This window comes from Onychomys torridus, chromosome X (assembly GCF_903995425.1).
Source record: "Onychomys torridus chromosome X, mOncTor1.1, whole genome shotgun sequence".
In the NCBI taxonomy this organism is placed as follows: Eukaryota; Metazoa; Chordata; class Mammalia; order Rodentia; family Cricetidae; genus Onychomys; species Onychomys torridus.
The window spans coordinates 117,445,667-117,517,755 of NC_050466.1; the positions used below are offsets into that span (position 1 = coordinate 117,445,667).

At 41.2% G+C, this 72,089-nt stretch overlaps 2 protein-coding genes across 2 annotated transcripts; both read left to right on the top strand.

Moving 5' to 3' along the window:
* Positions 1-19,796: 19,796 nt before the first annotated feature.
* Positions 19,797-37,290, top strand: LOC118574782 (nuclear RNA export factor 5-like). The gene is made up of 21 exons (XM_036175662.1): positions 19,797-19,836; positions 25,316-25,496; positions 25,713-25,845; positions 26,394-26,477; positions 26,587-26,691; positions 26,808-26,888; positions 27,013-27,082; positions 27,221-27,309; positions 27,428-27,535; positions 27,704-27,813; positions 29,329-29,365; positions 29,713-29,775; positions 29,858-29,913; positions 30,050-30,157; positions 30,277-30,335; positions 30,431-30,546; positions 30,905-30,947; positions 31,503-31,575; positions 31,996-32,139; positions 36,318-36,375; positions 37,108-37,290. Exons 1-21 carry the CDS (start codon positions 19,797-19,799, stop codon positions 37,288-37,290), a joined length of 1,941 nt encoding a protein of 646 aa, XP_036031555.1.
* Positions 37,291-47,061: 9,771 nt separating this feature from the next.
* Positions 47,062-49,727, top strand: Armcx5 (armadillo repeat containing X-linked 5). Its single transcript, XM_036174048.1, has 2 exons — positions 47,062-47,128; positions 47,438-49,727. Exon 2 carries the CDS (start codon positions 47,697-47,699, stop codon positions 49,398-49,400), a length of 1,704 nt encoding a protein of 567 aa, XP_036029941.1. The 5' UTR covers positions 47,062-47,128; positions 47,438-47,696; the 3' UTR covers positions 49,401-49,727.
* The last annotated feature ends 22,362 nt before the right edge of the window (positions 49,728-72,089 follow it).

Here is a 72,089-nt window from a genome sequence, read left to right on the forward strand (position 1 = left end):
TTGGACTGAAATGTCTTTGGTCCAATATAAAGCATCTGTAAATCTATATTCAGAACCTGTTTTTTTTTGTTGTTGTTTGTTTGTTTGTTTGTTTGTTTTTCTCGAGACAGGGTTTCTCTGTAGCTTTGGTGCCTTTCCTGGACTAACTCGGTAAACCAGGCTGGACTCAAACTCACAGAGATCCACGTGCCTCTGCCTCCCAAGTGCTGGGATTACAGGTGTGCGCCACCACTGCCGGCTCTACCTGTTTATTTTTTAAGAGACTTATTAGCTGTAATTAATTAATTCATTGATCAATCAATTAATAAGGTGGCTGTAACCTTGTGAAAGACTTTGGTACTAAGCTGACAAAGCTATAGCTAGTCCAGTCACCAATGTCATCAAAGATCTGAGAAGGATAAATTCTACCTGAGTGCAGACTTCCAAATCTATTTAAAAAACAACAGAGACTATCCATTACCCAGACCACCATCATCCCAGGCTCCTATAGTCTTCATATCATTGGCAGGACAGGTGTCAGAACAGCATCAGACTTGGCTGCTGGGCCCATAATGTGAAGTTCTCCCTGTGGAGGAGCAACTTGGTAAAGACTAACTTTATCTTGTCAGTGTCTCATTTGTCCATTCTGGGCCGGATCCCTGGCAGCAAGTGTTGAGTCAGAGCATCTTGCCCAGTGGCCGGTGTTGTCCGCAATTCAGGTGGCATCTTCTTGTCATTGTTCCACATCTTCTTTGGAGAACTTAGGCGTTATTACTAGGAGCTGGGAGTCTCTGTTTGCTATAGTGAGCTTTTTATCAAATAATTTAAATGCCATTTTCATTAGATCTTTGACAGGTTTGAGGACCATTATCTACTAAATATATCTGAGCTAAACAAATCTAGGCCTAATCTTGAAAACATTTCTAAGTTTTGTAACAATAACTAGGCAAATTTGTTCTCCTGTAGACATATTAGTCAAATGTACCTCTCAGATTCTTTTTCCTTACTATTTAAATAGAACAGTTTATGCTTTAAACTAGTATCTGGATAACCAGGTGACTAGTATTAACTTGTGTTCCTTAACACAAAGGACATGCAAACCCAGACATTCAAAACCAAACATACATGTGGCCACATTTTCATCCATACCTGCAGAGTAGACAGACATTTTTAAAACTATAAACCTTTGGAGTCTCAATGTAACCGCAGAATAGCAAGAGAAGGAAACATGAAACATGCTTCATTCTTTATACATCTCAAGTCATTTTTAAAAATCATTATTTAAGCCTTTTTATCCTCAGACCTTTTTAACTTGCTTTTATACATTCTAATAACTTGCATTTTACATACTTTGCTTCTTCCTGAAACATTCTTTTTATATTCTCATACCTAAAACCATTACATCTTAGACCCTACATAAACTTTACTTGTACTCAAACCTCACAACTTACTTAAACTTTAAAGTTAGACTTTAAATTTCCATATTTTTAGACTTCAAACTACTTAGACCCAAAATATCACATACTCAAACCCTCATGAAATGCTTAAGCCTTTAAATTTTTACATCTTAAACTGCTTCCTCAAACCAAAAAATCATTTATTTAAACTTTTATCTTTATATCTCAGACCTTTATATTTTTATAAAAACATTACATCCTAAAACATCTTTTTTTAAAATTCATTAAGCTATCCTTTACTTGGAATTTGATACAGTTTTTTTTATCTTAACCAACATTAATTTGAAACCAATTCTCTTAAATGATGGCAAGTTTTTGTAGTTCATTGAACTCAAATGACCAAAATCCATCTATCTTTGACTGTTAATTCAACATTTCTTTTTCAAGCAATATCAGGACAGAGAAGGGTTAACAAGAGAAGTTACTGGCTGGCAGAAGAGACCTTGAAGTTATCACAGTGAAGAACTTGGCTTAGGAAAGAAGGGAGGAGGAGCAGTGGGCATAGAGTGTCCTTGGCTGCCAGTGTTCCTGATAAAAAAGTTTTTACTAACTCCTCTGACTAAAATCAGATTCTCTGTTCAGTGTTCACACAGTTTTTGTCAATTGCAGGCAGTCCCCATCGCCCTGCCCAGAGCTCCTGTGTTTGCCCACCTATACGGAAAACACACACACACACACACACACACACACACACACACACACACCCATGTGCAAGCAGCTGGCTGGCTGCAGTCCTGATAGCAAGAGAGCTAGGAAGGGAGGGAGGTGTCCCTTGCTATGCCTCTCTCTCCTTCCCTTTCAGGAAAATAAGGGAGGTTAGTAGACAGAAACAAATAACAGTTACACAGACAATCCAAGTGCAGGTTCATCAGCACTGAAATGACAGCTAGCAAGCCCCTCTTGCAGTATGCAAGCCCCACCTGGCAGGAGCTATCTGCTCATCTCAGTTCAGTCGGGGCTGGGGGAGGGGACCCAGTTCCCTCTATTGTGGCTCACACATCCTTCCAGTGGGCTTGGCAAAAGTCTAGGGAAGAAGAAAGGGACTATCCCATAGTATCCATCACAGTCAAATCAACAATGAGAACAATTCAGACATGCACCAGGGGCTTCCACATCCTCCTCAGGGGCTTCCACATCCCTGTTGGGGGCTTCCACATCCCCATTAAACAGACATACACCAGGGGCTTCCACATCCCCATTAGTCAAACATAAACCGGGGACTTCCACATCCCTGTCAGGGGCTTCCACATCCCTGCTCCAGGGCCTGAAATGTCTCCCAAGACCCCATGACCCTGGATCACCAATGTGTCCATTGGCTGCCTGCCACAGGCACTGTCCATTAATGGAACACATCACAGATCTTAGCGTGCCTCAGAAAATGAACATACAGAGTCACACAAAGACAGGGAGAGGCAAAGACACATAGAAACTTACCAGCTGGTTAGGAACCCCTCAATCAGGGTCTGGGGGTCGTGGAGGATCCAGGACGAGCCCCCAAATGTTGTGGCTGCATCATGAGACCCCCAAGCAAGATCACCACAGAGCCAATATCAGATACAAAACACACAGGGGTTTATTGATAACAAGCAAACCCAGGCTTGGTCCACATCCAACATCTGACACAGCAGGTGGAGGAGGAACAACCCTCAGCTTTCAGGGTGAGGGGTTTTTAAAGGGAAAAACTACAAGCAGGGTGGTACAAGTCTTGGAATCATATGATTGGGTGAGGGTATGTAACCTTTGAATTTACTGGTTGGGGGTTACAATTATTATTTTGGGGGCAGTCCTGGACAAGTCCCAGGCTTTGTCCTTGAGCTGCCATGGAGGCTAGCTGGCCTTGCATGTTCACATTGACCCATGCACATAGCTCTGAGTTGGTGAGGGGTCACAGAAGTAAACAACTGGCTGAACCTTGAGCATCAGAGTACGTGCAGAAAGGGAGCTAGTACAAGGACTATGTCTTTTGTTCATGGCCCTCCCAGAGACTGCTTGCTCAAGTCTCAGGAAACTGAAATTGAGGCCTGATCTCTGAGAGAAGACTGAGCAGCCTGTTATGGCATCTGCTTGGTCCTTCCATTATGACTGGACCAACAGGAAATGTGAAAGCGAACAGATGATTGGTCTGCAAATTGGAAAATGGGCCACATCTATCTTCATTCTGCTCCTTGTTGGAGCTGGTATTGTTGGAGCAACAGCCACAAGAACATCTGCCCTCATAGTCGGTGATAGGAACTTTAGAGAATTAAGTAAACAAGTGGACAAGAACTTAGGAATATTAGAGAACTCTACACACTAGAGAAGCAAGTACACAAGTAGCTGAAATGGTTCTGCAAAATCAAGAAGGCTTACATATTCTCTTGATGAACCAAGGATTACGTATGGCTTTAGGAGAAACCTGCTATTTCTATGCTTACTAATCAGGTGTAGTTAGGGAAAACTTTTCCATGATCAGGGAAAACCTCAAAGAAAGGGGGGAAAGGAGGCATAGATCAGATAATTGGTATTAGTCTCTATTTACCTGGTCCCCAGGACTGACAACCTTACTATCAGCATTAGCCGGACCATTAATTCTTGTCCTGATGGGGCTAATGGTAGGACCCTACATCCTCAACTGCATAACCAACTACATCAGGGAATAAACTCAGTTAAGCTATTTATCCAGGAGCAACTGTACTCCCCTAGAACAGAATGAGTCAACAATTAGACTCATGTACATAGAATCAGTCAAGAATGTGATGCAGCAAGACAGTGCAGAGATTCCTCCATTTTGTATTCTTGCTGATGCCATTCCATGTTTAACTAAAATCTGGTCTCCTTGATGGAGAATCTCATGAAAAAAACTATCCAACTCTATTCTAGGAACCAAAGATCAGGATGTCCTAGCTAACTTAGCTTCTGTTAAAATGCCTGTTTGTGCAGAACCTCCTCAAGCTAACCACTTGCTAACTTAGCTTCTATTAAACTGCCTCTGTGCAGGAGCCCCTCCAACTAACTGCTAATCTTAGCTTCTGTTAAACTTCCCTGCTTCAAATTGCTTCTGCAAAGCCCTGCAGCATCTGCTGAATGAGATGTCAGGACAGGATTTCTGCCTTTAAAAACCCTGTGTTCTGGAAACTTGGAGCTACATCCAGGTCCCCAAACACTTGGGCGAGGTCCCAGCTGGCTGGAATAAAGACTTTCAATTGGCTATGTACTGTGTCTGAGTAGTCATCTCTGGTGAGCAACCTATAACAATTGCACAGATGCCTGTAACCTGTATTATGGGGGATGGAAACAAATGGATTTCTGGTGCTTGCTGGCTGTCAGTTTCACCAAAAGAACACAAGCTCAGGTTCAGGGCTGCTTCAAATGAATAAGGAGGAGAGGAATGGAAGACAGCCAACATGGTCCTCTGTCCTCCATGGTATACAAGTATACAACACTGTCACTCTTACACAGGTGTATATGCTGCATTATTACACACACTAAAGTCAACAAAGCCCAGGATGGAGATACACGCCTTTAATCCCAGCATCAAGAGGCTAAGGTGGGAAGACTGCTACAAGTTTGAGGCCAATCTGAGACACAGAGTTCATTTTAAGCTAGCCTGAGTTGCACAGTGAGACCTTGTCTCAAAAAGCCAAAACCTATATATAAAAAATCTTAAAAATTCAAAAAATGGGGCCAACAAAACGGCTCAACAGATAAATATGTTTGCTGTTAATGTTAAAGATTTCAATTTGAGCCCCTGAGTTTGGCCCCTGGATCCTAATCCCTGTGGTAGAGGGAGAAACAACTCCTTCAGTTTGTCCTTTGATCTCAATGTGTGCACTGTAGCTCCCACACCCAAACAAAATAAATAAATGTAAAAAAAATAAGGAAGAATATACCATAGAAGTACCAAGATAATAACCATATTTATTTTTATTGCTACCTTGGAAATGAAAATCAAGTGTGAGAAGCTGCAAAAGTGTACAACTTCAGAATGATGGAAAACCAATGGAGTCATCCATCCTAGGTTAAAACTGGCCTTCACTATACAGGGCACAAGGACTACAAGCACCGTGGGGATTAGTGGTGAGATTACTGTCAGCATCTGTCATCTGCAATGTATTCATCAATGAGGAAATTTAAAAACAAAGGGAATGCCTAGTCCCAATCACTGTCTAACTGGGTACTGACCAACACTTAACTGTCAGGTATAAGTGAGAAGCCATCAGCAATTGTCATAAATCTCCAGAAACACATAGGTTTCCAAAAAGCAAGCCCCAAACCAAGACTGTTAGGCAATGTTGGAATTTATTCTTCCAAAGAGATCCCCATTTCATGATCTTTTCACAAACTCCTTCTCTTGCTGGATTGCTAGGGGAAAAATAGGAAAAAAATTATTAGAAGGTATTTTCTTCTCTTTTGTTCTTTCTTTGTTGGTTTTCTTGAAATTAAGTTCAATTTCTTCTAAAAGATGGCTTTACTAAGTCGCTGAAAGCTGATAAACATGCCTTACATTTAGAATGTAATTGCATTAACTACTTATCCTCATAATGGAGGTGTGTGTGTGTGTGTGTGTGTGTGTGTGTGTGTGTGTGTGTAAGCCTGAAGACCTTACTAGAATCTATATATTCTCTATATCTACTCTCTAGATTTCAGTGATATTTATTTTCTAAATATGTTAAAATATTATTTTCCACTGAGTGTTCTAGAGGAGAAAGTAAGATTTTTTTCCTTCAGTTTTATCCTTATACAACTAGAAGTTAGACCTTTTCAGATGATTTTGTTCAATTTTTGAGTTTTCTGACAAGAAAAAAAGTGCCACTCAGCTTTTAAAAGTATGCTTTCAGTTTCTCCAGGAGGTTGTTATTCTGAAGAGCAAATTGATCCTTTGAATCCGGGAAACATGAACACACACAAGCTCTAAACTTATTCTTCCACCTCACTTTATAGCTCTTTACAGAAGACCAAAACAGTTTGTATTATTTTTATGGATGAAATCATAGATTTAAAATGTTGCACCTTGAAAAAATGTCTAATTAACATTTATAATAAAATAAAAAACTAGGCAAAATCAAGATTTATGTAGTGCCACAATCAATGTTCCAAGATTAGCTTTAATGTACTTTTAGTAATTTTGTAAGAAAAGATGAATCTATGATAGCATTATTAATGCAACTTAGCATGCAAACCATGTATATTATCTAAATAAAAAGGCAACTATTTGATATTTCAATTGCTGAATTAATTATAATGATTCTCTAACTACTGCATACATTTTGGCAATTTTAATAGAACATAGGTTTGTTAACTGAATACACCAACTATCACCACTGTTCACCTTAACTAGAAACCTCCATGACTTACTTTCCTTTGATGGAAGAGTATTTTTTTCTTCAGTATTAGTTTTCTTCAGTCTTGTACTGTCAAATTTTTCCACTTCTGACAAGTCTAGTTTATCACATATCTTGACTGAAAGACCACCAACAAAAAAGTTATCTACTAGATCTATGATCAGATTAGGAATAACATTTAAAAATTCATAATATTCAAAATATCAATGAATATTTTGCATGGTGATTTTCAACCAGAGAGCAACAGATCTTATAAAGTCATGTTTTTCTTAGGGTACTCTGATTGCAAAGCATTGGCCCATTTCTGGTGGCATTAAATGACAGCAGATGAAGATGCTCTAAAAACCAAGATTCTCCTAGAAACCAAGGGCAATAAGTAAGTTAGTAAGTAAATAAATAAAAGCCCAACTTTTAAAATCCCAGCAAAGGTAAAACAGAAGTGATGGGCATTGTCAGATAGGGAGAGAAGAGCAAATAAAGAGTTAGATTCAACTAGCAATGGTTTTGTAACAGAAGTCAGGACTATCTGAGCATCTTGACCTTCTAGTCAACTCCTTGTAGGGTATTTGGGAATGGTGGTGAACATCACACACTAAAAGAGTGGCACACAACACTGTACGGATTTCCATTGCATGTCCAAAGTCAGTATATTAGAGCACTACAGTAGGAGTGAGGAGGATTTAACCTAGTCACTGTCAATTACAAGTCTCATAATACCTTCTTATAGCCTTAGTGAATGTGTAAAAGAAAAAAACCAGTTATTTCTGATCAAGACTCAAAAATGTTAGTAGAATGTGGAACGCCAAATACAGCTGAATCCCATTTCCAAAGATAAGAAGGCAGAGCTCTTCAGTGAGTGCCTCGACCTATCTTAGCGGGAATAGGACACAATGTAGTGACCAGGGCAGTCTAGAGAGCTCTCTACCCCACCCCAGCCCTAGCTCTGAAGCTTCCACATGTCTCGAACCACCCGGTTCAATCGATGGTATCTTAAGGCCCTTCTTTACTGGGTGAACAGTGACAAGGTAAAAGCTGGAGAATTGGGATTCACATGTTTGTAATTGCAGGCCAGGGCAGAGCTATTTGTCTGGATTGTGCCATTTACAAATAACTTGCCACTGCCCGACGCCAGCCTAAGGGGCAGAAAGGCAAGAGCCACCTTAGAAGGCCATACCCGCCTCCCCCGCCTAGCACTCGGGAGGCAGAGCCAAGAGGATCTCTGTGAGTTTGAGGCCAGCCTGGTCTACAGAGCGAGATCCAGGAAAGGCGCAAAGCTACAAAGAGAAACCCTGTCTCAAAACACAAACAAACAAACAAACAAACAAAAAAGAAGGCCATACCCCACCTTCATGCACACATGCCTCATCTCTCCTCCTGGCCTTTACCCTTTCCTTGGAGTTGCCTGTTCCCTTGGGCCTTCTAAGGTGGGACCCCAGGATCCCGCTCTGCGTGCTGAAAAGACCTCAATGCGAGAAACAAAGCCGCTGTGAAGTGGACATTGAGATGAGATTCCATCAACCCCAATGTACTACCCGGCTGTGCTGTACCAGCTAGCCTCATCTTTCCTGCTCCCCCGCCCCAAGATCTCACCTGTTCACTTCAAGGTGCCTGTTAGTCGAATAGCCGACTTTCCCTCTAGCTTGCAGGCCAGAGTGGTCCTGCCCAGCACAGCTGCTCATTAAGTTCCATAGCAAGGCCCGCCCCCTGGCCCTGCCCATTCTGTGATTGGATAGATGACCATGGCATAATACCCCTGAGTCACACACTAGCCTCTCTGATTGGTTGGTAGCCCTGGCTTGCTGCACCCCCTTCCCAGCTTTTAGCTATGTGGGTGCTGGAGTTTGTTCAATTTTAGGACCTCTGTGCTTATAAATGTAAGTATTTAGACTGTGTAGCTGGAAGTTTTCCTGTGTCCTGCCCGTCATGCAGCCGCTGGGACAAATAAACACACAGAGGCTTATATTATTTATAAACTGTATGGCTGATTGGCTTAGGATCCTCACTAGCTAGCTCCTATAACTTAACCAATTTCTACTCATCTATAAGTTGCTACATGGCCATGGCTTACCAGCACTTTCACTTCTTGCTTCTCCTGGTGGTCACTCCTGCCTCTCCTTTTTCCTTTCCTTGTATCTCTTGGATCTTTCCACCTGGCTCCATCCTTCCCTGCCATAGGCTGATGCCTATGTTTATCAACCAGTCAGAGCAACACATGTTCACAGCATACAGAAAGACAGACAACCCATAGTACTTCTTTTCTATCTAATCAAAAAGGAAGGTTTTAACTTTAACCTAGTAAAATTACATCTAATAGAATAAACAACAATTAAAGTTACTACATCTAGTCTATTTGTATGTGGCAAAGTTAAAGACAATACTCTATCATCTATTCTATATTTGTGAATCTAAAGTTTCATAACTAATTTATCTTTTATCATAACCAAGGAAAATTATAACTATTTAGTCTTCAACTACATCAGAGACCCCAGAAGGATATAATATTACCTAAGTAAACAGGAAGAGCATTGTAAGCAACTTCCAAAATTCTGGAAATGACAGAGAAAGCTGCCTTCCTAGACAGTCATCCAAAGTTCTTCTGCAACATTGGGGCATCCATCTTCAGCCCATAGGTCTAGTCTCTCAGTCACTTTTTCCTGTGTCCTGTAGAATGTCTGGCAGTCTCCTCTGTGAAGCAGGAACCTGAAGGACCATTTCACCTTGTTTTGACAAATTCAGCGGTCACTTTCCTATGGGTCCTGTATGTTCAGTTCATACAACATATTATCAGCAGTCCAGGCAAGAGCAGTTTCTTGCCCAAATTGCTATTTTTACCAAAAAGCATATAAACTCCATATAGAGTGTCTTTGATGCCCATCTTTCTCTTTGAAGTAAATCTGTGCTGTCAGGAGCAGACATGTCTCACTGTCCAGAAAGGCCTAAATTTTTAAAACATTTTAAATGCTATATTCTGTAGGTCTTTAAAGTGTTTGAAGATTACTTACCTAATTGAAATATATCTATGTATATCTAGAAAACTTAACCTAACATGACTATAAGTTTGACTATCATAGGAGACTAATTATTAATCTGTATTTCCTAATTATCCATTACAATTTAAATGAGTTACATAAACATAATACCTTAAACGAGAGTAGAAATATATACACAGTATAACAAAATTAACTTTAAATTTTTAATGAACTAAAATCTATAGCAATGTAAAACATTTTAAACAAGTTGTTGCTCTTTAAAAGTAGATTCAATAATCTACCCTTTTATGCTATCATATCATATCCATATTATCCCTTTTTCTTTTTTAGAAAGAGATTGTATTTATAATCAACCCCCCTTTAAATAAAAATAAACATTTATAAGCAATATTTTAGGAATTTGGGCATAGCTTCTCACACTACTTCCTGCTGGATGGGGGTGCAGATAGTCTTATGAGGAGCCTGAGAAAATTAAGAATTATGGTCAAGTCCTGACTAGAATAGTCCATGAGGCTGCATTGTCTGAGCCAGTTGCCTTGAAGCTGTTCTAGAGTTGAATCATATGGGCTATGGTGTCATTAGAGACCTTTCAGGGGGTCTTGGCTGATCAAACCATATGAACCTGAAAGCAATCCATAGGTTCTCATCTTCTGTGGAAACAAAAGCAAAACCTCTTTTTCAAAGCAATGTATCCTTAGACATAACGTTTGAAGTCAAGGTACCTTTAAAATATATGTATTGGTTTAACTCAGCAGCCTTTATAATCAAATGTCTCTCTCCAGTTTAAAATCCCAAAGACAACACAATCTAGACTCTCTGAGTAATTTCCATCTTTATGTGGCATATTTTTTATATTACTTTTACTGTCTCTTTAAAGACTTTATTTTTTAAACTATTTCTTTATATAGCTGCATATACTCCTTTTCCTCTCTCTTCCAAGCCTATGTACATTTTTACATATAATATAATCCACTTAAAGTTTTATTTCATCTGAATCTGATTTATTGTGAATCTTTAATTCTTCTCTGATCAGGAGAGATTTTAAACTGCTAAACTATGTGTTTAGGACTGAAGTGGCAGCCTTGGCTGCTGACTCTGCCCATTTCAGCTTTTCAACATGGCAGAGGTAATTCACCTTCAGCTCTGGGAGCCATGCTCTCCATTGACTCTGGGAGGGAGTGTGTCTATGCCTCCATCCAACACTGTATAGTCCAGAAACCATTTTTTTTGTACTAGCAAAAGCTAAATCCACAACACAGCACATTGTGCGTCTTAGAGATGACTCTGTATACCATGGCGGGAATCTGCCATGCTGTGCAGGTCAAGACCTCACCCTGTGAACCTGCCATAGTGTAGCTCAAGCTGGCAGGCTGTGGCTGGCTTGAGAAGCACATTAGGAAACTGTTTTTAGCTCCATTTTAGAATCATTTTAAGTTCTCTCAAGCTTTAGGTCGAGTCAACACATTGAGCAGCCAAATGTAGCCATAAGTTTTCTCTGGCCAAATGTAGTCAGAACTTTTCCTGTGTCCTGCCTGGCCCCATATGATCCAGACAAATCTCTCTCACCTGCAGACCTGCAGCTGCTTATAAAATAATCATTCAGAGGCTTAATATGAATTGTAAATTATATGGCCTATTGCTCATGCTTCTCTTGTTAGCTATCTATTATATCTTAAATTAACCTATTTCTATTAATCTATAAGTTGCCATGTGTTCTGTGGCTTACCAATCTGCTGGCATGTTGTTCCTCTGGCAACAACTGGCATCTCTCCCTGCCTTCTTCCTTTGTCTCTGCTTGGATTTCCCACCTGCCTCTAAGATGCCTTGACATAGGCCAAATGGCTTTATTTATCAACCAATCAGAGCAACACCTGTTCACAGCATACAGAAAGATATCCCACAGAAACTGCATTTGATAGTAAGAACAAAGTCTTCATGATAGTCTCTGCCTCCTTGTATAACAGTTGGAAATAATCTCTGAGAGAGTCCAGCCTGGTCTACATAGTGAGTTCCAGGACAGCCAGAGCTACATAGTGAGACACTGTCTCAAAAAAAAAACCAGAAAAAGGGCAAATAAATAAATATAATATTTTCTACTGTATGGGAATTGAGATGAGAGAGGAATTCAATCAAAATTGGCTGTTAACAAAATTTGTAGTAGCTTAGTTTAGTAGCTTAATGCCCCAGGGGTGATCAAAACTTTGTAATAACAATTTATTAAACATGCATCATATTTGATTCTACTAAATCTTGTTTTAAAAAATCAGCTCAAAGGAATCCCTTTTTTATTTCCTAAGTAACCTATCTTGCAGAAAATTATGTTTGAAATTTTATTCCAGGGCATAGAATATCAACTAGAGCCACTTGACTGAAGACTATATAATTGAACAAAAGTAAAATTCAACATGTAGTCTTGCACAGTCCTGTACTTTGAGCTATTAAGCTCTAATATTTCAACATGGTTTCTATAATGGGATAGGAGCAAAGATTTAGGTAAAAGGTAAACATTAAATTAGACAACAAGGTTGGCAGGTATCCAGATTAAATATATTTCAATCCTAGTTGTGTCCTATTTATATTTTTATTTACTTATTATGTGTATGAATGTTTTGGCCATATATATATCATGTGCATACAGAAACCTGTGGACACAAGAAGTGTGCATCAGAATCCCTGGAACTGGAACTGTGAGCTGCCTTGTGGAGCAAAACTTGGGGCCTCTGCAAGAGAAGGGTGAACTCCTACCTGGAGTTCCTACTAGGCATCTCTAGTCTCTGTTTCCTGAATTTAAAATCATATCACCATTAGACATATGGAACTACCTATTATAGCTATATCAACAGTATGAATTTATAAATATGAATTCAATACAGATAATACATTTTATCTGGGAGTAGTTAAAACTCAAATTAATACACGATGTTCTTAATAAATATAGGTTTTGCTGGGCAATAGTGATGCATTCCTTTAATTCCAGCACATGGGAGGCAGAAGCAGGAGGATCTCTTTAATTGGAGGCCAGCCTGGTCTACAGAGCTACTTCTAGGACAGCCAAGGCTACACAAAGAAACCCTGTCTCAAAAACCAAAATGAATAAATAAATATAGGTTTTAATAAAAGAAAGAAAGGAAGGAAGGAAGGAAGGAAGGAAGGAAGGAAAGAAGGAAGGAAGGAAGGAAGGAAGAACTGGGAAGGACTTGTGCTTAATTGGACGCTGGTCTAAGTTAAAATAAACCAGTGGCTTCATGAGCCACTAGATTCAGTAATACTATTTCTTAGTATATGAGAAATATTATTGGGAATATTTTTACTGATTTTTCTGGGCACAGACTATTGTAACAATTTTCCTCTTACCCCAATATTTCAGGCTTCCTAAACCTTGTAACAATAGCAACTTAAGAACCACAGGGTTTGGGGCTTAAGAATTGTCTCAGTGGTTAAAAGCTCATGCTACTCTTGCAGAGGACCCAATTTTGATTCCCAGCAACCAAATCACAAAGCTTACAACCACTTGTAACTCTAGCTCCAGGGTATCTAACACTGATTTCTGGACTCCGGTAGGACTTACACTCATACACGTGCAGAGAGAGAGAGAGAGAGAGAGAGAGAGAGAGAGAGAGAGAGAGAGGGAGAGAGAAATTACAAATAGAACTAAATCTTGAAAAAAGAAATAACATATTTTAAAATTGAGTTATGTGTGTAAAGCAGGGCTTACAGGGCTTAAGAGATAGTTCCTTGGGTAAAGGGCTTGCTGCCCTAGAATGAGGACCTGAATTTAAATACCCAGCACCCACATAAGAGCCATATCTGGTATGTGTCAGTAACCACAATGCTGCAGGGGACAGAGGCAAGTAAATTCCAAAGAATCACTAGCCAGAGAATTTAATAAACAGTTCTTATTAACCATATAAATTGGTTTCAGCAGACCACTACCTACACTCTACCTCATCGCATCCCTATCCCACAATAATAAAGTCCAAATTTCAGTGGATTTCTCTGAGGAAAATTGTGGAATATTCCTTTAACACTGTATAAATTATGCTGTGCTTGTTTTAATAAGAAGCTGACTGGACAACAGATAGATAGGATAAGGTTAGGTGGGAAAACAAGACTAAGGACACTGAAAAGAAGAAGAGTGTTCAGAGGAATCACCAGCCAGACATGGAGAGGAAACAGGAGGTACAAGATGAAAGAGAGGAAGAATGTAGATTAATATAAATGGGTTAATTTAAAATTTAAGAGTTGGTTAGTAACAAGCCTGAGATATTGGCTGATCATTTATAATTAATATTAAGCCTCTTCGTGATTATTGAGGAGCAGGCTGATGGAACAGAAAAGTCTGCCTAAAGAAAGTCTGTCCCAGAGAGTCTACTAAAGTAGTATTGGGTTCCTGGTTTGGAAACCCACCTGTGTTGTTTAATAAAGATATAACCTTTGGGAAAATGTGCCTCAACATTCTTAAACTGGTTTAGACGCTTCCTGTCTACAGTAATAACCTTGTGGGTTGGAGTAATAGTTAGACCCAAATAGGTGACCTGGGGAGTTGGCAGCTGAAATTTAAAAGGAGATACCCTGTAACCTCGGCTGGATAAGAAATTTAGGAGAGCAGAGGTGTTAGTTTGACTAACCTGTAAGGACGGGCTACAGAGTAAAATATCATCTACATACTGTATTAGTTCAGAGCCAGGGAGAGACAGAGAAAGCAGGTCAGAGGCCAGAGCCTGACCAAATAGGTGTGGACTGTCTCTGAATCCCTGTGGCAGAACAGTCCAGGTCAGTTGTGTGGACAGGTGAGTGTCAGGGTCAGTCCAGGTGAAAGCAAAGATATTCTGAGACTGAACACTGAGAGGGATAAAAAAGAAGGCGTCTTTGAGATCTAGAACAGAGAAGTGAGAGGTTCCTGAAGGGGTAGTGGACAGGAGAGTATAAGGTTTAGGCACTACAGGGTGGAGGGGGACCACTGCAGAGTTAATGAGCTGGAGGTCTTGAACCAGGCAGTAGGTTCCATTAGACTTTTTAACTGCAAGTATGAGGGTGTTAAAAGGTGAAGGGGTTGGATGGAGCAGTTTTTTCCTGAGAAGGTCAGAAATGATAGGCTTAAGTCCTCTTAGGCTCTGGAGTGAGAGAGGTTACTGAGCTTGGGTGATATATCTGGAATGGTTTTATAGCTGGATAATAATAGGCTGATGGTGTCTAGCAATAGAAGGGTTCTGGGTATCCCAGACTTTTGTGTCTACCTGAAAGGTTGGCAAGGGAAAAGAACTATTACAGTCAGTAGAGTGAGTGGCTTAGGAGAAGAAGAGGAGGAGCTGCTGGTGCATCTGGATGAGGCGAATGTGTTGAGCAAAAGAAATGGACGGTCCTACCTTAGGTAGAAGATCCCTTCCCATTAGAGGTACAGGGCAGCTTGGCACCAGTAAGAATGTATGTGTGAGAGGGATGCCTCTGAAAATGCAGTTAGATGGTGGTGTCTGGTGAGGTAGGTAAGGCTGTCCCCCAACCCCGACAATAGGGACACGAGAAGGAGAAGTAGGCCCCCCAAACTCTCTCAGGACAGAGTAGGTAGCTCTGGTGTCCAAAAGGAATGAGATGGGGCACCCATTTAGTTTTACCACTACCCTAGGTTCCCTGTGTGAGATGGGAATGGCCAGAGTAGAAACTGGGCAGCCTCAGTCATTGCTGTAGGCCAAGCCACGAAAGTCAGCCAGAGGGTGGTGGTCTTCGTCTGGCATTCCTATGTCCTTTGGGGCATTAGGACAGTCAGTTGACCAGTGACCCTTTTGGCAACATTTTGGACAAGGCCCTATCAGTGCCCTACATGGGGCAGTGGTGCAAGCCTGGACCCTATGGCCGTCTTTCCCGCACTTGAAACAGGGACCAGACAGCTTTCGGGGAGGGGGTTGGATACTGTTTGCCAACATCTGGCAGTTCCTTTTTGGGGTCTTTTCATCTCTCCCATGATATACCTTGAATGCTACCACTAGCACATCTGCCTATTGGGTCAGAGGGCTCTTCTCTAAACGTTTAAGTTTAGCCCTAATGTTTGTCTGTGAGACAAAGTGGGTCATGGGGGTAGAGGATTTAGCTCAGTGGTAGAGCACTTACCTAGCAAGCACAAGGCCCTGGGTTCGGTCCTCAGCTCTGGCAAAAAATAAAAAATAAAAAATAATTAAAAAAAAAAAAAAAGTTGGGCTGAGCAGTGGTGGTGCACGCCTTTAATCCCAGCACTCAGGAGGCAGAGACAGGTGGATCTCTGTGAGTTCGAGGCCATCCTGGTCTACAGAGTGAGATCCAGGACAAGCTCCAAAGCTACAGAGAAACCTTGTCTCAACAAACTAACAAACAAACAAACAAAACAAAACAAAACAAAAAACAAACAAACAAACAAAAAACCCCCAAAGTGGGTCATTAGGACCTGCCTGCCCTCAGGGCTTTCAGGATCTAAGCTAGTGAACTGAAGTAGAGCCGCTCTAAGAAGTGAGACTTTCATCCTTATCCTGAATTATCATTTCTAGTTTTTCATAATTTTAGGGCAGCCTTACAGAGGTCTGTCAGGAGACAGGTAATAAACCTATCTCTGGCTAGAGAGCAACTCTGGGTGTTATAATCCCATTGTGGTTCTTGGTTAGGAACCACCTTAGCCCCTGGAGGGTGTGAGGGGTTAGTCTGGTGAACCTCATCTGCATGAGTCCTAGCCTGTTCCCAAACCTGCCTGCGCTCCTCAGGAAGTAGATTATTAGAGAGTATCATGTATATATCTTGCAAAGGGAGAATAATGGAAGGGTTTGGATGGCTGGAATCAGGCACTTTAGCAGTCTGAGAACGAGTGGCAGGAGGAGAGAAGGTTAGAGCCAGGTCAGGGCCTTTGGAAATGGCTGCTGCCAAGGAAGAAACAGCTTTAGAAGAACAGGAATCTGGAAGGGGAGCTGAGGGAACAGACACCCTAGGTGTAGGAGTGGGAACAGAATCGGAGTCAGAGAATTGTCTGGTTCAGGCATAGCTAGGAACACATGAGCAGGAGAGAAGGAATCCAGAAGAGGCGGTTTAGCTCTGAGAAAGAAGAAAGCTATGACATAGGGCAACTCTTTCCATTTGCCTGTTCGCTGGCAGAAATTAGATAATTCCCATAAAATATTGGGATCTAAGGAGCAGCTTGGCGTCCATTTTTTGTTATTTTCTAAAGCATATTTGGGCCATCTCTTACTATAGAGACGGATATGCTTAGAATTCTTTAAGTAAGACATTAAGCTGAGAGGTTTTAAAGCTTCAAGAAGACAGTCTAGGGGAGAGGTAGGTCTGATGGGGTTGGAAGCCTTATTTCCCATGTCTGCAGCAGAGAGGCAGAAAATTAAAAAAACTAAAAAAAACAAACGTGATCCCAAGCCAAGGCCCCAGGCGTCCCTAAGGCCAAGGACGGACCTTTACTAGGCACAGGCTTGTTAGCCAAAAGACAGGGGCCTACGCTGTGTGAGGCTAGGATTCCCCAGGAATCCATAATAGTGTCTACTGCTTCATCAAGCCAGGAAAATGTGTCACCCTCATACAGCCTTAGGATCCACCCAACAGTGGTGGTCTAACCACAAGGAATATCTCAAACTGCATACGTAGGAGATGGCTAGAAATTTAAGCCTGCAATAGGGGCCAACCGCAGCCAATTTCAGTGAGTATTCTTGAAACTGGGGCTTCCTCAGTTTCAAGAATACTCAGTGAAATGCTGGATGTTCAATGGTCATTCCCATGGATTCAGGAAACTGTTTACACTGGCTGAAAAGTGGGGGACTCATCAATCGAACTAATGGTGTTGCATGTAGAATTATGTGGCCAGGCAAATGGACAGTGGTTGTCGCAGACAGAGAAGACTCCCTGGTTTATAGGTTTCCAGATGTTGTTTTTTTGCAGCACTCTTACCCTGTGGGGAAATGTCACAAAACACAACAGAATCCACTAACTAGAGTTTTATTAAGATAAGGTAGAGGGACAGATGTGAACAGACCTGTGGAAAGACATGTGAGTGAAATGGGGCCAGGAATCATGGCACCAGCTTATAAAGGTTGGGTCACACCTGTGCACACAGGCCCATGTGGCTATTCCACGCATGCATGTAGATCACATGGTTGCACTGAGCGCTTTACGAAAGCCATGGGGTCCTGGTCACAAGAGACGTTTTGACCCAGAAATGACTAGGTCCACCGGAAGTGACTAGGTCCTGCCCGGCATGCCCAACCATGCCCAACTGTGGGGGCGTGTTGTGAATCTATATCAGTTATTCCCTTAATAGTATCAACAATTTTCTTCTGCTTCTCCTCCCACATCTTTATTATTGTGCAAGTGTGTGTGGAGAGGTAGATGCAAGACACACAGAGAAAGAAAAGTTAAAAGTGAGTGTTGCTCAGCAAGTTCCAGGTTGTGGGAAACCGTGTCTCAAAAACCACAGGAGAGTGATAGCTAAAGACAGCAGGAACAAGCCTGGTGGTGCTGGCAGTGGCAGAAGCGGAGGCAATGGTGGCGGCAGTGCACGCCTTTAATCCCAGCACTCGGGAGGCAGAGCCAGGCGGATCTCTGTGAGTTCAAGGCCAGCCTGGTCTACAGAGGAGTTCCAGGATAGCCAGGCTGCACAGAGAAACCTGGTCTCTAAAAACTAAAATCAACAAACAAAAAATAATAAAATAAAATGAAACAAAAAAACAAGCTGAGGCTGCAGAGATGGCGCCTCAGTTAAGAGCACTTGTTGCTCTTGTCAAGAACCTGGGTTCTGTCCACACACCAATCTGTAACTCTAGTTCCATGGGATCCTGCACCCTCTTCTGACTTCTGAGGGCACCAGGTACTTCTGAAACACCCCAGTTAAACTCCTGCATCTCATTAAACCATCACAATTTTTCTGTTTTGTGTTTTTGGTTTTTCAAGACAGGGTTTCTCTGTGTAGTTTTGCGCCTTTCCTGGAACTCACTTGGTAGCCCAGGCTGGCCTCGAACTCACAGAGATCCACCTGGCTCTGCCTCCCGAGTGCTGGGATTAAAGGCGTGATTTAGCTCAGTGGTAGAGCACTTGCCTAGCAAGCACAAGGCCCTGGGTTCTATCCTCAGCTCAAAAAAAAAAAAAACAAAAAACAACAACAACAAAAAAAAACAAAAACAAAAACCAGCGGGTGATGCTGTAGTTCAGCTTGAGTTCCACAAAAATATATAGTCATCCGATACAGCCAGTCAAAAGTTACAGTCCTCCAGACTGTATGGAATCATCTTTGCAGGCCTCCTGAATGCATCAAACCACATTTTGTGTGTCTCCTGAATATAAAGAATGACTTTTGCAGACCGCTATACTGTAAAGAATGACCTATGCAGGCCTCCGTATTGTAAAAAACTACCTTCACTGGGCTGCTGAATGTAACGAATTACCCTTGCAGGCCCCCTGAATGTAACAAATAACATCTGCAGGGGTTGCAGAAGGCTCGCTGAATGTTCCATTGCATGCAATCACAGGGGGTATAAGAACAGAAAGTTATATTTTGTACCCCCCTACCTCATGCTTTGATCTCCGAGAAGCCATTTCCTGTAAGGGTTCTATTTTCTTTGAGTGTCTTCTAGGAAGTTGTCAGAGGTCGCCATTGCTCCTTGCCACCTTCTTGGATCTCGAAGGCGTCAGATCGTGACTACACAGTTTCTCCATATGGAAACTGTGAGGACAGTAGTGAAGAGTCACTGCCCTTAGAAGCCAGCCATGGGTGAGTTGATCAAGCTGGAGGCAGAGAGGATTCTGCTTCCCCCTTTCAACCTCCCATGATGCCTTAGAAAATGGGAGCCTTTGTAGTGAGGGCCTAGGCCTGTTGTTTTCAGCTCACAGGTACTGAGTGAAGCTGGGTAGATTATCTTCGGAAAACTTCCCTCCCAAATGGTGACGGCCAGGGTCATGGCTGAGCTGAGCTATTCTTCGAGTTTAAAGGGAAAGTTTGAGACATTTGGCTTTCTGAGGTCCGCCGTTTGAAGCTGAAAATGGTTTGCCAACTGCGGCGTAAGGGGTGGGGGTGGGGTGCAGGGAGGTGCTTGGAGATGGCTAGTGGTAAACTGAAAATTAACGTTCGTAGTGCAAGTACGTAGTGCACGTGGAACCCACAGTGGCCCTTGAATCTTCGCAGCCACCATTTGACTCAGCTGGCCATCTAGTCTAAAATGTCGAATATGTTGACTTGTCCACTTGAGGATACCTTTTCTAATATTATAACTGTTTGAATTTCAAAGCTTTACTGGAGCAGGCTTGGGTTTTGTTTCGCTCCTGCCCCACTGCACCTTTTTAAAATTTCTCGAATATTTGATCTTGAAATACTGTGTCAACACCATTCTCCTACTTTTTTTGTTTTTGTTTTTTTGTTTTTTTGTTATTATTATTATTATTTTTTTGAGACAGGGTTTCTCTGTGTAGCTTTGCGCCTTTCCTGGAACTCACTCTGTAGACCAGGCTGGCCTCAAACTCACAGATATCCACCTGCCTCTGCCTCCCGAGTGCTGGGATTACAGGCGTGCGCCACCACTGCCCAGCACTCCTACCTTTTTAAGGACTTAAATATGTTTCGTTTTCTTACCCCTTTAATTTTGCCCCATCTCGTCGTGAATCTGTCATTTATCTCTTCATGTACCTCATTCTGTACTAAATACCATTAGATGGATTTCATGCTTAGCTTTTAGTTGTTAATTCATTTCTTTTTCAGGGAACCACATATAATATACTGAACATTTTATTTTGATAGTAGGATAAATTCATCTCCTTCCAGGGGAGAATTTTGCTATTTTCTAGAAAGCAAGCAAACAAACAAAATTCTCTTGAACTGTCTGCTGCTGCGGCCCATTGTGGTTGCCACAGGACCCAGAACTAGGCCTAACTGCTGGCGTGTCGACTTCAGAGACCCTGAGTTGCCAAGTCTCTAAAAGCCCAGCCCTTACAACCATATGCACACAGCTCTACCATGACCAACCGGCGTGGCCAGTAGGCACTCAGTTGTCACAGGTAGAAGCCTCACTAAAAATATTTTTGTTTGGGATACCACACACAAAGCGAAACAAACCAAAGCCTGCAAATCTCCTAAACCTCATGAATGTTTAAGTTATTCGGATGAAAATTTTGCCTTTCTCTTGAAGGACCTATGTATTTCCAGTTAGGATGCACCCACTTGATATTAGTTTGGGGTTTTAGATTTTGGTACCGCTAGGACTTCCCCAGATGCTAAGGAAGCTTTTTCCCAGGGAGCTAGTTCTCTCCCAACCTTCAAAGATTAAGAGCTAAACCGGCGTGGTTTGTGTAGTTTGCTTTCTTTGGCAGGCATAAATTCACTTTTTTTTTCCCCTTTTACCACTATGGCTCTGTGGACATTAATCATACATTCATTCACAGTGCTTCAATGTCTTCTATGCCTCCTCAGGAAATCTACTACTACTGTGTGTGTGTTTTGCCTGTTTGTATGTCTGTGAGCATCCTGCATGGCTGGTGATCACGAAGGCCAGTAGAAGGCATCAGATACTCTGGAAATGGAGTTACAGGCCATTATGAGCGGCCATGTGGGTGCTGGGAATTGAACCTGGGTTCTCTGCAAGAACAAGTGCTCTTAACTGGGATTAAAGGTGTAATACTTATTTTTAAACGCCACTTTTAAAACCTCTTAAAGTGGAAAATTTGTGTTTTGACCTAAACCCTCTCACAGGATTATTGCATAAACTATAAAATGTATGTAGAGTTTATGTATAATTCTGTGCTCAGTAGCATTGTTTATAGAAATTTTTATTTAGACCTTTTGGAACATTTGAAAATAGATATTTTTCAATAAAAATATTCATTCTTTACTAAGCTTTTGGCCCAGTGAAGCTCAATTCTTGGTTCTTACTGTGGTATGGAAGCAAGTGATGGTAACTTCAATTTTTTTGTACAATGCCTTTAATGGAATAGCATATTAATTTAGTAAATGGCAGAGTTCAATTAATTATTATTTCTGAAAATTTAGTGATATGAAATTGTTAAATGAAAAAGCAGGTCACAGGTATGTTGCCATATGACTGCATCTTGCAAACACGTTTATATGCATAACGCATTCAATACAATGCAAATATACAGCATTTAGTATATTCATATATCACTGCCTTTTCTTTCCCTCTTGATTGATTTATTTCTTTTAAAAACGGAATCATTTATCATGCATTTGGTTCATTATACTCCACGATGATTAAAATAAATACCAAATTGTTGCTAAAACTTAATCAAATTAAAGTTTAATGTTTGGGGTACAAATACTTCATAAATGGTACCCATAGGAAGAGTCATGATATTTGATTTTTTTCCCTTTTTGTGGTGTGAATGTTTTTACTAGATATTGCTAACCTTTTATATACCCTTTAATTATTAACTATTAACTTTTAAATAATTATTATCAAAATTTATTTTTTTGGTTTTTTGAGACAGGGTTTCTCTGTGTAGCTTTGCACCTTTCCTGGAACTTGCTCAGTAGACCAGGCTGGCCTCGAACTCACAGAGATCCACCTGCCTCTGCCTCCGGAGTGCTGGGATTACCGGCGTGCGCCACCCCCGCCCGGGTATTTTAATTTCTTTATGTATTAGAATAAATATTCTTTTTTGTTTGGTTGGTTTTGTTTTGTTTTGTTTTCCGAGACAGGGTTTCTCTGTAGCTTTGGTGCCTTTCCTAGACTAGCTCTGTAGACCAGGCTGGCCTCGAACTCACAGAGATCCTCCTGCCTCTGGTTTTGGTTTTTCAAGACAGGGTTTCTCTGTGTAGCCCTGTCACTGTTGCTACTACATTGTAGCGAAGGGAGTGATGAACACGTGGAAGAGCAGGGGGCTTGCAGCAGGAAGGCTGTATAATTCAGGAGAAAACCAGTGGTGATCTAGCCTGGGGGCTTACAATGGAGGAGGTATGAAGTGGTGAGATTAGAGATACACTTATTTTGAGGAGAGAGGGGGCATAAATTCTAAGTCAGTATTTACTGGTTTGTTGTCTTCTTCTCCTTCCACCCCTTTCCCTCTCCCCATGCCCCCCTCCTTTCCCCCATCTCTGCACTCTCTTCCTCCCTCCATCCCCTCTTCCCCGTTTACTTTCCCTCTTTCCTCTCCCCTTCACTACTTGCTTATGTTCTTTTTTCTCTTTTTTTAGGCAAAGTTTTTTGGTTTTTCAAGACAGGGTTTCTCTGTGTAGCTTTGGAGCCTGTCCTGGATCTCACTGTGGACCAGGCTGGCCTCGAACTCACAGAGATCCACCTGCCTCTGCCTCCCAAGTGCTGGGATTAAAGGTGTGCACCACCACTATGTAACTCTGGGTGTCCTGGAACTATGTACATGGAGCTGTTCTGGTAACTGATTTTAGCCCAAACTAGCCCTGGCCATATTCTCTTAAGTAGACTGCCTTTCTTCCTCAGCCTTTCCAGTATCTTCATTTACAGTCCTGTTCCATCAAGTTTGATTTGATAGTATTTGAGTCATCAGGATATGGGTCTACAGATTTCACTCGCCTTCCTTCCCTTAATCCTTATATTCTTTTTCCCTCCTCCCTTCCTTTCAACCTCCCCTGCTTTCTTTTCCTCTCCATCCCCCCTGCCTCCTTTTAAATGCTTTTTTTGACAGGGTCTCCCAGTGTACTCTAGATTAGTCCAAAATCTACTGTTCTCCTGCCTCAACCTCGTTAGTATTGTAGTTGTCTTTTGAAAAAATATCTTTAGTGGTTAAGTAGAGCTCATAGGGGCTCACAGAGACTGAATCGGCAATTAAAAGGAGCCTGTATGGGTCCTCTGCATATAGGTTATGGTTGTGTAGCTTGGTCTTCTTGTGGGAATGGGAATGTCTTTGACTCCTTTGCCTGCTTTTGAGTTGTCTCATCCAACCTTGATATGAGGATATGTGTCTAGTCTTTTTTTTAAAGACAGGGTTTCTCTGTGTAACTCTGACTATCCTGGAACTTGCTCTGTAGACCAGGCTGGTCTCAAATTCACAGAGATTCTCCTGTCTCTGCCTCCCAAGTGCTGTGACTAAAGATGTGCGCCACCACCACCCAGCTGCTAAGTCTTATTGTAACTTGTTATGCCATGTTTGTTGATAACCCTGGGAGGCCTGTTCCTTTTCTGAAGGGAAACCAAGGAGGAGGAGATCTGGAGGAGAGGAGACATGGAGAGGAGACTGGGAGAAGTAGATGGAGAGAAACTTCGATCGATGTAATGTATGAGAGAAGAATAAATAATAAAAAAGCAATCTTCTAATTTAATGTGCACATTTCTAGGTAGCTGTGTATTTGTACTCTGCATGACTAACATGCAGTTCATTAATTCTACTCTTGCTGGCAATATTTCAGAAAAATTGATGATTATCAAATTATGTAAAATTGTATTTGCAACCAACAAGTGTCCCAAAGCCATGATTAACATCATCTATGAATAAAAACGCTTCAAAGGAAAAGAAAATGTCTTTAGTGGCTTAGAGCACCTGCTGCTCTTGCAGAGGACCTGGGTTCAGATCTTGGCACCCACATGGTGGTTCACAGCCATCTGTAATTCCAATTCTAGGGTATCAGGCATGCACGTGGTCCACATACATACATGCAGGCAAAACGCATATATATATAAAATTATTTTTAACTCTAGTTTTGTCATAAGGATCATTCTGGCTTTGTAAACTAAGTTTGTCAAAGTTCTTTTTATTATAATTGTTAAAATGGTTCCAGAAAACTGGAGGTTAGTTTTTCTTTAACTGGTTTGTAGAATTCATCTGTGAACCATCAGATTCAGAACATTTTTTATATAAGTGTTTTTGATTACTGCTAATTATACTTTCTGTTTCTTCTTGATTCAAATTTTGCAGTTTGTATGTGTTCAGAAATTTATCCATTTCTTTCAGCTTTTCCAGTTGTGGTATATAATGAGTCATGGTATTTTCTTAAAACCATTTGTATTTCATTTCTAATGTCTCCTTTTTCATTTCTCTTTTTATTTATTTAGTTATTTGTCAGTTCTTAGGTCTTTTCCCTTTGTTAGTGTAGCTAAATATTTATTAGCTATATCCTTACTCTTTTTAAATTGATTTTTTATCATGCATGCCTTCTCCTTTTATTTTTATTTTTAAAATTGATTTTACATACCTTCCACAGTTTCTCCTCCTTCTTCTCTTTTTGCCCCTCCACATCCCTTCTGCATTCCCTTCTCCATCCACTCCTCCTCTGTTCCTTTTCAGAAAGGGGCAGACCTCCCCTGTGAGTCAACAAAGCGTGGCATATGAAGTTGAGGCTGGACCAAGCTCCTCCCCCTGCATCAAGGCAACCCATCACGGGGAACAGGTTCCCAAAAGCCAGCCAAGCACTAGGAACATGCCTGCTCCCACCGCTGGGAGTCCCATGAGTAGATTTAGATGGATCTTCTACATTATTTTTAAAATTTTTATCTTAATTTGTGCTCTCATCTTTAAAATTTGCTCTGCTGACTTTGAGTTTGCTTTGTTGTTGCTTTGTTTTTAATTGTTGTTTTTCAAACTGTGTTGAGTATAGCTAATCAATGTGTGCTGAAACTTGTATCTTTCTTCTCAATTCCAGACCCAAATGATGAGATAATCCCTGTCCGAGAAAAGGAGAAAGATGTGAGTTCTTCCCAAGAAAGTTCTAGTAAAGAGAGTACTTATGACGACTCTCATGAGGACAATCTATGTCTACAACTCCAGGACAGTGATGGAAACATTCAGACAAAGAATGCCTGCAGTGACCCTCAAATACTGTAGTAAGTAATATAGGCAAGCTGGCTTTCATGTAGTATCCCTTGAGATTGTACAATTTTCCCACTCTCTAATTTTTCTCTCATTTCAAAACAAAGTGAGTAGCGATGAAAGCCTTGCTTAGAGAGCTGTTTATCAATGAATTAAGATTGGTACTTTTGAATAGACTTGTGGCAATTCTGAGTATTTATAAATAGATCTTTCTATAAATTTCTCCACAGCAACTCCTCTATCTTCCAAGTCAATGAAGATGATGGTACATGTTATGCTGAATGCCACGATATAATTTTTCCAGAGGACGAATTGAACAGTAGCATAGAGGATGAAGCCTTAGGGGGCTGGTTCAAGATCACAGTGAGTAAACTCATAGGTGAATAGTGTGCAAGCGAGGCAGGTCAGGTAGTGTAACTTTGATCACATCTTCAGAAAAAGCAATAAAAAGACAACAGGATGGGTACAAGAAGGTAAGGTCACAGGAGGAAGCCGAAGATGGAGGTAACTCTAAGGAACATGGAGAAGCTTTCCCCCAGTTATCTCAGTGTGGTTCAAACTGAGATTTTGACAGCAGTGAAATCTTGGCAGACAGCCAGGTAAGTCTTACATAGTTTATACTCAACTGGAATCTTATAAAAGTGAGGTAAGTTTTGAATAACTGGCTTTTATAGTTTGGAATATAAACATTGAAATACAGAGAAAGGACAATTTAAGAAAGCTACACAGAGAAAGAAAGAAATGGGAAGGAGGGATAGAAAGAGAAGGAAGGAAGGAAAGAGAACTTGTGTCAATTGTCTCCATGTTACAAGTCTTTTGAAAGAGTAGGTCAGGATAAAATATTACATTTTATCTGTGTTCTTAATATCGTGGGTTTTTTTTTCTCTTTTATTCCTTGCTTTTGCCCACAGATTCCAAATGGGAGAAAGTACAGCAAGATGTGGATAATTAATTTACTCCAGAGCCATTGCAGTGTGGCCTTCACACCAGTTGATGTAAGAGATAACATGAATCCCAGTGTGTGTACATGGGGCTAAAGAGAGGCCAGGGTCACTGCAGGACGCTTGCCTCCATCATCCATGCTGTTGTCTCCATTCCTTATAGTTCCAATACATCAGAAACCAGATACAGTTCTTTGTCCAAAATTCTAGAAGCGCCTATGAACTGAAGAATATAAACTACCAGCTACGTGATGAGGAAAACAGAAAGGTTGGTGTTGATGGACTTCCTTTTAACTACTTCTTGAATAGATGAAGCCAGGCCAGGATTGAGTCTGTCTCTGGGACTGGAAGTCCTGATGCTTCTCCTACCCTCCCTTTACACAGATATCTATCTATGTTAGTTCATCTATTGAACCTGTATCTGTGCAGTACAAGTTAACACCAGAACAGATGGAGATCCTAAAGGTAAGTCATACTCGAGACACATTGTTTCCACTTCCTAGATTCCTCCCTTTTCCCAACTCAATGAAGTTTCTGTCACCAAGACCCCAGAGCCTCAGAGTCATTCTCTCCATATCTGTCCCTGCAGCTGAGCATGAAGAAACGATATAATGTCTCCCATAAATCTCTGTACCTCAAAAAGTTTCGCTTTGACTCAGGTAAGACTGGCAGCAATAACTGTAGGTCACAGGTCTTCTAGAAGGAAGACAATGAAAACCCGAGAAGGGGTCTGCACTGGTGCTGGTCCAGACAAACCTCTCTTTACCTACTAATTACTTTCTCATCATTTCCTGAAGACTTAACGGGTCATGGGATTGACATATTTCTGAACAGAAGAAGCTGCATGGCTGCTACCCTTCAGGTCATCCAAGTAGATTACCCTGAGGTGAGGCCATAGAGCCAGTGATGATATTTGGTGGAGGACTAGATAGGATGGAGTGCAGGGAGGTTTGGCTCTGAAGAAGTATATAGTAATGATAATGCTAAATCTTGCTCCCCAAAAGCTATTGTCCTTGAACTTGAGCAACAACAAAATATACTGGCTAGATGGCCTGTCTGAATTAATAGAGAGAGCCCCTCAAATCAAGATTCTGGACCTTTCAAGAAATTTGGTAAGAGGATAAAATTTGGGTTGTGGGTGGAAGGTAGTGTACACTGTGATGTGTGACTGCAAGAGGCAAGGAAAGTGCCTCTGTGTGAGGGTAGGGGCTAAAGGTGCTAGGCCTTAGATATATGTCTTTTCATGGGGCACTTTACCAGTTCTCCCCATTCTTTCTCAGCTGAAGACAGTGTGGGAGTTGGAGAAGATGAAAGGGCTGAAGCTGAAAGAGCTGTGGTTAGAAGGGAACCCCTTGTGCAGCACCTTCCCAGACCATTCTGCCTACGTAAGGTACTTCCTGCCTGCTGACACCCTTCCCTTTCATGGATACCATTGCCTCCTGGTGGGAGGAGGCAGGCCTGGTCCTCCAGGAGGACCACAGGGCCCGCCCTCTCTCCCCTCTCTGTACTTGGCTGTGCTCACAGGCCTCCTTTGCTCCATGTCTCCTGCATGCCCCCCTCCTCTATTGTGGGCCCTGTTTCCCTTGTGTGAGTTTTCAGCCTCCTCCAAGCAGGCCCTGCCTTTCCTCATCTCGACAGCATCAGGCCTCCTCCCTGGTCCTGAGAGGAGCCTCCGGATCTTGTTCCTGAACGCTCCCCTCTTCTGTCCCAGGCTGCCCTAGAGGTTGTCCTGCCCAGGCTGAGGTCCTAGGTGATGCTGATGTGGACATCGCTTCCTCTGATCTACTGTTGGGATCTCTGTCGTCCTTGGGGGGGGAACCTGGCCTCTCTGGATCAGGGATCCAGGAGTGGGCCGAGACTGGGGAGCCAAAGGCTCCTGTAGCAGGAAGGGAAGGCAGAGTGTAGCAGAGGTTGAGGAGACAGAAGATCTGGTCTCATGATGCCTCCACCCTCCTTCCTTCCCTGCCTATACCCATGGACCAACAACCTGCCTTGCTCATCATCCTACCTAGCACATAAGCCTTGAGTAGCCTGAGACAGGCAAATTGACTCCTTGGATAGGACCCACATTCAGACAGGCACAAGTGCACAAGAGTCTTCAGGAGAGAACCAAGTGATCATAATAGGAGGCCATAGGGCTTCAAAGCCATGCTAAGCTGGGAACTCACTCATATCACTTCTGCTTCTGGAGAATGACTCTTGCCTCCAGGGATGCTCTTTATCCTCAGCTCACTCAGGAAAACTAGAGGCTGTATGTCTTGCCAGGCTCAGTAGGATGCTTGTTTTCATTCTTGCTTTGGGTCCCTGGACTAGCCCAGCAGGTGTGAAGGAAATAGCCACAGCAAGAGAGGCCTTTTGTCCTATATGATCTTAAACCTGCTGTCTCTGGCTAGACAGAACATCTCCCATTCCCTTTGCATTTTTCTTCTGCCCCCTTTACCTTTACTCTCTGGGGTCTCCCTCTTGTCCTTCGCCATTCTCCCCTTACCATCCATTTCTGTCACCATCTACTGTCACCCTGCCATCACCTCCTTGCCTCTTGAGCCTTGCCTCCCTCAACTCCATTTCCCAGCATTTCAAAGACACCCAGACACCTGGCAAGGTGACAGGGCCCTGAGATCCAGTTCTATGCCCTACTCGTTTAAAGGCCTTCTCTGAAGACTCTGAGGCAGAGGGAGATGCAGGGAGAGGAGGAAACCCTGGGCCCTAGGCTCCCAATGTGGCTTCTTGTGGCCCTAGAGAAGGGGGCCAGTGAAATATGGGTGGGAGTTACCCAGGCATGGGAGGCAGGTAAGGAATGGGAGGAGAACAAGGGAGAGAACCAGGGGCAGGTGGGGACACTGGGAGAAATGCTACAAAGACTTGAACTGTCAGTCACTTTTTGTGGTTTTTGGTGTTTCAACAGTGCTGTTCTGAACTGTTTCCCGGAGTTGTTACACTTGGTAAGGTCCTAGCCTCATCATTTGTCTCCTCTTCTTCAAATACAAGACCTCCATTCTTCCTGGTTAATGTCTGCCTCAGACTAGTATTCTTTTTAAGTGCTATGAATTCTTGAAAGAAAAGAAAAAAACATGGACATTTTCCTTCAAGGAGAGGGGAATCCCATAGGCAGAGAAAGACAGAAAGGGGGAGAAAGGGGGAGATATCTTTCAGACACTCACTGTAATCTCATAGCCCATGCTGTTTCTTGGGCCATTTCACACCTTATTCTTCTGTCTCTTTAGCTCCTAGGGCATCATATGCCATGTCCTTCATCTCATCTGTGCTCCTAACTTCTTCTTTCCTGCAGGATGGCTGGACGTTATTCCCGACAGTTGACGCTGACACCTTGGAAATAATAAAACCACGTAAGGTGAGGAGGGGCCATCAAGATTCAAGGAGTCGCAAGGGAAGTTTTTGTCAACCACATAGTTTAAAAGTGTCCTTCATTTTAGGAAAGCTATAGAGGATCTGAAAGTCTGAAGAATCTGGTCGTGCAATTTATGCTTCAGTGAGTAACCCTGGGAGTATGAGAAAATAGAAGGCTAGGCTGGGCTGTCTTAGCACAAGTTTGCCCTAAGAGTTTTCAGGTATGACTTGGGACTTGGACGAGAGGTAGACTGCTTCCTTGGCTGCACTTCTCATAGGTATTACTTGATCTATGACTATGGTGATCGACGCAATCTCCTCACTGCTTACCATGCAGATGCCTGCTTCTCCCTGACCATTACCTTCAACTCTAACAAGCCAGACATGTGAGTATCACAGCTGAAGCTTTATTCTGGGACAGCAGGTTCCACCTCTGGCACACACAAGGGTGAAAACACCCATAAGGACTGAAATACCTACCCGATTGTTCTTCTTTTCCCCCTAGAACAAGTTTAGAAGAATACTGCAAGGATAGCAGGAATATGAAGAAGCTCAAGGACTCCAGTAAGGACGTAGTGAAGTGCTCAAGAAGGCATAGAAATGGGTCAAGGTCCAGTGGGGTACAATGACGACCATCTTTGATTCTCTACTTTATACAGCTTTGCGGCGGCGGCTGCTGAAGCACAAAAAATGTAGCATTGTAACCTGCCTTCAGGAACTGCCAAAAACTCAGCACGATTTAAATTCCTGTGTAGTAGACATTTGTGCCCACACAGTGAGTACCTCTTTCTTCCCTTAGGCATGGTCAGAAAGGTACAAGTAAGTAAGAAGTTTTGGAAGAATAGTCAAAGACTTAGTTTACCATTTTCTTTTCTTTTCTTTTTTCTTTTCTTTTCCCTCCTCCTCCTCCTCCTCCTCCTCCTCCTCCTCCTCCTCCTCCTCCTCCTTGTTCTTTTTTCAGTTTTCTGGGACAGGGTTTTCTCTGTGTAGTTTTGGTACCTATACTGAATCTCAATCTATAGACCGACCAGTCTGGGTTCGAACTCACAGAGATCCACCTGGCTCTACCTCCCAAGTGCTGGGATTAAAGGTGTGTGCCAGCACTGCCCAGCTACCATTTTCTTTCTTTTTAGGAAAAGATGATCTGCTTTTCTGTCAATGGGGTGTTCAAAGAAAGTAAGTGTTTGGGAGGCTCCTTTCTCTTAGCAGAGGTTCCTCCCAGAACCTTGCCAGCTCCCCACCCTCCTGTTCCCCTTTCATTCTCTCCTCTTTCTTACTGATTCATTGTTTCCCACATGTTGTTTTCCACCCATGTCTGTCTGCCCTGCACAGTTCAGGCATTATTTTGGCTATAGAGTTTGATTGCCTTCATTTCAAGTCTTTACTTTCTGAACTGTGACCTGTTAACCCTTCAGTTTCCTCATTTCCCCAATGTGGTTAATAATAGCCATTCCTTAGGCAGCTAGGACATAGGAATAAAGTGGATTAATTTGTCAAGGAAACTAGTCTACATTAACGGGGCCCTATCATGGAAAACTGAGTATTTCTATTATTTCCTTCTTTTCCTGAATCTTCTGACTCTCAGTGAAAATTGTCCCAGTATGACTTCCTTCTGAGTGATAGAGTATCTGGTCAGACTCGCATTGGAGAATGGTGTGTGAGTTTTTAAACCATGTGCAACCCCAATGGGTTTGTTTGTTGGTTTGTTTGTTTGTTTTGTTGCCATTGAAGTGGAAGGAAAGTCTGAGGGATGTATTCGTGCCTTTACCCGGACATTCATCTTAACTACTGGCAGATATTTCAGGTGAGTACTATGTTGTGTGTTGCTATAGAAATACCCATTTAACCTTGAGCCAGTGGTGCATTAGTATACTCTTGGGAAATTCTCAGTATCATAGAATGCAAACAAGTAGCTCTAAGAAGTTGTCTCAGTGAGTGATTATGAGCATGGATTGATTTTTTTTTCTTGACACTCACTAATTAGCTGTGTAACCTTGGGCAAGTTATTAGTCTTCTCTGTGAGTCAGTATTCTCTGAAAATGTGCAATGTGCAAGTGGCCACTTCTTTTGCAAAGGGTAAAGAAGCTAGAGTTAAATTTACAATTTAATGAAGCTGATAGGAAATCTTTCCAAAGGTAATCCTATGACAGGGGCAATGGATGTCAGCTAATGAAGCATGCAAATAGAGTAGAGGTTTGCTCTGAAGAGCCTACTTTTCTTCCAGGCTTTGCATTGTGAATGATGAAATGATCCTGAGGAATGCCAGCCCTTCAGAGACCAAGAAGGCCTTCTCTACCACCATGCCCACAATCTTCTGTGCCCAGAGTTCTCAGCAGATGAAGGATTCCTCCACCCAGACTGATTTGAAGTGAGTTCTCGGACTCACTGGCAATAACCTTGAGTTAAAAGAAGTACTTCACAGCTCTTTAGATGTTGTGAAGTCAAGTCATGGACCAAAATTCAAAAAAAAAATATGCGTTAATTTTATAGTGATGCTATAAGCAATTTAAAACAATGTAATGTTTATATCAGATAACGTGATATACTATGTGTCAAATTGTAAGGAAGACGTTAGAAGGTATAAATAATGAGATGTGTCAGCCCTGTTTCAGGGTTAAAAATCTATATACAAAATTCAGTTGTATTACTCTGTTCTAGCAATGAACAATTAAAAAGTAAGTTTAGAAACCAATTCCAATTGTAATATCATGAAAAAGAAACATACCCAGGGATGTTTAGCAAAGATCTGGAAAAGTATTACAGAAATAAATATGACTTAAATGGGTGGATATTTTATTTTCCTGAACTAGAACACTTAACAATATTATGGGAGTAAACTTCCCAATTTTTTGTTCATATTCTATGCCTATGCAATCCATATAAAAATTTGAGCCACCACCTTTGTAGAGACTTGCAGGTCAACCTTAAAATTCAAATAAAGGTAAAGTGAACCCATAATAGAAAAATAATCTTGAAAATTAAGAAAGTTGGAAAACTCACTGCAAAGTTACAATAAACTTATACTAAAGTGTAAGAAAAAAATGCTAGGTGCTATATATAGGTCCAAGAACAGATACATAGAATAAGTGACAAAGTACAAGTTCAAAAATATAAAACCATGTATTTTCATATTGATAGAAAATTGATTTTCAAACCAAATACATCAAAAATACCAAGAGGGACAAGTATCTTTTTCAGCAACTGGTACAGGAACAACTGGTTATCCCACTCACAAAAGAATCACATAGAAGAATAACTAGCCAGATGGTGGTGACTCGTGCCTGTAATCCCAGCACTGGGGAGGCAGAGCCAAACAGATCTCTGTGAATTCGAGGCCAGCCTGGTCTACAGAGTGAGTTCCAGGACAGGCACCAAAACTACACAAAGAAACCCTGTCTCGAAAAACAGAGAAAACAAAACAAACAAACAAACAAAAAACAAGAAAAAAAAATCAAGTAAAAGTGGGTCTGGTGCCAAATGTGGTGGCGCACACCTTTAATCCCAGCACTCAGAAGGCAGAGGCAGGCAGATCCCTGAGTTAAAGGCAACCTGGTCTCAAAATGAATTACAGGTCAGTTAGGGAGGTCTTGTTTCAACACACACACACACACACACACACACACACACACACACACACACACGGAGGTCTTGTTTCAACAAACACACACATACAAAGAAAGAAAGAAAAAGAAGGAAGGAAGGAAGGAAGGAAGGAAGGAAGGAAAGAAAAAGAAAGAAAGAAAGAAAGAAAGAAAGAAAGAAAGAAAGAAAGAAAGAAAAACAGGTTTTTGCAGTGAAGGGGGAAATGAGCTGGTCATATAGCTCAATTGGTAGAGCGCTTACCTATGGAGCACACAGCCCTGGGATCAATTCCCGGCACCACATAAACTGAGCAGAGTTGTGCACACCTGAAGTGCTAATACACAGAAGTTCAAGCTCAACTTCATCTGCATAACAAGTTCAAGATCTGTCTGGGTTACATGAGACCCTAGCTAAGAAATACATGAATAAATCTCAAAAGCCAGAGGTCAAAATTATAAAAGTCTCATAAGAAAACAGAAGATCTGTGTTATTGAATTAGACAATCTGATATATAGCAACAAACATACAAAAAATATAAAATCAGATAAAGTAGATTTTATCAACTTTCAAATCATTTTGCTTCAAAAATATTATCAGTGAAATAATAATTGACCAAGAAGCTATTTCCAGTTGATAACCTGTCCCGCCGGGCGGTGGTGGCGCACGCCTTTAATCCCAGCACTCAAGAGGCAGAGGCAGGCGGATCTCTGTGAGTTCGAGGCCAGCCTGGTCTATGAAGCTAGTTCCAGGAAAGGCGCAAAGCTACACAGAGAAACCCTGTCTCAAAACAAAAACAAAAACAATTGATAACCTGTCCCAAAGGGAAAAAATGGGTTTTCTCCAATGAAGTCTTATTGGCTTTATAAACCACACTTAAGGGTAGACCCCATGCTCAGCAGTAAATGGTCAACACAAAACACTCAGTGGTGGGTTTGAAGATTTTCTTTTGTCTCATATTGCTTTGTTTGGGCTTTAAAAAAAATCTCATTGGACTATTGCTGGTATATTATGGTTTCTGTTTTTTTTTTTAATTTTTAATGGTGTGTGTATGTTTCTTGTGCTTTTTCAGTTTTTTAATATCTGTTTTCCAAGTAGAGAGAGAAAGAAGGCATGGAATAAGATGGGTGGGGAGGGGAAGAAGATATGGGAAGAAATGGCAGGAAACCGTGATCAGAATATATTGTATACATTTTCAATTAAAAAATTTAAAAATTCTAAAAAAATGAAAGATGAATTCAATAAATCAGAGAGATTTGTGTATGTTTGATAAAGAACTTGTCTCTAAAATACATGACAAATTCTTAGAATTTAATAATGAAAAGACCTGTACCATTTTTAAATAATTCACTACATTCACTTATATTTTGTAAAAGCATGCTATGAGGACTGTGTGGAGGTTGGAGGACATCTTTCAGAAGTCAGTTCTCTCTTTTCACCAAGTACAGTTCATGGAATCAAATTCAGGTTGTGAGACTTGAAGGCAGTGCCTTTTACCTGCTATCTTCGTTACATTTCCCATTCCTGACCAAAAGCAACTTGGAGAGGAAAGAGTTTATTTCAATTTGCAACTCTCAGGTCAAACTCCCATCAGTGAGAAACATCAGGAAAGGAACACAAAGCAGGAACTTGGAGGCAGGATCTAGAGCAGAGGCCATGGAGGGGTGCTGCTGGCTGGCTTACACCTCCTGGCTTGCTCAGCCTGCTTTCTTAGAGCACCCAGGATCATCAGCTCAGGGGTGGCCCCATCCACAGTGAGCATGGACCTTCACATCAAGCATCAATCAAGAAGATGTAGGCCAGGTGTAGTGGTGCATGCTTTTAATCCTAGCACTTGGAGGCAGAGACTAGTGAGTCTGAGATTGAAGTCAGCCTCATCTACATAGGGAGTTCCAGGCCAGACAGGACTACAAAGTGAGACCATGACTCAAAAGCAAAACGAAATGAATAAATAAATAGGTCAGGTAAATCTGAGCTTTGTAATGAGTATATAATTACAGCACTTGGTAGGTAGAGATGAGAAGTACAGGAACTTAACACAATAGTTGTAGACTGCATAGTTTGTTCAGGGGCAGCCTGGGGTACGTGACACTGTCTCAAACAAAAGGACAGAACCATTGAAGCAGATCAGTGGTTACAATAGTATCTAGAAATGGAAATATAGGAGTAACTGCTAAAAGATAAGGGGTTATGTTTGTTCTTCATTTTCTATTTAAGATGAGGAAAATGTTCTGGAATTGGATAACTGACAGCTGTATAATATTTTGAATATATCATCATTGAATTGTACACCTTAAAGAAGTAAATTCTTGTGGGGCGTTGGTGGCACACGCCTTTAATCCCAGCACTGCCAAAGCTACACAGAGAAACCCTGTCTCGAAAAACCAAAAAAAAAAAAAAAAAAAAAAAGTAAATTCTTTTTTGTGTGTTGTTGTGGGTTTCTTTTGTTTGTTTGTTTGTTTGTTTGTTTGTTTGAGACAGGGTTTCTCTGTGTAGCTTTGCGCCTTTCCTGGAACTCACTCTGTAGCCAAGGCTGGCCTTGAACTCACAAAGATCTGCCTGCCTCTGCCTCCTGAGTGCTGGGATTAAACGTGTGTACCACTACCGACCGGCTAGTAGTAAATTCTAAGATATGACTTACATCTCAATTTAAAAACAATGGGAAATTTTGTAGTTTTAAATTTCCACTTGTTATTTTCTTGGGCTTCATTTTTAAGGTCTGCTATTAGGAATGTCCCCGTGTTTCTGCTTTGACTTCTGAGCATAAGTGATGACAAACATTGTGGGTTCTGCCAGGTCTTTTTTCACCATTACAATAGTGCTAAGTCTGGCACACATATCCCAGTAAATGAGTAGTAGCATAGGTTAAGTGGTGGCACTTTGTGGTCGCTGCATCTTTCTTGTGTTAATAATGGAGGTTACCTGTTTTTCTCCTTACCCCCCACCCCCCACCCCATCCCCTGCCAGGTATCTTGAGGACGAGTGGGACAGCATTGGAGATGATGAGGCCCTTGGTACAGTCCAGGTGAGGCTAGAGAATCAAGGAGGTGAAAGATAAACGTCCCTGGGCCTTCAGCAAGATGGAGTCCCAGTGCCTGCAGATGGAACTCAGGGTACCAGACACTTCTAATATCCCAACTCTTTTTCCTCCAGACCCAGGACTAGGCCTCAATCGAATTCTTCAAGCAAAAGTCCTAAAAGGAGCCCTTGGAGGTCCTCAGCATCTACATTATTGTTTCTAAAGCCTCACTACCCCTGGGGCCAATTGTTCTGTTACCAACCCCCCTGCCATTTAGCTTGCATAATAAAAGACATTGTTGCACGTTGTACCCTGTATTGCACTTTTCCTGCTACAGAGGAGCCAGGACTTAATGGCCCTGTGTACCTCCACTTTCACCACATTAGTCTAGCAGGCTTGCTTCCATGGAAACTTGTGAATAAATCCTCATGGTAAAGGACACATGATACTTCCAGTAATGCCTTTGCAGACCAGGAAATCTGTCTGTCAAGACGCTCTTACCTGGAGGCTTGCAAGAAGCATACACGTGACAACCAGGGCCTCAAAGGGGCTGCCACCAGGCTAGTGAGTTTGTGGAGAAGGAACAAATGGTGAGAGAGCACACGGTTTAATTCTTTCTGATCGTTTGAATTCATGCCTTGCTGTGTTTCATGATTTGCACGTGAGTGGGTGGTGAGGGGGCCTTTTCACAGCTCCCTATGCTCCCAGAAATACTCCTGTCTTTTTGTCTTCTGGAAGTTGCTGTGCAAGGTGTTTGCGCACCAGTCAGCCCCTGCTGGGGACCACGGGCGTCAGGTTGTGGAAGTATTGCTCATGGAGAGGCTCCGGGTGCTCTGTGCCCAAGTTCTTGAGGGAGGGCCTTCAGACCCCTATTCACAGCAGAGGTGTTATGCCCAGATCATGACCCCAAAGAGACCATAGTAGACCGTGGATGTCCAGAATGCAACAGCAAGGTTTATTCTATAGATACAAGCCTAGACAGGGAACTCCCAAGGTTCCTACACCCAATACAGTGAGGCAGGGAGGAGTTGCTCTTTCTTTGTGTGGCTAGCTTTTTAAAGGCAAAAAAACCCACAAGCCCTTCAGGTGGTCGGAGGGGGTTGGCTTGGGTGCTACTGGGATTGGTTTATTTTTATTTTTGAAGGTTCCTGCTCTCTTTTAATTGGGTGAGGGTATGTAACCTTGACATTTACTGGTTGGGGGTTACAATCATCATTTCGGGGGCAGTCCGACACAAGTCCCAGGCTTTGTCCTTGAGCTGCCAAGGGGGCTGGCTCAGTGGTTCAGGCTTTGTCCTTGAGCTGCCATGGGTGTTAGTTATTTAGTGGTGCTCTTACCCCTCGAGGAACAAGTCCCAAACACGACAAATCCACAGAAGAGCTGTTTATTAATGAGGATAGAGGATAGAAAAGATGTGACAGGCTTGTGTGAAGCACATGCGTGAGTGAGGAGAGAAGAGAAGAGAAGAAGAGGAGAGAGAGAAGAGAGAGAGAAACCTGTGCCAAATGGCGCTGGCTTTTTAAAGAGTGGGCCGCGCATGCTTACAGGACCGCATGTGGCTACTCCATGCATGCGCGTAGATTACATGGCCGCACGCGTGCTTTACACAACCATGTAAAGCCACGGAGTCCTAGCCACATGAGATGTTCTGACCTGGAAATGGCTATTTTGAACCGGAAATAATTAGGCGGTCCGCCGGGCAAGCCCAACCGTGTGGACATGTTGTGATTTCCTATCAATGGGGGCTGGCTGGCCTAGCACGTACTGACTGTGGCTCAGTGGCCCAAGCTCTGTCCTTGACTTGAACATAGCTCTAAGTTGGTAAGGTGTCCCAGACAGTAGAATGTCAAATTCCAGCCAGGTATTAAATGGGAAATTTGTAAAATTTGTTTCGCAAAACATGGATTTCCTCTATTTCTGTAATGCAAGTACTTTGGACAACAAACTGGCATACTTTTTGAAATTCAACTAATAGTGGCACAAAGTTTTTAAATTAGAGGCATGTAAATGGAGACACAGGTGTTGTACCACCAATTGACAAGGTATGCCTGCAATTTGTTGTGCTTGACATGATTTCCTACCAATTGCCACTTGTAATTCTGGTTTTTTCACTTTTAAGAGTTGAAAAATATGTGGTTAATTTAAGATGAAGAAATAATCTTCAGAGTGGAATTCTCATACACAATCTGTTGATCCTTTCCCCTCTCCATTCCCTGAACCCCTTGGACTAGGCCCCCTCTTCTCCAAAGTAGCCTCCTTCTGTTTTTCCTTATCTGCCCCCTTCCCTTCCCCCTTCTCCTAAGACCTGTGTTTCCTCTCATTTGCTCTCCTTTCTAGTTTGCAGACATGCCCACACTTGCATACACATATATACACACATAAAAATTAAGAACTAGGATCCACCTATAAGAGAAAATGCTGTATTTGACTCTCTGAATCTAAATTACTTTGCCGAATATAATAAATTTAAGCTCCCCACTATTATGGTTTTTGTTAAATGTTCATGTTGTCAAACTGCCTTCTAAATACTCGTATTTAGTTCTGTGCCCACCCTTCATCAAAGAAACTTCTTATGGTCATGGAAGAAGTTAATGCAGAAACCCACAACCAACCAGAGTGCTAAGAATATGTAAGGTCGGGAGAGAGAGTCGGATGATAGGGGGATGTACAGCAGAAAGATGTCTTCTTGACATGGCATAGCCGTTACATTGATGAACTTATTGCAGCTATGGTTATAAGCACAAGACCCATGGGGAGGGGCCCATGAACTTTCAACCCTCCCTGAGAGACTCTTGCCAGTTAATAGTTGTTGAAAGAGAGATTGACATTTCATTCACTGATGAATAGTGGGTCATAGAAAGAAGTCATGAAAGGAAGGTTTGTTAGAAAGAGGGGTTTCAATGGGAGAGGGAGGGGGGATTAGAAGGAGGTGAAATACCTGTGGTATTGTGTTCTCCGAAATATTGTGTGTTCCCCGAAATAAACTTATCTGGGGTCAGAGAACAGAACGGCCACAATATTAAACATGAGGATAGGCAGTGGTAGCACACGCCTTTAATCCTAGCATTCCAGAGACAGAAATACTTCTGGATCTCTGAGTTCAAGGCCACATTAGAAACAGCCAAGCATGGTGACACTCGCCTTTAATCCCAGGGAATGATGGCAGAAAGTAGAAAGATATATAAAGTGTGAAGAACAGAAACTAGAAGCATTTGGCTGGTTTAGCATTTGGCTGGTTAAGCTTTTAGGCTTTGGAGCAGCACAGTTCAGCTGAGATTCATTTGGATGAGGACTCAGAAGCTTGCAGTCTAAGAAAACAAGACCAGCTGAGGAACTGGCAAGACCTGTTAAGATTCCTGATACATTTTATAATCCACTAAATAAATATATAAAACTGTCAGGATAAAAATCACCAAAATTGCTCTTCCACCCATTTTCCTAAAAATATCATGATTTTATTTTTACTTAAAGCTGAATAAAATTCTACTCTGCATATGTACTACACCTTCTTTATTCATTAATGTGTTAATAGAAATCTAGGCTGGCTCAATTTTCTAGCTATTGTGAATAGTACAGCAGTGAACATGATCATGCCGTTGTCTCTGGGGGTAGTAATGAAGAGTCCTTTGGAGTTTATACCCAGGAAAAACAGCTGGGTCATATGGTGGTTCTGCTTTTAGTTTTTGGAGCAACTGCATTCTAAAATGGCTTTACTAGTTTTACATTACCACCAGCAGTGTATAGGGCTCTTCCCCGTCCCCCCATGTTACTCCTAGTGCGTGTGGTATTTATTTATTTATAGTTTCTGTGTTTATTTATTTTTAGAATAATAATTGATCATGATAGTGTGCCACACACTTTATTCTAAGCCAGAGACAAGCATGGAACAATATTTATATTCTAGCAGAAGATAATAAACCAACAAGTCAAATGTATCACATCTTAAATGGTGATGACTGTTACACAGTAAAGGAAGCAGAGAAGGGAGGTTTGCAGAGATGTGAGACTGTCTGCTGTGACTCATCTGTAGTCACAGCTATTGGCAGGGGGCTGAGGCAGGATGAGTTCAAAGCAGCCTCCGCAGCATATACTGAGATCTCAAAACAGACAAATGAGTCATGGTCATAATCCCAGTACTTGCAATGTGGATACAGAAGGATCTTAAGTTTCAGGCTAGCCTTGGCTGCATATTGAGATTCTAATTTGTGTAAGGCCCTGGTCTTTATTCAGCACTACACAGGAGGGGAAAGTTAAATTATGTATAAATATTACTTTGGGGTTAACAGACTTGAACTTGCATCCCCTAAGGAATAACTATACTCTGAATGATTACATTAATTACTTCCTTTGGAAGAAGTGTCATAGGAACTCATTGAGCTCATTTTGGTTTCAGTGAGATGCTACATACATTGTGTGCTACGGTACATGCCTGTAATCTCAGCACTAGGAAATTAGAGGCAAGGAAGATCAGGAGGTCAAGGCCAACCTTGGCTACATAGCAAGTTTGAGGCCAGCCTAAAAATAGGAGAGGCAGATTAAAAATAAAACAGGAAATGCCATGTAATTATCCAGGTCTTGTGGCACATTATCGATAATCCTAGCACTCAAGGGGCTGAGATGAAAATTGACTTTTTCATGCCAGCCTTTGCTACAGGTTGAGATCTTGACTCAAAGATAAAAAGATAAAAACAAAGGAACACAAAAAGAAGAGATGAGGAATGCCATCTTGTTGTAAATTAGTTATAGAGGGGCTGGAAAACTAGCTCAGCAGTTAAGCACACTGGCTGTACTTGCAGAGGACCCCAATTCAGTTCACAGAACCCAGCCATCTGTAACTTCTGTTCCAGGAGATCTGATGCCTTCTGACCTCTGTGGGTACTAGGCATTCACATGGTGCACATACATATATAAATATATATGCAAGGAAAAACTCATACATATATGATAAATCTAAAAAAAAGTTAAAAATTAGTTATACCTAACAGATATTCTTGTGAAAATACATGACTTGTGGGAAATGAGATTTATTCATTTATCACATAAATGATTATATATGGATACATACACAAAAATATGAAGAGTGAGATTTGTTCCTTTAGCTTGAATATTTTGTATAGTTTTTATTCTCTTTGGGTCTCCCCCTGGCCCAGAAATTAGATGTTTGCATAGGCTTTAGTGGAGGTCATGGGACTTCACAAGGTCAATTCTTTGCAGTGGGTGACATAACTCACAAAGTAGTACAGCTTTACATAGAGTGTGTGTGCAATGCACATAAGCATTGGAGAGCCTCACTTTGGAAATGCTCCTGATGTCTGTAGTCCCTAGTATGTTCTGAATGACAAAGTTCTCTGTGCACAAACGGCACAATTTATACATCAGATAGGGGTACTTCCCTCCCCTTTTTTATTTTTAAATTTTTTTTCAATTTATTCTACTCTCATATATTACATCCCAACTGCAGTTTCCCCTCCCTCTTCCTCTCCCCTCTCCTTCCCCATCTCCCCTCTTCCCCAGATCCACTCCTCCCCCATTTCCCTCCAGAAAAGAGGAGGCCTCCCAGTGACATCAACCAAACATGGGAAAACAGGTTATAATAAGACTAGGAACAAACCCTCATATTAAGGCTGGGCAAGGGGACCCAGTGGGAGGAAAAGGGTCCCAAGAGCAGACTAAAGAGTCAAAGACAGCCCTGTTCCCACTGTTAGTAGTCCCATAACACCAAACTGCACAGTCCCAACATTTTTGCAGAGTGTCTTTCTTGGTCAGTCCCATGCAAGCTCCCTGGTTGTTGGTTCAGTCTCTGTGAAACCCTATGAGCCCAGGTCTGTTGATTCCATGGGTTTTCTTGTCCTTGACCCCTCTGGCTCCTACAATCTTTTCTCCCCTTCTTCTGCAGGGTTCCCTGAATTTGGCTGTGAGTCTCTGCATTTGTTTCTATCAGTTGATGGATGAAGGCTCTCTGAAGACAATTATGCTAGGCTCTTGTCTATGAATATAGCAGAACATTGTTAGGAATCATTTCATTTACTTTTCCCCCCTGCTTCTATGCTAGGTCTAGGTCTCTGGGCTATCCATTCTCTGGTTCCTGGAACTCCAGGCAGTGTCAGGGGAGCATTTATTTTCTAAACATTAGCCGATCTGACTGGGGTGAAAAGGAATCTCAAAGTAGCTCTAATTTCCATTTCTCTTATGGCTAAGGTTGTTAAACACAGTTTCAAGTACTTATAGGTCATTTGTGTTTATTCCTTCGAGAACTATCTGTTCAATGTGTAGCCCTATTGATTAGATGATTAAGGATTTTTTATATTTAATTTTTGCAGCTGGCAGATTTTTTTTTCTGAAGGCTGTCTCTTCACTCTGCTTATAGTTTCTTCTTCTGCAAAGGGCATGCTTAATTTCATAGAATCATATTTGTCACTTTTTGGTATTTTCTGTGATAATAGAGTCCGGTTCAGGAACGCCCTGCCTATGTGTTTATCATTAAGGCCTTCCCTTACGTATGCCTCTAGCAGTGTCAAATTTTCAGGTCTTATGTGAAGACCTTTCAGTTATTTTGATTTTTTTTTTTTTTGTGCAGGGTGTTATGATCTAGTTTTATTTACATGGAAATGCAGTTTTTCCACCATTGTTTGTTAAAGAGGCCTTTTTCTTTAATTGTATATTTTTGAAAGCTTTGTCAATAATTAGATGTTTGTCTGTGTGGGTTTAGGCCTGTATTCTCCATTCTATTTCAATGGTCTTAATGTCTATTTTTATGTAAGTTCAGTGAAGTTTGTTTTTTTTTAATTATTTGACAAATCCTTACACATGTATAATGTATTTGGATTTTTACCTCCCATTACCTTCTCTCATCCCCCCTCACTTGTGTTATACCCCTTCTTTCCAATAAGTTTTCAATCCTACTTTCAAGTATTTTATTATTGTTATTTGGAGGTTTGTTTGTTTGTTTGTTTGTTTTGACCTAGTAAATATAATTGGTGTTGCCTGCACAAGTACAGTTGTGACGCTATTAACCATACTATGGGCATATTAGCAATGGCTATGACATCAAATATAATGACTCTCCCAACCTCAGCAACTAGTTACCACCATAAGTTTTTCAGAGAGCTATGATACTTCATATGCCTCTATTTACTCATCATGAAATGTTTATTGGTCTCCTCTTGTGCCATTCTTCAGTTTGAAGCTATAGCTGCTGTGAGTTCATAGGCTGAAAGTCATATCACATCCAGAAGACAGAAGACAGTGTTCCATGGTGCTTATCCTGCATCTCAGCTTTTATTTCTTTCTACTTCCATTTTTGCAATGTTCCCTGAACCTTGGAAAGGAAACAGACATGCTCCATTTAGAGATGTGTAGTCAACAGTCAGTTATTTCAATTCTTTGACCTGTTACACATCTCTTCATTGTCACCCACTGCAAACAGAAGCCTCTATTTATTTGTTTGTTTATTTAGAGACAAGGTTTCTCTGTGAAGCTCTGACTGTCCTGGAACTCGATCTGTAGACCAGGCGGAACTCACAGATCTGTCTGCCTCTGCCTCCTGAGTGCTGGGATTAAAAGTGTGTGCTACTACTACCTGGCTGAACAGAACGATGAGAAGAGCAGTAATACATGGGTATAAATGTAAAAATTTAGGGCAGATGTGGTTGGTTTATGTCTTTAAACCCAGCACTCCAGAGGCAGAGGCAGGCACATGTCTGTGAGTTTGCCACCAGGCCTGGTCTACATATCAAGTTCCAGACCAGCCAGAGCTACACAGTGAGACTCCGTCTCAAAACAAAACAAAACAAAAATCTGTAAATATTTAGAAATCAGCTTGATAGTATTTATTCAGCAAGACAGCAGTAGAAGTTTCCTCCCTTTGCACTCATGATTTCCTAACTATTGAGCATTGACTAGTATAACAGTACCAGAGATGGATTCCCTCCTGAGAAACAGGCTTAAAAGACATTCAAAGTAGTTCATTACCCAAGTAGCTGTCATTTTGCTATTGCAACCTTAGGTAAATATTTCCTGACATGCCAATAATGTAGATTACAGGGTTCATAGATGCATAAGACCATTCATAACTTTTCATTCTCCAGTAGCCTGAATAGCAGCACCCTTTGGCACTATGAAAGGTAGCTAGCAGGTAAGACACTTTAAGCTCATTGCCATCTTGATTCCTTGAGGTTCTGTGACAAAAATATCATAGTATTGGATGTCTTTAGCAGTAGGAGTTAAATTTGTAGTTCTGGTGAATAACCAAGGGCAATATTTGGGAAATCACTGGGACTCATCTGCACAGAGAGAGTCAGTTACTTGTTTTTGGTTTTTTTCCACCACTGTTTCTCCCATATCCTTATCTCATGTTATATAAGACTATTTCAAAACAAGAAATATGCCAGGCCATAAATGCAAAAGATTCAAGAGATGGCAATAGGAAAAATAAAATGGAAGATTGATATCGATCTGGCAGCAGAGCAATTTCCTTTAGGTTCTGCTGCTACACCATACATTTTATGTAAACAAACATTTACAAGTGCGTCACTAGAGGACTTTTCTTGTAAAGGGAAGTTTAGAATTTGTTGGAATAATTTGGAATTTTTATGCCTAACTCAGTATTGAGAATTCCGCACCCCACCCCCTACTTTTCTACCTTGGGTTCCTCCCCTTTCTAATCAGCCCACTTCACAGTGGGCTATGGAGTTTAGTGACGAACGTGTAAACACTAGAATTGTTTGCTATCCTTCCGCACGGCCAAGCCACAGCCTTTTCCTTGACTATATGCATTCCGTGACAACGGAAAGACATGGTGAGCTTGATGAGAGGCATTCCTAAGAGGGAAGCTAATACAGACATTTGGTAATAATCTGCTTTCTCAGTGTTTACGCTCTTTTCCCTAGTTTGGCACCAGAATCTTAGTGTCGCAGTGTGGGAGAAACGGTGCAATCTATGAATGGCAGTAGTATCACTCCACTTCCCTAAGCCGGATCTCCTTTAACAACTCTAGCCCCTCCCTCTGCGGGCTTCCGTAACTTGACGTAGCCGCGCCTAGTGCGTCCCGGCGGATGTGGGTGGATGTTGTTTAGTCGCTTCCAGAGGGTTCCCGAGGAGTCTTCGGCACCTGGGAGAGAAGGGAGTGCCGATAGGTGAGAGTAGTTTGCTAACCATGGCCCTTTATGTGGTAAAGTAAGCATTTTGTCCTAAGTCGCAAGTGCTCGGCCAGCCCCTAAATACAGTCGCCGCCATTGTCTCTGCTCTCTGAACCTGACTGCCGATTGCGTTTGCCTGCCTCCTTTCTGTGAGGCGAGACACGCAAATAAAACAGCCTCCGATTCAAGCGGAACAGGTTAGTAAGAAGGAGGGCATTGCTTGGGGCTGTGAATGCAGGTTCTGAGATTGGTGCGGGGTATGTGACCTGGTTTTAGGAGGTAGGTGTTGAAAAAAGAGAACGAGACTAGGGGAATGATTAAAAAGCTATCTACGTTTCCATAAACTCGCCTCACTTCCGACTACGTTTGGGAAGGGAGATGGATGTAATGGCATCATGCGGAGATGGCGTACTTGTCAGAGGAGGCAGGGCTGCCATTGCTGGTTAGGACAATTGTCTGAGGAGCCTTGAGAATCAGGGAGGGAGTGTACAAAGAGGTTTTAAATGTGGGGAAATTTAAGTCTTGAAATCGAAGATTGTTTCATGTTCTGGTTACTTATCAGACCATTAATCACATCTTGCTCACTCTTTTGATTTGGGGCTATCAAACATTTATTTGTAGATGTGCTGCCAGTTTACATTCTCGACGTTTCAGGGCATCAGATCAAAAGGGGAGGGGAGAAGATAAACAAAATTGACCCGGTTTCTGTATAGTGGGAAAAACTCCAGCTATGTTACAAAACGCGATAGGTTTGTGGGGAGGAGAAATACTCATAAGAACTTGTAAGAAAGTTGAAAATGATACTATTCATTATTTTCCCAGCTTCCTGTTATTGTCAGGCGTTCATCCCTACTGACACCACTACGACCGTGCAGGGATGGTTTAGTTGTCTTCATGGAAAATTTCAAGCTTTAAGAACATAGCAGAGGAATGTGGAGATTTGGGGGTGGCATCTGACGGTGGCAGAAGAAAGGGAATCCAAGAACTCTTGGCCGAACAAGTATCTATATCCAGAAAGTGTTCATTCCTTAGGTGCTGTTTTCTAAGTTAGACTCATTACCTATGTTCTCCAGTTTGTGGATTTCCCTTGGTAGACATAGGTTTGTATAACTGTTGACTGCTGGAAACCCAACTTGAAGCTAGGAAATGATGAAGCTTCACAGGTTGGTGTGAAGCTAGAGACACAAGGGCCACTTAGACTAGAAAATTACATCCTTCTGTTTTGTCAGTTTATCAGTGACCCCTACTTGGTCTGTGGAGTCTTAGGAGTCTTAGAATACTTTGGAGATAGATACAGGATACAGGTATTTCCCTTTTGTGCCCTCTTCCTTGCCCTCCTCTAACACTTCGTTATTATCTAATCTTCAACTAGGGAATTACCAGAACAATCACTGAAGAGGAAAATGGTGGGCCATAAGGGAGGAGGAGGAACACCTTTGAAGATGAGTAATGGGAGGAGAGAGGAAGACCAGGAAGGGAAAAGCTGGACAAACCAAGGTCTGTATCCCAAGAGCTTAGGTTCTCTGTCCTCTTTGTCTGTCTGTAGGTCTCCCAGATTGCTGCAGGACTTGTCGCGAGTGGAAGCAAAGAAAGGAGGAGAAAACTACTTCACATCAGTGCAGGTTAGTAGAACAATGGGGTCTCCTTGAGGACGGCATAGTAAAGATTTGTTGGCTCCACCCCAGGTCAGGAAACAGCCTAGGGATTCTACAGCCTCTCGTGTCCATCCTTACTACTGTTGGGAAAGACAGTTGGTAGCCCATGGAGGTGTAGACAGTGGGTGAAATGAACGAAGGAGTTTGCTAGTTGTCTACTTCTCTCCTATGGAGCACTGAATTTTCCATGTATAAATCTCTCTCTGTGCTAATCAGCATGAGGAAAAAAAAACATTGGAAGAGACTTAAAGCCCCATTTCCTTCCTCCACCCCTAGGTCCAACTTCAGTGACAGATCTGGTGGCCTTGGAGTGGCTGAAGACCACCACCCTCCACAGGCCTGCGCCCAAGCACAGCTATCCTCCTTTATCTTGAGTGAGCTTCCTCAGCATGCTGTCTATATCATTGGCTGAAACTGTAGTTGGAAAGGGAGCCGAATGACTGCTGGACTTTATATGAAAACACCAACTTGGGGCTGACTTTCAGGCAAGGCTGAGATAGGGGCATATTGTTTGACTTTGCCTTTGTCTTGAACCATGATCGGCTCTAAAAGTAAAGGGAAAGCTAGAGAAGAGTCTGGGGCTACCTTAAAACCTGGAAGCAAAGGCCATGCCAGTGCTAAAGGAAAAGCCAAGAGTCAGACTAAGAAAGTGGTTGAGGCAGAACCAAAAGAAGAATTGAGGAACCAGGCTGAGGCTAGAGGTGGAGCAGTGGCCAGGAGACAGACAGTGACTCACACTGAGCCTGAGACTGTGACATGGAAAGTGAAAAAAAAGAAAGACAAGACAAATACTAGAGTCAATGCTCAGACTAAGACAGAGCTGGCAGAGCCTGGGCTAGTGCCTCACACCAAGGCAGATGCTTCTTCCATGTCTGTGGTCGTTACTGTAACCAAGTCCGAAGTCAAGGTTGACGCTGGTATTGAGGCATCTGTCAAGTGCTCTGCCAAGGCTAGAGATAAGGGCAGTACGAAGCACAGATCTGAGGTAAAAAAAGAGACCTGTGTCCGATCCGGGGCTGGGGACAAAGCGAGTATTGTCCTCAATACCACTGATGAGGGTGAAGAATATGTGTGCTCCTGGTTTTGGACTGGAGAAGAGCCTAGTGTAGGGTCCTGGTTCTGGCCTGAAGAAGAATATCCTCTTCAAGTTTATCAGCCCCCACCTAAGGTTGAGGAAGAACCCGAACCCCCAGAGGACACATTCGACTTTACTTTAAAAAAAAAAGCAGCAGCATGGGCAAGGGGCAGGTTTATTGTCCTGGTCCCAGTTGAGGAAGGTGAGAAATGTTTACCCCCAGAAGGAAACTGGACTCTGGTTGCGACCTTAATTGAAACTCCTCTGGGTATTCGACCATTGACCAAGATTCCACCTTTTGAAGGACCTTACTTCCAGACTTTAGCTGAAGTAAAAGAGCAAATCCGGGAAAGAGAAAAGTATGGACCCAATCCGAAGGCCTGCCGCTGTAAATCGCGTACCTTTAGTTTAGAGCCTGTAGAGTTTGATAAGCTTGTTGCCCTCCTTAGGTTAACTAGAGATCCTTTTATTCATGAGATAGCTACAATGATAATGGGCATCAGTCCCGCTTACCCGTTTACTCAAGATATCGTTCATGATGTTGGTATTACTGTTATGATTGAAAATTTTGTCAATAATCCAAATGCTAAAAGATACCCTAAAAATTTAAATGTGAGTGTCAGCACTGACACCTCTGGAGAAGCAAAAGAGGATGAAGCACATGTAAATAAAGTTTGTAGGGACATACTCTCTTGTCCTCTGAACTGTTCTGTACAAGTGGAGGAGCTCAAACTGTTAGCAAGCTTGAGTATGAAATTCGAGTATCACCACGTGATTGTCAATTATGTTCGCTATTTCATCACATTGTTAAACAAAGGAAGTGTCAAAATCAAGTTTCAAGTTCTAAGAGTTATTTTGTGTTTGTCAAAAAATCAAGCCAATACAAGAGAACTGATCAGTGCCGAAGTATTGTCCTCACTGGTTGCTCACTTTCACAAGAATGAGTCAAAGGCTAATATTCTTCATATCATTGAAATATTTGAGAATATAAATTTCCAGTTCAAAAAAAGGGCAAAGCTATTTACCAAGGAAATGTTCACTAAATCTGAACTTATTTCCATATTCCACGAGGCAAAAGAGTTTGACCAGAAACTCCAAGACTTAGCAGACCATAGTGACCCTGATGTGAGAGATAAAGTTATCCGATTAATACTCAAACTCTGAACAGCTGTATGTTCTCACAAAAACCTTGAGCACTGTTTGTCTTTCCAATATAAATCTAATGCATATTATAATTATAAATTTGATACTTATGCTCTCTATGTTGAGGGAAGCAATTTTATGGATGCTAGTCATCTTGAGAGATTGAACACTTGCTGGTTTTTATTGTGCTATATATAATATAAATTGAGGTATTTTTGGTATCTGTAATGTAACCTGGTACTGAACCTATTCATCCTAAATAAGCTATATTTCTGTGCATTATATTGATATGAGTGTATTTTCGTATTCCATTTGCGTGTTTTTAATAAAGCTGCATGCTAAACCTGATGAAAACATTGTCCCAATTCTTCAGTTGAAATGTAGTCACAGATGAACGATATAAAGATTGCCACGATCACTGTATATCCAGTTTCCATTGGGGTGGCACAAATGGGTTCATAAATTGGCAGATCTTTTAGTTTCAACATGTTCAGGAAATACAATAAATCATGCCGCGACCAAGACCATGCTTTTGGCTGTCTGGAGGTTGTAGATGGCAGGGTTTCAAGAGAGGAACCATACTCTATCCTGACAGCTCTGGGGAAGTGGGTGATGACAGATGTAGGAGGAGAATACAGATGCCTTCATGCTCCTGAGTCCAAGAACTTGTACTAACCCTTTCACATCTGATGTCTCACCAGGATGCCTTGAAGTTTTCAATCCCCAAGAGAGTTTCTGCTTCTCAGCCAGTTCAGTTAAATTATGGGCAATTGTGGGAAGTACAGTTCTAAAGGGACACAGCCACATTGTATCCTTATTAGCAACCTCTCTGTCCAGGAATACCAGATTTACTACTTCCAATGAGGTTTTCTATCCCTGCAGTCCTGAGCCTCAGAGGAGGGCTTGGGATCACCTACAGAAACTGATTATTAATATCACTTCTTCAACTTTGGTGGTTGTTCTCATCCTTGCTTTTGTTTTCTGGCCAATACATTTGACTTGGTCATTTTTACCTATTGTTGATGGCAGCCCCTTGGTTGTGCTGATTCTTAAGGGTCAGGGCATGGTTGTATGTGTGACACAACCACAGAATATCAAAGTCCTTTAGTGTGTAGTTAGTAAGAAATTAATTTCCCTATTCTCACTGTCCTGCTTCTTTTCAGTTTACTGTTTGAAGCCATGTTAATTCTACCTCCACTTCCTGTTTATGTAGCAAAAGCTTGGTTCAGAGCAGAGGGTTGTGGTACAGAACAACAGGTATAGATTGGGATCTGATACTGTCTGCCTGTCTTACTCCCCAAATCCTTGGTTACTGTTATTCTCAATTTATTGTCCCAAACTGGGAATGATAGAGATGATGATCTCTGGAGGAGTGTGTGGGTGTGGGTGTGTGTGACACGTGTGTGTACACAAATGTGACTGTGATCTTTCTTTTGACCCACCTTTTCCAGACTTTTCATGTATTTGAGGAAAGTCTTAATAAAAAAAATAGCAACATGCTGGACTGTATTCTAAGTTTTAACCGCTAGTCCTGGTTTAATTTCTATGGAGGTCAGATGTGAACCTATTTTTCATATTCCTAGAAATAAAAATGAAGAATAATTGTCCATATTTGTGAAGTAGGAGGGGGAAAGCAGTGGGCTTTTTTCTTGCAATGTGCCACTTTAGAAGATTTTTGAAGTTCTATGTAACTGTTTTTAATCCACAGATGTCCCCTAGCCTATTATACCAGCTGTGATTACTTATCTCAGTGGAGCTCTTCACAGTGCAATCGGACCAAATCCTTTGGAAACATTCTATATCTCAAATGCCCTGTGGAGTACACAATCAGTTGATGGCCTGGAATTTTCCAGTATCAGCTAAGGAGAAGGGTGAGTTTGGGATATGTGTATATATTGGTGCCAAAAAGAGAAATCAGTCTTCCTGCCTGAGTGGTAATTTTAAAAGTCAAAAATCATCTCCTCTAAGTTTCTGACATGTCATCTATTGGTGTACACTTTAGTTGTTCTCACAGTTGGGCTATTATGACCAGTGCTGCAATGAACATTGGCGTACAGGTACCTGTTGGAGTCCCCAGTTTCTTTTGCATATACACTTAGAAGTGAAATTGCTTGGCAACACGATGATAATTCTGTTTAGGTTCTGAGGAATTACCAAACTGATTTCCACACTGGATATACCATTTTGCATTCCTGTCATCAATATATGATCATTTGAATGTGTCTACATCTTTTAAAATACTTGTTATTTTCCTCTACCTTTTAAGTTTTAAATAGATACATAAATACATGAATTTCTATTTTAATGGACTAACATGCTGTATTTTTGTATATGTATAGCGTTTGTACTTTTCAAATGAGGTTTCAAATCTGAAGGATTTATCTTTTCTTTCTGCTAAAAACTTTAAAAGTCTTCCAGGTTTTTGAAATATAGTGCATTATTGTTATTTATAGCTACCTTCCCATATAGGAATATACCAGAACTTCTTGTTCCTAATGAAACTTAGTAACTACTTTCCCCCATACTCTCCCTAGCCTTTTATAACAATAATTCTACTCTCAACTTCCTTGAGAGCAACCTTTTTAGATTGCATATATGTGTCGATGATAAGACATTTGTCCTCTGTGCCTGGTTTATTTCACTTAACACACTGATCTCCAGTTCCAGCCCTGTTGTTAGGAATGGCAGAATGACTTTTATGACTGAATAATATTTTATCCTGTACATAAACCACAACTTTATCCATTCATCAATTTTTGAATACTTGGGTTTTTTTTCTATTTCTTAACTATTGTGAATTACAGTACTGCATTGAGTATGTGAGTGCAGATGACTTATTAGCATGCTAATTTAATTTCCTTTGTAAATATTCCTAATAGTGAGATTCCTAGGTCATATGGTAGTTCTATTTATATATTTTTAGGATCCTCCATGCTGTTTTTCATACTGTGTATATTAACTTGCATTCTCATGAACAGAGTGAAATATTTTTTTCTCCATAGTCTCACTAGCACATCTTACCTTTAAGCTTTTTGATAATAGCGATGCTCATTGGTGTAAGGTGGCATCTCATTATGCTTGCAATTATTGCTAAAAGTTAGTGGTGTGGAGCATATTTTTCATGTACCTATTGTCCACTTGTATGTTTGTCTTCTTTTGGTAAATGCCTATTCAGATATATTTGTTCATTTTTAAATGTGATTATTTGGAGGATTTTCTGAGCTTTTTACAGTTCTTAAAATAGTCTGCATATCAGACCCTTGCCAGATGTGTGAATTGCAAGTATTTCTGCCATTTCTTAGGCTATCTCTGCATTCTGTTGTTTCCTATATTGTGCAGAAACTTTAGTGTAATGTAACCCCATTTTATTTCTTGTGCTTTTATGATCCTTCCTGGAATTTCCTGTCAGTTCCAATGTTGTAAAGCATTTTTCTACTTTTCTTCTACTAGTTTCATCATTTTAGGTCATACACATAGTCCTGTAATATATTTTGAATTGCTTTTTTGTTGGTGAGAGATAGTTGAGGTTTATAATTTTCAAGAGATTCTTCTGTCTGTGGCTATCAAATTTTCCCAGCATCATTTATTACAAAGACTGTTCTTTCTCCATTATGTGCTCTTAGCAACTTTGTTGAAAAAGAGTCAATTGTAGATGCACAGGTTTATTTCTAGACTTCATTATTTGGAGTTGTTCTGCGAATACTTTTTTATGTCATACCATGCTAATATTTTAAAAAATCAATTTAGATTTGCAGTTGTTTTGAAGTCAGGAATTATAGTTCCTCCTATTTTTTTATTTCTATTCAACATACATTTGGACTTTTGTGGTTTCATGTGATTTTTATTACTGCTTCTTTCTAGTTCTGTATAGAGCATCTGTAGTATTCTTATAGGGTTTGAATCAGATTTGTGATCACTTTTGCTAGTACTTTTTAACAGTGTTGATTTTTCCAATCCATAAACACAGGCATCTTCTCATATTTTTACATCCTTCCCAATTTCTTTCATCAGTGTTTTATACATCTTACTATAGAGATCTTTTACATATTAGGTTAAATTTATTTTTAATATTTTACTTTTGTAGGTATTGTAAATGGAACTGCTTTCTTGTTTTTTATTTCAGGTAATTTTTGCATGCTAATTTTATATTCTTCAACTTTGCAGAATGTACTCGCTCATTCTAATAGTTTTTGTTTGTTTGTTTTTTTGTTTTTGGTGATTTTCTCTTTGTAAGATCATGTTATCTCCAAACAGCAACAGTTTGACTTCTTTTTCAACCTGAATGAATGTTTATTTCTCTGTCCTTATTGCTCTTGCACATATATCTAGCACTGTATTGAATAAAAGTAGTGAAAGAAAATATCTCTCTCTCTCTTGTTCTCGGACTTTGAAAGAAGTCTTTTCAGCTTGTTCCCTTGACCTTAATGTTAGCTATCATCGTATTATAAAGGTCTTATTATGTTGTAGTATATTCCTTCTAGTCCCATTTTTTCAGTTCTATTATCATGAAAGGGTGTTGAATTTTATCAAATGTATTTTCCACATTGATGTGATCCTATGGTTTACAGTCCTTCATTTTGTTGATGTGGTTTTTCATTTTATTAATTTGAATACATTGAACCATCTTGCATTTGTGGAATGAGTCACACTTGGTCATAGTAAATATGCTGTAAAGTTGAATTTGCTGCTCTTCTGTTGAGAATTTTTTCATCTGTATTGATCAATCATATATTGGCCTGTAGTTTTGTCTGTGTGTTACCGTCTGGATAATGCTGACCTCATGGACATGGGTTTAAGCCTGTAGAAAGCCTTTGTTAGCCAGCTGGTGACTACACTGGGTATTCCAGATCCCAGTATAGCACTGAACCTTTCTCAGGGTGAACTTTTAAGCACAAAAACCATGTTCTCGGTTGACATACTTCAGTTAACAAGAACAGTTAGCCAGAAGCAGAATTACAGAAGCAAAAAAGCAAGGTACATTTAGAGACTGTCCCAGAACTTTGGACTTTGATGAATTAGGTCTTTGTTTTCATTTTGGCAGGTGGTGCTGTCTACATGCTGAGTTTTATGGCCTGAATGGTACTTCCACCATGGAGTCAGTTGTGCTAAAATCTGGGGCCTACTAAGGTCTGGGACTCTGTTACTTTCTCCACATATTACTTTCCCCACTAGTCTTAGTGAATGAGTCAAATTGTGGCCCCCTCCTGCTTTAAAGAGGTATAGTTGGTCCTAGGGGTCATTAATTTTACTGAATTGATACATAATTGACCATATAGATTCAGATCCAGGGTCCTGCTATTAATCCAATCAGAATGAGTACTAAAAGTTCAGCCAGTGCTGGTAGTAGAGTAGTTAGTCAGGGGGACCAAGAAAATAGAGACTGCTACTACTTATTTGATTTATATCTTTGTCTCTTTCTCTCCTCCAACTCTGGCAATATTTTTTCTTGTTACTCCTGATCAATTAGCATAGAAACAGCAGGTTTCTCCCAAAGCCATACATAGTTTCCTTTATCTCATGAGATGTCTAAGCCTCTCCAATTTTATAGGACCATTTCTTCAAGGTAGTCTAACTGTTGTTTTAATTCAAAAATGGAAACGTTTAATACCTCTTGGTCCTAGTCAACCTGTCTAGTGAGATGAATAAAAGGAGTTTCTCAGGTTGGAAAACATCAGAAGAGGCACATTAGTCAAACCATTAGTACGTGCCCACCAGGTAGTCTCAGGGGCCCAGTAATATTGCTGTTGTCGAGATGAGTTAATCTATAAGGCAGAATAGTAGGCACCAGAATAAAGGAAATGCCTAGGTTAAAGGTTTCGGATACTAGACAAGTTCCAGCCCCTTGTAAGTCCCCTAATGTTAATTTGGGCTGTCCCTAGTCACTGAGTTTTGTCAGACAATGGGATGACATTCTGGCTAGTTCCCTGTGTAGTATGGGGACCTGGGTGTGTGTGTGTGGTGTGTGTGTGTGTGTGTGTGTGTGTGTGTGTGTGTGTGTGTGTGTGGTGTGTGTGTGTGTGTGTGTGTGTGTATGTGTGTGTGTGGTGTGTGTGGTGTGTGTGTGTGTGTGTGTGTGTGTGTGTGTGTGTGTGTGTGTCCAAGCATATCCAGTAACCCTGGTTGATTTCTATCTGGAATGATTAACTATGTGGTGGACCTTATCAAGAGTGGAAAGGAGGGTGGGGATCCCTCAGCTTTCTGGACGTCAGAAGGTGGGATTCTGGCTCAAGATGTGTTTAGGACCCAAAGGTGTGGAGACCAGGGCAGGGACAGTTTAAATCTATCCCTAGGGTCTCTTCCTAGGGCATAATTTCTGATTTCCCAAGTTTTTCAAAGGCTAGAACTTTTCTTACAGAATTCCCAGATTCGTAATTTTATGGCCACTGGGTTATATTTTCCTATTGTTCATTTCTTGGGAGGAGCTTTCTTTATATATACTCATCTGTGTGTTTTCAGGAAGCTTGTTTCACAACCCCAATTTTTGCTGTGGAAACTCCCCTGTTCCTGGCAGCTAGGGGACCCAGCCGCAGGGTGTGCCTAGAATTTTAAATCCTGTATTCCTATCTCAAAGGATAAACTCCCACATTTTTCTTTTCTCTAATACAACCAAAGAACACATAAAGTAGGTATCAGTGAGCAAAAATCAAGATGAATATGGGTTGTTGCTCTGTAGTTACACTAGCTAATACCTTTCATGTATCTGTCTTCCTTAGTTCCGAGGTCCAGGACTGAGGGTGGTGGATATTGGACTATGACTCTGTATTCATACCAAACATAAGACTCAGGAGGAGGGGGAGGTGCAAGAAGTAGAAGGGCCTGGGACCCAATGAAACCTTAATTTTAAGAGTTTCATAGTCTGAGAGAGAATCCATTTGACAGAGGCATCCCTGGCTTCCACTTTCTTGACATGGGTGCATGGATCCATGATGTAATGTCAGCTACCTCCACAGTTGTAGTAATGGAGAGAATTACCTTGTAGTGTCCTTCTTAGGTTGGTTCCAGTGCCTCTTTGGCTATTTGCTTGACCCAGATGTTATTACAAGATTCAAAGAAGGGGAAGTGGTCGTATATTCGGAGGTGAGCTCAATTTCTCAGATAGTCCAGCTTATATCATCTATAGAGAACTGCTGGTCTCTGAGCCTGGGAAGCAGTGGGAGAGGTTTTCCAAACTTAATCTTAGGGGATAAATCCCTTCCTATACAGGGTGTAGCAGGCCTAAAGCAAAGCGAAGGAAGGAGGCCTATCGACCTTTCACTGGACTGTAATGTGAGTTTTACTAGAGTTTCTTTTAACATTCCATTTATCCTTTTTTAGCTGCCTAGAACTCTGGTCTATACCCACAATGAAGTTTTCAATCTATCCTTAAAGCTTTAGCTATTAATTGAGAGGTTTTGGCTATAAAAGGCAGGCCATTGTCAGACCCCATTGCTAGGGGGCGGCCTACTGGGGGACAAGTTCCTGGAGGAACTTTTTAAGCTACTAATTGAACAGTTTCAGTCCAGGTGGGGAATGATTGTATCCATTTGGAAAAGGTATCTATAAAAACTAACATGTACTTGTATCCTCCCCTGACAGGCTGGATCTTGGTGAAGTCAGTTTTCCCAGAGTTTGCTGGGGTGTTGGTCTCTGATTCAGACCCCTTCCTGGGTAAAGGCTCTCAGTTTTGAATTTACTTAAACACAAACTTGGCATCTAGCTGAGACATCCTATGCTAGACTGCCCAGTCTAAGTATAACATACCTTTGTCTGAGGAACATAGTGGACCCCAGATGAGTATCCTGGTGAAGGTTAGTTCCCAGAGTCCTACTAGTTGTTTCTGGGAGAATGATCTTTTCTGGTGTCCTCCATCAACCTATGGGTTCAAGCTGTGTATTTTTTTCTTTTTGCATCTTCTATTTCTTCTTGGTTTTACCATGGAATCTCCAGCAACCAGGTCAGGGTATGTCCTCAGAATATCAATAGGCCCCACTGGTCTTAGGGCCATTTGTCAGGAAGCCAGGACAGTGGTCAAGTTACTTCTTGCCTCAGGGTAGTCGTCTTTTTGATGTCCTCAAAGTGGAGCATTGTGGGGAAGCCAAATAGCCTCTAGGAGAGCCAAGATTTTTTTCTTTTTCTTTAAAATGTCCTTTCTCCCACTGGTCAGAGACCCTCTTTCTCTATCAGTCACACCGTGGACATCCACAGTAGCAAGAGCACAGCGACTCTGTGTGTATGTTGGGGAACTTTCCTTTTCCCCATCTCAGAGCCTGGCTTAGATCGATCAGTTCTGCTCTCTGAGCTGAGGAACCTGGCGTGGGCCCAAATCGTTTCAGTTAAAGTAACTACTGCAGCTTCTAGATACCTGGTTTCATCTTTCATCTTGTGATGGTCATGGATGAGCACCTGCATGTCTTCATCAGGCAAGAGGGTAGCAGGATTGACGGCTGTGAGTTTATCACGTCTGACTTGGGGTGGTCCAGGAGTAGGGCCTGCAACTGGCCCACGCAGGCATTAGACATCCAGCATTCTAGTGTTCCTCGGAGGAGGGCTTCAACCTTGTCTTGGGGTGCTGTGGGTATAAAATATTGATCTATAGTTAACTTGTTTGTTTGTTTTCCATTAGACTAGCAGTAGCCACTCCAACTCTTAGTTAGGTGGGCCATCCTGTGGCAGCGTGGTTCAATTGTTTGAACAGGTATGTCACACGGTATTTCCATAGCCCCAAAGTTTGAGTTAAAAATCCTTTTTATTCTGGGCAGTGGTGGCACATGCCTTTATTCCTAGCACTTGGAAGGCAGAGTCAGGCAGATCTCTGAGTTCGAGGCCAGCCTGGTCTTTAGAGTGAATTCCAGGTCAGCCAGGGCTACACAGAGAAACCCTATCTTGAAACATCACCCCCCTCAAATAAAAAAAAAAAACTTTGTGTAATGTCTTTTGTTTTTGTTTTTTTCAAGACAGGGTTTCTCTGTGTAGTTTTAGTGCCTGTCCTGGATCTCGCTCTGTAGCCCAGCCTGACCTCGAACTCATAGAGATCCACCTGGCTCTGACTCCCAAGTGCTGGGGTTAAAGGTGTGTGCCAGCATCACCTGGCAAATGTCTTTTGTTTTATGAACAAACAGGTGAAAATAAAGGTTTGGAGACATCTAGAAGTGCTAGGGCTGAAGCTGAAGTCAGAGCTGTTTTTAAAGCCTCAAAGCACTTTGTTTAGTCTCAGTCCAGATTAGGAGCTCAGTGTCCACCTTATGCTGGTGTATAGATAGGCCTTGCTATTTCTGCAAACTCTGGTATTCAGATACAGCCAAACCCATCTGTATCTAGGAACTCTCAGACTTGTCTCTTAGTCTTTGGAGTTGGGATCCTAAGGATGGCAGCATTCCTACTCTTGAGACAGACTCCTTTAGCCTCCACTCAGCTGCTAGCCAAGATAGGTAGTCTCTGATGTACAAAGTTGGGCTTTCTAACCAAAATTCTATAGCCCAAGGTCTGTAACTCTTGCAGCAGTCCCTCAATGGCCCTTCTAGAATTTATTTTACTTTTAGAGGGTAGGAGGAAGTCATTTACATATTGTTAGATTATGGTCCCCAGAAACCTCTGATGGAAGGGAAGGAAATCAACATTTAATATCTTTAAGTTCTTGAGGCAACAAAGTTCAGGTACACTGCCCAGTGTGACCTCCCTCAGGGTCTGTCCATATAAAAGTACAGATGGATTGACTCACCTCTGACAATGGGAGGCTGAAGAATGCAATTTTCTGGTCTAAGACAGTGTACACATGTCTCTGGAGGAATCAGACTCATGAGAATCAGAGGTCCCAGCAGGAGAGGCGTATTCCAGGGTGACTGGCAGGGCACCAGGATGCCTGACTCCCGTAAGCCAGGCAGTATGGACTACAAGTTCTCTTTTTGTTTCCAGGATCACTGGGCATTGCTTAATCTGGATGGGAGTAGCTGAACTGGTTAGTTGAACAATTATAGGAACTTGATATTGGCCAGTCTTGGGAGATTTGTTTCTGCTCATACTCCCAGAAATCTTTGTTGCATCATGAGAGATAGTTTAACTGTATCTTTTTTATTGGAGACAGAACTTTCAGCAAAGAAATATTCTTCTAAAAGCAAGTGAGTCACCAAAATTTTGCCGGGTATCTAAAAGTAACTGTGTCTCATCACTAGAGAAGGTAGTGGTGACTTCCAGTTTTGCAAAAGGTCTTGTCCCAATCAGTTCTCTGTTGTTAAAAATCCTTTGAGCTATCTCCAGATACTGGGACCTACCTACTCATACCTTTAAAATTTCATAACTCTTTTCTAATATCTGGAGCTAACTGGGTGACAAAGGAAATCTTTTTAACAGCTTACTGACTTTAATCCTTCTAAAAAGGCATCGAAATTGTATAAAGTCCCCTTGGTCAGTGTTGGACAGAAGGGGAAATCCATTATGTCCAGACTGCATTGTCCAGTAGTGATTGATTGCCCCTGCTCAGCTGAGGTCAGTTTTTCTACTTTTTTCAGAGAATGGTGGGTTTTGAGTTTTATAATTATACAGATTATTTGTTCAAAGAAGATATAAATCATGAAGGAGGAAGTGGGGCTTCTTCTTTTCCCCTTCCCTGGGACTGTTAGGCAGGGGAGTAGAGGGAATGCACACCTCGGGGAACTACTTACCCCCTTGTATGCATTCTGCTTAGATGACAGGGCACCCTGGATGAGAGGCTCAGCTTGGCTCTGACTCCACACAGGGACTGGGACCAACCAGGGAAGACCTAGGATCATGATCAGGTGAAGGCAATGAAACAAGTGGAGTTGTGAGGAGTGGGACAGGCAGAGTTGTGGGGCTTGGGCTTTTTATTTTGTATGTAGAGGGGTGTTCCTTGGATGACCTGGCAGAGCCAAAAGGAGTCAGATCCCAAACAAGAGGTACAAGCCTTAAGCAAGGTGGGGATCTGATATCAGAGGGACCAAAACTGACAGAAACACATAGAAATGCACATACGCAAACACACACACACTTAGACACAATGAAGATAACCAGGGGTAGCCACCTCTAGAGGTGATGGACCAGGCAACTTTCTAATTTGTTTCCTTTTGGGGTAAAGGTGTCATACTTCTCCAAGTTGTTAGGTAGTGATTGGTCAAAAGGTATCTTGGGGCCCTGGTTATACATACCCTAGGAGCCCATTGACCACCACTTTCTTACTTTGAGAGGCTCTGAGACCCCTGATATCTTGAGGTCTGGTCTCTGGTGAAACCTCCAGAAATGTTGGAAAGTTTCCATCAGAGAAGACTAAGTTTTAAGCCAATAGAAAGTCTTGATTAGCCAGCCAGTGAATACACTGGGTGTTCAGGATTCCAGTGTAACAAGTCTTTCTCAGGATGAGCTTTTAAGTAGAAAAAAAATATTCTGGGTTGATATACTTCCGTTAACGAGAACAGTTATCCAGAAGTCAAACTACAGAAACCAAAAAGCAAGATTAGTATATTTAGAGACTTTCCCAGAACTATGGATGTGATAGATTAGGTCTTTGTTTTGTTTTGTGCTGAGTTTTATAGCCTGAATGGTACTTCCATCATGGAGTCAGTTGTGATAAGGTCTGAGGGCCTACTTTTTGAAATAACAAGTTGAATTGGTATGAGTTCTTGAATTGTTTCACAGAAAGCAGCAGTGCAACCATCTGATCCTGGGCTTTTCTTTGATGGTAGACTATTAGTAATTCAGTCTCTACTAATACGTTCTTTTCTATTTTTCATGATTCCATCTTGCAAAGGTGTACATGTCTACAAATTGGTCAATTATTCTAGGTTATCAAATTTGTTGACATATTTTTTCCTAATAATTTTAATGATCCATTGTATTTTTGTGGTGTGAGTTGTAATGCTTTCCCTTTCATTTTTTATTGTATTTGAAAGTTCTCTCCCTTAGTCTACCTAAGGTTTAGCTCATTTTGTTTTCTTTTTTTTTTAATGATTTATTTATTTTTTATATATACAGTGTTCTGCCTGCCTGTATGCTTTCAGGCCAGAAGAGGGCACCAGATCTCATGGATGGTTGTAAGCCACCATGTGGTTGCTTGGAATTGAACGCAGAACCTCTGGAAGAGCAGCAGCCAGTGCTCCCAACCTCTGAGCCACCCCACCAGCCTGTTGTTTTATTTTGCAGGAGCCAACTCTTTTTCACTTTAATCCTTATTTCATTTATTTATGCTTTGTTGCTTCCTTGTGGTAATTTGGAGTTTGACTTATTATTTGTCATCTAGTTAAGGTGAATGGTTAGTTGTTTATTTGCATTCTTTCTGATTTTTATAGTATTTCTGTATTTTATTGGCTTTGGTTACTACAGCCCTCCCTCTTTTTTTTTTTTTTTCCAGAGCTGAGGATCGAACCCAGGGCCTTGCGCTTGCTAGGCAAGCGCTCTACCACTGAGCTAAATCCCCAAACCTAGCCCTCCCTCTTAATACTGCTTTTTCTATATCTCATAGACATTATCTTCATTTTTTATTTGTTTCAAGAAGTATTTTAATTTCTTTCTTGAAATCTTGTTTGACCTTTTATTCTGAAATTTCCATATATTTGTATAGTTTCTAAAGTTTTTCTTGACATTGCTTTTTAATTTTACTAAATGCAATTAAAAAAGATACTCCTTATGATTTTAAGTTCCTAAAAACTTGTTTTTGCAGTACTTAGGAGGCTTGAACTCAGGGTGTTACTCTCGGTAGGCCAGTAGTCTATCACTAAGCCACACTCGTGTGTGTGTGGGGGGGGTTGTTTGTTTTTGGACAGTTATTTTATGTTCATGAGTGCAATGGTTGCTTTGTTCCCGGAGGATGACATTTCAGAGTCCTTTACCTTATCTTCAGTTTCTTACTACTGTTTGACCCACCTTCTAAAACCTTCCCTGAGCCTTAGAGGGTATAGTGTAGGTGTTTTATTTAGGGCTAAGCCCTCAACTGTCACTTACTCTGCAAAGAGACCTTTGTGATTAAGCCTGAGAATATTTTTGACTGTAGGTATAAGCACTACATATTTAGAAGGTAATTTGATTCTATATCAATTTAGTTAAATAACAGTAGTAAGGTCCTACCTTGGACATGTGACTGCCTCAAGTATGGGTTGTTAATTGGACTTAGCATACCAGGCATAGATTCCCTCCTATAGAGCAGGCCTTACACCCAGTCATAAGGAATCATTGTGTTTTATAAGTGCCCATCTTTCCTTTTTGCTCACTACTAGTTGTTTTTTTCTGTCTAGTTTGAAGAAATTTCTGTAGCATTTCTTATGTAGTGGGTCTGATGGATATATATTTTCTCAACTTTTGTTTGTCTGGACATACCTTTAGTTCCTCATTTTAAAGGATAGGTTCGCCAAGCTAGTATTTCTTGTTGACAGTTGTTGACAGTTTTTCAGTACTATAAAAATCTGTTGGCAGGGGCTGGAGAGATGGCTTAGCAGTTAAGAGCACTGGCTGCTCTTCCAGCGGTCCTGAGTTCAATTCCCAGCAACCACTTGGTGGCTCACAGTTATCTAAAGTGAGAATTGATGCCCTCTTCTGGCATGCAGGTGTACATGCAGACAGAGTACTTATAAGTAATAAATAAGTAAAATGTAAAAAAAAAAATGTGTTGCCATCATCTGCTTACATGTATGGTTTCTTCTAAAGTGCACTGCTAGACAAATTGGCCCACCTCTACGTATTGTTTATTTTGTCTTCAGCATTGAGAATCTTTATCTTTCACTTGTAGGAGCTTGATTTTAAGATGTGTTTGGGGGACTAATAGAGTTAAACCTGGATAGTAGCCTTTAACTTCCCTGTAAGTGATGTTATTTCTTCCATGTAGGTTTGGGGAGTTTCTGTTCTTGTTTCTTTGAATAAAATTTATATCTATTTATCGTCTCGTTATTCCAAATAAATAGCTTTTTAAGATGTCTTTCAATGCCCTCATTCCAGCCTCGTTTTCATTCCTCTTCATTATTTTTCTTCTCTACCCTTTTACTCTGACTGTGTATTTTCAAGTAGCATGTCTTCAAGCTCACTAATTCTTCCTTCTGTTTAAGCTGTGCTGCTATTGATGCCTTCTTTTGTTTTTTTAATCTCTTTAACTGTACTTTGCAACGCAAGAATTTCTCTTTGCCAATTCTGGATTGCTTCCATCTCTTAAGTTTTTCACTGGAGTATCCACATGTTCCTGTGTTTTTTCTTCTTGTCATTGAGTTTCCTTAAAACAGCTCTTTTGAATTCTCCATCTGAGACTGCAGATAGTGTTTGTTTGCTCTATAGTTCATTTTGGCATCTTGTGTTTAACCATTAAGTGAGGTCAGTTTTCTGAAAGTTCTTTTTTTCCAAGTTTTAAAAAGCCCGTGCATGTGCATGCACGCACAGACACATACACAAACACACTGTAAGTTAGCATGTGTGTTATAGGAAAATTGTACAAAAGAGAGAAGAAAATCATCTGTATTCATAATCAGTTCAGCCCAACACATCCTTGTTAGTGTATGATGGTATTTGTACATTAAAAGATTGGGTGTTTATTTTTAATCTTCATAATTTGGCTTTATTTAAATCTTTTGTAGATATCCTAAGCAGGCTGTTTATTTTCTCTGAGTCTGTAGCTATTTCCACTGTTTCAGCATATTCTAATGCTGAGCCCCAGGGTGTTTTCAGTGTTTTCACACTAAAGGGTGACCCAAGCTCAAATTTGTCCTAAATATGTAGTTGTTAGATTGTTTAGAATGAACTGGAGGATTGCCTATAAATTAGCAGTCTGTCCCCACAAGGCTCTGTCAGGAGCCAGGGTAGACCCAGTTGGCTTGTTCATGATATTTGCCCTGTGTTCAAACACCATGGGATTCTGTCCTGATTAGAGCATAATTACTCTGCAAGGACCATTCCTATCTAACAACAGTGACTTGTCACTCAGCTCCCTTTTTGTCTCCTCATGGGGAAATTACTTTCTCCCTGTTGTGCTGTCTGGGGCTAGGGAAGGAATGCAATTGGCATTCCCGTGGCCACCAGTGTTACATTGCTTAGTCTCACCCACAGCCCACAGTGCATTCATATCTACACACCATAGGAATAGGACTCAGATCCATGCTGTTGTATGGGTTACTTACTGCTGAGGCAAACTGGTCCTTCAACACTGTAATTAGCCATAGGTTATGTTTGTCAGAGTCGAAATATAATTGTTGGGCCACAAGTCTCTATCTAACACCAAGTTTGATATAGGGTCTCTGGCTTATGAATACAAATTGTAAAGATTTGTCCAATGTTAGGTTTCCCCAACACACCACTGAATTACAAGGCAAAATACTTGGATTGCTTTCCTGGGAGTAATAGTCCCCATTGTTGTCACTCAAGGTTAGAGGAAGGGTGGTGGAAATGTTTTCTTGGTTGCCTAGGCTGATGCTAACCTGAGATACACCCCAGTCTCACAGGTGCAAGACCTGCACAGTCTCAAGTATGCCCTCCAGATCCATGCTGTGGTTGTCTTTAATGCAGGATGAAGTCCAAGTCTGTTCTACTGAGGATAAAGGACTCTGATGCCCAAGTTTGCCTAGAGGCTCCATGTGTGAGTGCATACCTAGGGAGGGTAGCCTTTGGGATCTGCCTAGTGCATGGTCTCATTGTTGTGGGCTCAGTATTGGACTCCAAGGCAAAGATGTGTACTCATTTTTCTAACATATTCTATAGATGATAAGAGTCTTGCTTCTTATTGAGCTGTCTAATGTTGGCTGATGAATTTTGGGGGTCAGGCTATCTCTTACACACATGGCTAAAGAGGGTCTAGAAACTCAGTCTACAAGTACTGGCTTGATCACAAGGCTGGGGGTCTCTGTCTGCCCTCTTGATTTCATGTTGATGAGTCTGTTACTGGGATTCAAGTCTAAGGCTTGGGCATAATTCCCTCTCCTGTCAACATAGGTTTCTCTCTCTCTCTCTCTCTCTCTCTCTCTCTCTCTCTCTCTCTCTCTCTCTCTCTCTCTCTCTCTCTCTCTCTCCCCTCCCTCCCTCCCTCCCTTTCTCCTCCCTCCCCCTCTCTCCCCCTCCCTTCCTCACACATATTCCTCTCTGTGTGTGTTTTTTCCTATATTCTTTAGTACTTCTCTAATTATTATACTAAAATCACACTGTGGTCTCCCAATCGACTTCCTTAGCTCTTGTGAGAGGTTTGTTCATGAATAGCTGTCCCATTTGATTGGCTTGGGAGGAGCACTGGAGGGTCTCAGCAGCCATTTTGCTCTGCGTCCATCCATTAATTTTTGATAACCATCCCCTTAGTTATGTGGTAGAATCTCACTGTGGTTCTAATTTGAATTTCTCTAACTATTAATGACGTTGAACACCTTTGTGTACATATTGGCTATTTTCATATAAAGGTCTTTATAATAAAGATCTTTTGGGTTATTTTTTTGAGATAGGGATCTTTTATACTTAGGGATGGCTTTGAATTCACTGTGAAGCTGGGGGTGACTTTGAACTTCTGGTTCTCCTGCCATCACTTCCCAACTGCCAAGATCACAGACATGAACTACTATCCTCTAGTTTAGATTCTCTGTCCATTGATGTGGATTTTTGTCTTTGTTGTTGTTGCATTGTAGGAGTTCTTTGTATACCCTAGATATAAGCCCTGCATGCCACAGTACACTCACAGATGGAGGTCAGAGGACACCTTAGTCAGTTCTCTCCTTCCACTGTGTATGTCCTAGGGATCAAAGTCAGTCCTCAAAATCGGTCCATCAGGCTTGGCAGCAAGCGCATTTATCCAATGAGCCATTTCTCAGCCCTCTGAAGGTTTCAATGTTGACTCAAATTCACCTATGTTTTTAATCAATCAGTAGATGGATGATTGGGCATCATATCTAAGAGTTTATTGCCAAATCTAAGTCACAAGGGTTTACATCTATATTTTCTTTTAAGAGTTTTATAGTTTGATCATTTATATTTCAGTTGTTGGTCCATATTGAGTTAGTTTTTATATGTTTTGTTGAAGGACGCATATGACTTCATTCTTTTGTATTTGGAAATCTACTTATCCTGCAACAATATGCTGAACAGACTATTCTTTCTTCTTTGAGTAGACTTGAAACCCTGACTAGACCAACTGACCATGGATATATATGTTTGTTTCTGGATTATGAATTTTGTCCTATATTTGTCTCTATCTATCCTTAATGCCAATATTGAGTGTTTAATTACCATAGCTTTATAGTAAGGTTTTTTAGTTTGTTTGTTTTTTGAGACTGAACCACATGTAGCTCAGGTGAGCCTCAAATTTGCTATGTAGCTTAGGCAAATCCTTTTGAACTATTGATCCACCTGCATTTACAGACATGTACTTTTTATAGTAAATTTTGAAATCAGTAAAGGAACATGCTCTATTTTTGTTCTGTTGCTTCAAGAATGTTTTTATTATTTTGAATCAATTTTGTGTAAATTTGAATGATCTGTTTTTAAAAAACATTTATCTTGCACAGGTCTTATTCAAGCTGCACAATTACTCTGAGTTAACATGTACAAGTTCATGCCAGACAAAATCCAAGCACAGAAAGGGGAGTGGGCATGAAGTCCATCACTAGCTGAAGACTTATTGGTAGTTGACAGCTTCTGGAAAAGGAAGAGTTTTCTTAAGTGGTGTGGTCCCTGGTACATAACCACTCTCTAGTGGATGGCCACACACCCAAGAATACATAGGCAGCAGAAATTGGATTTCACATGTTTTGAAAAGTGAGGACATGAAATTGGGTGGGTATGGAATTGGGAAGGAGTAGATCTGGGAGGAGTTATGAGGGAGTGAATATGATTAAAATGCAATGTATGAAATTCTCAAAAAGATAACAGAAAAAAACTAACATTTATTCTTGGTCAATTTATTTTTTTAAGAATATATTTTTATTAAAAAATAGATTCTTCTTTCATATAGTACATCCTAACCACAGTTTTTTCTCCCTCCATTCCTCGTAGCTCCTCTCTACCTCTCCTCTTTCCCAGATCCACTCCCCCTCCATTTCCCTTCACAAAAAAGCAGGCCTCCAAGAGATAACAAGCATACATGACAAAACAGGGTATAGTAAGACAAGGCAAAAGCCCTTCTATCAAGGCTGGACAAGGCAACCAAATAAGAGGAAGAGTCCCAAGAGCAGGCAAAATACTCAGAGACACACCTCCCACTGTCTGAAGTCCCACAAAACACCAAGCTAACAGCCTGCAGGGGACCTGGTGCAGACCTGTGCAGACCATGTGCTTGCCCTATCAGTCTCTGTGAGCCCATATGCACCTTGCTTAGTTGATTTGGTGGGCCATGTTCTCCTGGTATTCCTCTATTCCCTCTAACTTCTACAATCTTTCTTTACCATCATCCATGATATTCTCTGAGCTCCAAGGGGTGGGACCCGATGGAGGCCTCCAATTTGGGCTCTATCCACATACTGTATGGCTGTGGATCTCTGCACCTGCTCCCATCTGCTGCCCAAGGAAGTCTCTCTGCTGATGACTGGACAAGGCACCAATCTATGAGTATAGCAGAATATCCTTAGGAATCACTTCATTGATTTTTTTTTTTTTTACAAGTCATGTTTGGTTCTACCCTAGGTTTCTGGGCTTCTGGTCTCCTGTTCCTGGCCATTCAAGCAGTATGGAGCATAGAATCCTTGTGGAGTGGGCCTCAAGTTAAAACAAACATTGGTTGATTGGTTGGCCACTCCCACAAGCTCTGTGCCACCATTGCCCCAGCACATCTTGAAGGCAGGCCAGATTGCAAGTCAAGGATTTTGTGCTGGAGTGGTGTCCAGGTTTCTCTCTCAGTAGCCTGCAGAGTACCTTCCTGCCCCAAGGAGACTGGGACATAGAGGTAAAGGTTCCATTCAGGCACCTGCTCAACCTCTCTATGTTCAATAAGCTGTGTAGATGTTGTCTTCTGCAGTGGGACCCTGCTGTCAGTTTTCGGAGAACAACCCTCTGCCCTAGCTTCAGCCTGGATTGTTTAGGGATCTCCACAGGCCAACAACTTGGCCAACAACTCAACTAAATGCAAACCAGTCCTGTCACTGGAGGCCTTGCCTGGCTAGTAGGTATGGACAGCTCAGACTCCATAACCCCCTTTACTAGGGAGTCCTCTAGGATCAACCTCATAGATTTAAGGAAGTTTCCACTGCATTAAGTTTCCACACTGCCTCCTAAATGCCCTTCCAAACTCAGCTGTCTGTCCCAGCATTCTCACCCTCCATCTCCTTCCTGTTCCCATCCCAGGGGAGATCCATGCAACCCCCCTCCCCCACACACAGTTCTCCTCTTTCTAACCTCTCTGGGTCTGTGAATTGTAGCTTGATATCCTTTGCTTAACTGCTAATATCCACTTATAAGTGACTACATACCATACTTATCTTTCTGGGTCTGAATTACCTCACTCAGGATTTTTTTTTTTTTTACTAGTTCATCTATTTGCCTGCAAATTTCATGATGTCATTATTTTTAACAGCTGAATAATTGTGTAAATGTGCCACATTTTCTTTATCCATTCTTCTGTTGAGGGACATCTAGGTTGTTTCCACTTCTGGCTATTGTGAATAGAGCAGCAATTAACATGCTTGAGCAAGTGTCTCTGTGGTAGGATCAAGTGCCCTTTGGGTATATTCCCAAGTAGCTAGGTCTTGTGGTAGATCAATTTCCAGCTTCCTAAGGAACTGCCACATTGATTTCCATAGTGTCTATAAGGATTTGCATTTCTGCTAGCAGTGGAGGAGTGTTCACCTTATTTCACATCTTGCCAGCATTATCTGTCACTTGTTTTATTGATCTTAGCTATTCTGATGGGTGTAAGATAAATCTCAAGTAGTTTTGATTTGCATTTCCCTGATGCTATGGCTAAGGATGCTGAACATTTCTTTACGTGTTTCTCAGTTATTTGAATTTCCTCTATTGAGAATTGTTTAGATTCGTACCCCAATTTTTTGCAATTAAAACATTTTTATTGTTCTCTCATGCATTTATGTCCTGACCACAATTTTCTCTCCCTCCACTCCTCCCAGTTCTCTTACCTCCTCTCTGCCCCATTTGCCTTCAGAAAAGAGCAGACCTCCCAGGGCTATCAACCAAACATGGCATAAAAGTCACAATAAGACTAGGCACATATCATATCAGAACTGGTTGAGGCAACCCAGTAGGAGGAAAAGTGTCCCTAGGGCAGAAAAAAGAGTCAGAGACACTCCCACTCCAACTATTAGGACTCCCACAAAACCACCAAGTTAATAACCATAACACATTTACAGACCCGTTAGTCCAGACCCATGCAGGGCCAGTGCTTCAGCCTCTGTGATCTCCCATGAGCCCTGCTTAATTGATTCTATGGGCCGTGTTCCTTGATCCCTCTGGCTCCTACAATTATTCCTCCACAGGTTCCTGAGCCCCAAGGGAAGGGACCCACTGGAGATATATGTATACAGTGTATTTTGATCTTATCCACCAGAACTTCCCTGTCCCACCACCACAAGCTTCCCACCACAATTCTTTCCCACCTTCATGCCCTTTCTTCTGTTTACTGTGTTCCACTGAGTCCAGTTAGTGCTGCTTGCTGGAATGTTGACTGGTATGGTTGGCTTGATCTTGTGCAGGTGACCAAAGCTACAGTGAGTTCATGAGTCCAACAGCCACGTCCTGTCTGGAAGACAGCATTTCACAGTGCTTCTCCCCATCAGCTGAATCTTACATTCTTTTTGCCCTCCTCTTCCCAAGATGTTCCCTAAGCCTCAGGAGGGGGTTGATGTAGATGTCATATTTAGAGTTGAAGACTCATTAGTCACATATTCTCAGCATTTTGATTGGTTATGACTCTCTTTGCATGTCCTGCTGCCCACTGTGGAAAGAAGCTTCTCTGGCCAATGGTTAACAGCAGGACTAATCTATAGTTATAAACCAAAATATGTAGAAGGCAATTTGACATAATTTAGCAAAACAACAATTGCAGATTGCACCCTATGACTTCCCCCAACCAGCTTTTAACCTTTTAACCAGGATCACAGTCAAAACAGGCATAAAATCACTTCCTGTGAAGCAAGCTTCAAATTCACTCAGAAAGCAATTGATTATCCCCATAGCCTTCATGCCATTATTACATTATGGGCACAGCTTTCCTGCCAAATTGGTGTTGTAATATTCAGGATTCAGCTTTTTGGTTACACAAGAAAGTCATTGGGAGCTTGTAAGATTGTTCAACAGGTAAAAGCACTTGCCTTGTAACCCTGAAGACCTGAGTTTGATCCTTAGATCCCATAGTGGAAGGAGAGAATCAATCAACTCCTGAAAAGTTGTCCTCTGGGCCTCCATGCATGTACCATGACACATGCGTTCCTGCACTCCCACATAGCATACATTGATCATACATGCATGATGATGATGATGATAAATTTAAAGAAGGGAGTCACTAGGATTTTGACATGAATTACATTGAAACTACAGATTGCTTTGGAGATATTACTATCATATATATATATATAAAGTTTCCAGTCCATGAATACAGAACATTTATTTAGGTCTTTAATTTCTGTTGTAATATTTTAGAATTTTATGCTTATAAATAGTTCATCTCTTTGCTTAAATTTATTCCTGGGTATTTTGTTCTTTTTCTATGTTATTATAAATAGAGTCACTTTTATGAGTCAGGCTCTCACTGAATAGCCTAGCCTGGCCTGGAGCTCTATGTAGCCCAGGCTGTTCTGAACTTGTAATTCTCCTTTCTCAGAGCTCCAGATAATAGAACTATAGGCATGTACTTCTAGTCACATTTTATTTTGCAGTTAAAAGATTCTATTTCAGATTGTTTAGTGCTAATATATAGAAATATAACTGATATTTATGAGTTGAGCTTGCAGCCTGTAACTTTGTTAAATTTGTTTACTGACTTTCATAGTTTTCTTGTGGATTCTTTAAGAATTTATATTATGTAGGACCATGTCATATCATATATAAATAGACATACTTTTCTTTCCTCCTTCCCCCACTCCCTTATTTTAGAAACAAAGTCTCATGATGTAGCCTAGACTGGCCTTGAACTTCTGATCCTCCTGCATCTACCTTCTGAGGGCTGGGACTGTAGGTATGTGCACTACATGAGCAAGCACTGCACCAACTGAGCTACGTCCCAGCCCCTTCTGCCTTCTGTTTCTTTATATATATATATATATATATATATATATATATATATATAGAGAGAGAGAGAGAGAGAGAGAGAGAGAGTGTATGTGTGTGTGTGTGTGTGTGTGTGTGTGTGTGTGTGTACGCGCGCGTGCAGATGAGCATGCCTGTGCATGTGTTTGTGTTCATGCATTTGAGTATTCTCAGAGGCCAGAAGAGGGGAGGGCATCAAATCCCTTGGAGCTAGAGTTAAGGGTGGTTGTGAGCCAAGTGAGTTCTGAGAACCAAACTCGTGCTGAGCCAGCTCTCTACTCCCCCTCCTTCATCCAGTAACTGTAGACATTTAATTAGATTTTAGTCTTGAAATCAAATTCATTGAGATTATTTCAGAAGAATATTAGGGTTGAGGGATTTTTTTGCTATTGTTTGATACAGTGCTATATATATATATATATATATATATATATATATATAATGTTATTTGATACTATGAGATATATATATATATGTATATATATATAAAACCTATTCTATTTGTAGGCATATATATTTATATGGAAAAATGTATAATTATATATATTTATATTTGGTACACTTTTTTTTATTGATCTCCCTTCT

What these genes read in the sequence shown, in the direction of transcription:
- LOC118574782 (XM_036175662.1), top strand. Translation starts at nt 19,797, where the DNA reads ATGGCTAGTGGTAAACTGAAAATTAACGTTCGTAGTGCAA. An exon ending in AATTAACGTTCGTAGTGCAA is followed by an intron (nt 19,837 to 25,315) that starts GTACGTAGTGCA and finishes TCTCAATTCCAG; the next exon opens with ACCCAAATGATGAGATAATC. An exon ending in AGTGACCCTCAAATACTGTA is followed by an intron (nt 25,497 to 25,712) that starts GTAAGTAATATA and finishes ATTTCTCCACAG; the next exon opens with CAACTCCTCTATCTTCCAAG.
- Armcx5 (XM_036174048.1), top strand. Translation starts at nt 47,697, where the DNA reads ATGATCGGCTCTAAAAGTAAAGGGAAAGCTAGAGAAGAGTCTGGGGCT.